The 72,089-nt window shown below is 34.7% G+C and overlaps 1 protein-coding gene across 1 annotated transcript; it reads right to left on the reverse strand.

Annotated features, from left to right (window-relative positions):
• Window positions 1-12,965: 12,965 nt before the first annotated feature.
• Window positions 12,966-27,465, reverse strand: MOS11 (Protein MODIFIER OF SNC1 11). The gene is made up of 5 exons (XM_089808512.1): window positions 26,859-27,465; window positions 14,565-14,663; window positions 14,246-14,371; window positions 13,996-14,083; window positions 12,966-13,909 (listed from the first exon to the last, which is right to left on the reverse strand). Exons 1-4 carry the CDS (start codon window positions 27,371-27,373, stop codon window positions 13,999-14,001), a joined length of 825 nt encoding a protein of 274 aa, XP_089664638.1. The 5' UTR covers window positions 27,374-27,465; the 3' UTR covers window positions 12,966-13,909; window positions 13,996-13,998.
• Window positions 27,466-72,089: the final 44,624 nt, after the last annotated feature.

The raw sequence follows: 72,089 nt of genomic DNA on the forward strand, positions 1-72,089 counted from the left end.
TTGTTTCTTACCACTTCTCCATTTCATTTAGCTTATTCCTAAAATTCCATTTGGTTCATTTCCATGTATTGTTCTTCTCTATTTGATTAATCCCTTTATTTATAGCATTTTTCCAAACCTTATTTTCCAATGCATCCTTAATTTTTCTTGGTTCAAAATCAGCAACCAGATAAGTATTATCTATTAACTTACTTCTTTTTTGTACTCCAACACTTCTATCTCCAATAATTTTTGCAGAGGAAGAATTCATTCTCAGATATTTTACCAATACAAGTATAATTCTTTGATTTTCAATATTTTCTCCACTCAGTAGGGCTTCAACTTCTTTCTCAGGTAGTACTTTTTGGTGCTTAGGTAAAGCATTTGTAACTCAGGTGATATTTTATGGTGCTTGGTGATCTATTTCTTCTCTCAATAATATTATTTTGTTGTAGTTTCCTCAATGCAAATAATAATCTCTAAATACAATTCTCAGCACAAAATTTAGTGGATTCTTCATTGGGATCTTCCTTGATTGCGACATATACCATCTCAACTACTTCCTTCTCTTCATCAGTACTAGACTTTGTGTTCTCTTCTTCACTAATGTAGCATGACTTCTTCTCTTTGTCTTTGTAATCCATGTTCTTCATGTACTTGTAATATTTCTTGTCATTTTTTTCACACTTTCTTCTATTAGGAAACTTAGTAGAAAAATGACCAACTTCATTACACTAGAAACAAATTAGGGGCTATTTATCTTTGTATTTACCTTTTCTTCTTGGCAATCTACTTGCAAACAATGCTTCAAGTTCATCCAGGTCCTCCTCATATTTAGATTCACTTTTTTCCTTACTTTTCTTTTCTTTCTTGGAACTTCCAATTGTTAGTGAATATTTAAAAGCATTTCCAATTGTAACAATACTATTGTCAAAATTGCTTAACTCAAATGCAATTAACAAACCAACTAAACTGTCAAGTGTCATAATATTACTAGGCATGGCTCTCACTTCTTGATTAGCAAAAACTTTGATAGTGTATAAAGGAAGAAGAGTTTCAGTAACTTTACTTACAATTTCAGTCACTAATAATTCCTCCAACATTTTTTACTGCACTCACAAATTATTTGATTCAGTTCACATATTCCAACATTTTCACCTTCTTTCATTCTCATATCATCATACTTGCCTCTAAAATTTTTAGCTTTGTCTATTTTTACATTTGGATCTCTAATGTGTACAAGTGTCAATTTGTCCCACACCTATTTTGCATTGGTCTAGTTCTTGATATCATCAAACTTATCATTAAGAGAAGATGCAATCTCAATCATCAAGCTATTGTGGTTCCTCTTCACAGTCATTTGTTATGTTGTCATAGGAGCAGGAGGCAAAGTAAACTTTAAGCAACTCCCCTCTAGAAAAGGATATTAAAATATTGGCGAATCTTACATTATTTTGAAAAAAAATCTATTATTTAATTGGGGAATCTTAGATAATTTAAATATTTTTAGAACTAAATTTTATAAAAAATGTGGCAATTTTAAAAAAAATTAAGAACTAAATTATTAGCCAAATTTTTCTAAAATAAAAAATTGGTGACTATTAGCCATTAAAAATACTTTGGTAGGAGGTGCATCATTTTCATGATCTAGATAGTGAGTAATGTTATCTCCAATTCCAAATAAATGTAACCTCATTTTTTCTTGATAGATTCTCCTTGTTCAACTTTGGTACCTCTCTCTTATACATCTTGTGATCTTTCATTCAAGTTCTCTAAGAATTGTGCTCTGATACCAATTGTTAGATAACTGAGAGGGGGAGTGAAATAGTTATGTTCAGTTATCCTATAATCCCTTCAAATAATTTCAGTACCAAACAAACTTCATAAACATCATAAGCATGCACTCAATATACTCATTTATCTTATCAATTAACTCACTCTATCACTTTACAAATGGTTCATTCACTATTCTATTTTAACTGACTGACAAAACTAAAAATTATATATTACCGACCATTAACTTAGTTGTTGCCAAGTTGTAGTAAAATGAAAATAACATGTAAATCAACCTCTAACATAACAACATTCACACATTTGACCCCAAGATTTTTAACGTGGAAACCATGTAAAGGGAAAAACCACCCAGGACCGGCAACCCAAAATGTTCACTCTTGTGAAGTGAGCTATGCTAGGAGCCAACCTTGTTAAAGGTTTACATACACATTGTTAATGTGGCCTTTTTAGAGGATTTACACCAAAAGATCATCTAGACCTTATCACTCCTTGATCTTGTCTAAAGAGTGTCCTTCTCCAAATGACTTATAAAAATAACTAATCAATGTTACCATATACAATTTCACAAACTTGTTAGGTCTACTCGGTTAAGATATTTTTGTGCTAGAATAATTAGAAAGTAATAGTAGAATTTGTTAGGTATAACACTACCTTTCTTGTTCTTATCTCTATCCTCTAATCTCCTTACTATGTTCTCTTGACTAGTTGATTTACTCCTTTCTTTCTTCTTCTTTCTACTCTGCTTGGTTCACCTAGTTCAATTATCAAAAACTTCGCTCTTGATCTTCTTCTTTAGCATTCGATCAACATCCAACAAGCATCATCATCAACACGATCAGTGATATCAGCGACCAAAAAAATTATCCATCTACTCCTTAAATAGTCATCTTTGTGTTGAACTATTCTTCCAATTATACTCACTTAATCATGATCATTGGTCTCAAATTCATACCAAATACAATGAATCGAGACACTTAGGAAATAGAACTTTCATAGAACTTTGTGTCCATCCTTATCCTTCTTCAATCTCCATCATCAAATCATCTTTGCATTTTCCCAGTCATTGATCTTGTAAAAAACTTGTGCCTTTGAACTTCTTGAACATTCATTTTTTTCAAACTTTTTCTTCTTATTGTTACTCGAGAAATATAACACTCAATTAATATTAAAGTTACTCAGGCAATACTAAGCTTCCAACTTTACTTTTCCAATTGCTCAGTGAGCACTCTTGTAATTCGGTGAATATTGTCTTCCTTCTTTAACCTTGTCACTTGGTATAGCTTGTATAGCTCAATAAATTAGAATATTTCATGATTGTAAAATTATCAAACCAATATTACATTATCAATATCCAACTCATTCAAGTGCCCATTGAATATCATACTTATCAACTATGTCTTTAACATACTTTCTTTAAATCTTCTTCATCAATCATATTGATATAGCACTCTACTCAGTTAGCATAATGTCTAGCCAACTAAGACATTGACATCAATGAGAACATAACAACTGATATGACTCTCTTACATACATTCACAGCATCACCAATTACATTATCAGTTGGACCTAACACATCATAATCTATATCAAACTCAATATTTTAAAATCTGAGAGAAATTCATTTGCATATTGCATAAAGGCAATAGGTCAATTTCTCATAGTTTCATGTGTTTATTTATCTGATTATTTGATTTATCTAACCATGAATTTAATAACTTATTAAAGTGGTGTAGCTAAAGGTAACCAATTTTCACACTCACACACATATGCACCCATCCCAACAACTTTTGATAGCAGTGTAATTTGATTTCTTACAGTTGTGACACATTTCTAGAATTGGTCATTTAATGTAAAATAAAAAATTTAGCTCTATAATCACGACACCATTGCATCCCCATGTCTCTTTCTTTCTTGCAAATATTATCTTATGTCAAATTTATCCTTCCATTTCTTGAATGTATTCATTTTGGCTCTTTCCTATCACTTCTATGAGCAAGTTACACACAAGATCATATTTTATTCTAATATTTATTTATCACTTCTTTGTAACTTCAACTCCAATGTTGTTGGAGTTTTAACTTCAAGTTATATTTGAGTACTCCTAAACTCTATAGAGGCAAAGTTTTTAAATATTTTTGGGGTTCTTTTCTAGTTCATTATAGTAGCATTATGCTTTGTAGTTGTAACTTCCTTTCACCTTCCATTAATACAATATCTCATTTTTACCTCTTCTTTCCATTCTACTATTGTGTGCATTGTATGTGCCTTGTAGTGGATGATTATTTTCTCTTTTGCTAATGTGTATGTCATGTTTAATATGCCCACAACTGTGTAGTGAAAATTATTTTCTTTTTAGTATCTGATAAGTTCTAACCTACATACAAGTTCTTGGAAGGTAGAATAGAGTTAATATTTGTGTATGTTAGATGTTTTATTAATGTTTAGAGCATTTATAGGCAGAGGGAGTATTCATGTTTCAATCTGGTGCATCATATTTTTCCTTTTTAGCATTTCAATTCCATACAATCCTCGTCCCTTTTCCCTCAAAGAAGTAGTTTAGGTGTGCCTTGATTTTAAGGAATCCATCCTTCCCTAGAGATTCAACCTTTCAATGCAAGTCCCGCACTTGGATTTGGTTTCCATGTTACGCAAGGTTGTCTAGGGATAACACACTGGACATGGGTGTAAACTTTTGTGCCAACAATTTTTGGTACACCTAATGGGACACATATTCAATTGCTTAAGTCTATTCGTTAATCAATTTGAGATCCATTTATTGGGAATTTGGGTTTTTTCAGTGCTATCAACCTTTGGAGGAATTTTATCAAACAATAAGGTGACTCTAAGTGTATCTACTGGTTTCAAGCAAACCAAGAGTTTGTATGTATGAAGATCATTCTAATCTTTTGTGATTTCCAAATTTTCTATGAGATATTTATATAAATGTTTTATCTTGGATCCATTTCATAGAATTGATTACTATTCTCCATCGTATCATGAGAATTATATCCCTCATACTATTCTTATCAATTGAAAACACAACCTAATTATGGCCCAAATTTATTTTCAATGTCATATGGTTAGCATATCCAACATACATATTCTCCTACCACTCCTGCTCCACCATTCCCAATATCTCCATACAAAAGGCTTGAATAGATGATGGTGGAATTCCAAAGGAAGATTGACTTGATGTTTCATTAACATAATAATGAGATAAGACTTGAAATTTCATGAATGGCGTGGGCAAGTGGGGTTTCATGAACAAAATGAGAAGAAGTTGGCTAATGAAGCTCGAGTTAGCTCATTTTTAGACGAAAGAAGAAAAAGCAATTCCTTCTCCAAAAATTCCCATTCTAAGCTTCAACAAGCCTCTTCCATTACAAGAACCTATTGTTGTAAGTTATCCACTCCCTGTGCAAGAGATTGTACCCTCTCAACCTTCTATACATGTTTCCATTTCACTCTTTAAGAGTGGACCGATTGTATGGACTACTAGTGGTCCAAACATGTCATCTTGGAAGAATTAAACAAAGTCAAATCTTCTATGGGAGTAGTTGCAGACTTCTCTTTGTGAACCTTCACCAAGGCCAAAAGATGAAAAAGAGGTGGAAATTGAACAAAAGGAAGAGGATTCGGTCCTGGAAGAGGATTCGGTCCTCTTATTTGAAGAGGTTCCTTCTTTTTATGGAGAAAGAAGAAGAAAACAAATTTATTCCTTCTCTGGAGGAACGCATATTAGCTTTTGAGCCTTTACAAGAATTAGAGGATATACTACAAGAGCAAGAAGAGGATCAATTATTGTAGTACAAAGTCCTCCATGGCATGTAGGGTGAGAATGACGACCCCAAGGATAGATTTGTCCTTGAGGAATAAGTTGATGTGCATGAGGTTTCCCCTCAACCTATTAATATTTACTTCTACAAGGCAAGAAGAATCTGATGAAGAGAATTTTTAGGATGAGATGGAAATATTTTTCTCATCTATAGATATTAAGACATTTATTCCTTCATCAAAAGATCATGAGTTGCAATAGCAACAAGTGGAGATCCACACCATACCAATAGCTCGTAGGGGAGTAGTTCATGACCATCGTGAGGAAGAGGTGGTGATTATATATTGATAGGTAAAGAAGGATCCACTTTCAAACCAGCAAGATACCATGGTTGTGGAGCACAAAAATGTGGTTAAGGTTCATTTATTAGACCTAGTACCATCAAGAGGATGACCTATAAGGAATCTAGCTCTTTAACAAATCAGTATGTTTCCCTTGATCATTCTTATTTAAAAGAATGAGGGATATTTCTACAAAGAGGAGCAAGTATGTCTTGCTCAAAAAGACAATGTCCCAACGTTAGAGAGCTTCTTTTTTATTAGCATTGGAAAGATTTTCCAAAGTGCAATAGTGTGTTTGTCATGCTTGTTTCTATATTGAGTTGCCCACATGCATGAAAGGAACAAAAATATGTTTAGAAAGGCAACTATCTCAACAATCCAATTAATGGATTTATTTGATTTATTTTGTTTGTAAACACTTGTACATATAGTAGAGTAGGTGTTTTCATCTTTCCAAGAAGTTCACATGCACAACTAATCCCTCCAAGAGATAGAAAGTTTTTCTTTTTTGTTAGGGTTAGAAAATTTATCAAGTTACAAGTGGGCTAACATGTTATTCTTTGTTGGTGATTCTATTCCCAATAGATTTCTTAAGGCCACTAGTCTCATTTTTAGCAGGCGAGAATCCCCTCAAGTCAGCAAAAATGTTGGCTATTTTTGCACCCATTCACCCTACCCAAGATCACTAATCCAAGAAATTTTCAATGGTTGAAATTTGTCAAAGTGGGTTAACACGTAAAATCTATGGCTAATATTTTTATTTCCCTCATTTTTCTATTTTGAAAGATTCCCTTTGTGCCCCTTGTGAAATGGCAAAAATAGTCAATATTTTGACGTATGGTACCTTTTGTTCGACCAACAAGTTTTCTATGCCCATGTTATTGTTGTGTTTTCCCAAGTACTATTTTGTGCATCTCTTTAATGATCAATGGCACAAGTTTATTTTGCATTTTAGCAACATCTTTCTAGGGGTCCTTGCAAAATTGTGATAGTCAACGGCTCAACTTTACAAGTGTGTGTAGGTGGGTTAACACTTTGCATTATCCTATCTTGATAGTTTATTCAGTGGTATGATTTGCTTATTTATGATCATGATACATTTGTAGAGTTGATTATTTAATACAAAATGGCGTTGACTCTATAATCATGATATCAGTGTATCCCCATGCCTCTTTATTGCTTGCATAGATGATCTTATGTCAATATTATCCTTCCATTTGTTGGATATACTCACTTTGGCTCTTTCTTATCACTTCTATAAGCAAGTTTCACACAAGATTAGATTTTATTATAATATTTAAGTATTTCTTCTATGTGACTTTAAAACTCCACCATGGTTGGAGTTTGAACTTTAAATTGTGTTTGATTTATGCCTAAACTCTATGAAGGAAAAGTTTGTAAATATTTTCAAGGTTCTTCTATGGTTCATTGTAGCAGCATTATGCTTTGCAATTGTAACTACATTTTTCCTTCCATTTATAAAATATCTTATTTTTACTTCTTCTTTCCATTCTAATGTCTTGTGCATTTTATGTTCCTTGTAGTGAATGTTTCTTTTCTATTTTCCTAATTTATATGATGTTTTTAACGTGTTGTCAGTTAATGTGTACTGAAAATTGTTTTCCTTTCAGCATCACATAAATTGTAGTGTATACAAGTTTTTGAAAGGTAGATTAGACTTGAGATTTGTGTATGTTAGAGATTTTTTATTGATGTTTAGTGCAATTATAGGCAAAGGGAGTAATCATATTTCAATTTGGGGCATCACCACTTTCTCTTTCAGAAAGTTAATTTCATGCAATCATTCTCCCTTTTCACTCAAAGGCACTCTAATTGTAAATAAGTCATCCTTCTTTAGAGACTCAACCTCATAGCACAATTCCCACACTTGGAGGTTTTTTCTCATGTTACATTGGGCATAACACATTGGGCATAGGTGCATACTATTTTGTCAGCATTACATTGTACCATGCTAGTCAAGTTGTAACCTTCCAGATACATTCCTAGTCAAGAATCATACCAATTAGGAGTAGTTATAGAGTATAACCAACTAAAGTTATGTAGGATCTTATGCCAATTCTAGAAGGCTTTTTTATCACCTTGTTTGTGTCCGTTGTAAACGATTGGGCCCACTTTGAGTAAGAAGTGAGCAAGAGGGATCAGCAATAGATCCATAGTTGAGTGATAAAACACCACTAGTAGTACAAACTCAATATGAATCTTTTTCTTACTTCATTATTTGTATCAAGTTTTATCAAGTTTTATGATAAAGATGATACATGTGATGAGATATTTCTTGAGCAATTTTATTAATCATTTTAATGCAATTGTTTCAATTGTATTCTAAAAAATAGAAGCAAAATGTCATCTTACATTTTCTTTACAAGTCCATTCATTTTTATATATAATGCATGTGCATATTTATTTTGTAATTGGTCCAAATTCTTGAATTGTGTTGGTCTAGATAAATTGAACCAAAGAAATAATGTCATAGGTGGCAATTGTTGTTACACAAACTTTTAAGGAGTCCTTGTGGGTAGAATTAGAGAGAGAAATAGAAGCTCGAATCGTTAAATGATCATAATTTATATCCTTCCACCAAGTAGCAAGACCTTTACAATGCAAAAGACAATACTTTGTAGTCATATAGACAATGGAGAAGCATCGTAGACATCAAAAGGGGAAGTCCTCATAATATAGTGTTTGAGTCTAAGACATGTCCCAAACCATGAGCATCGTGTCCTCAAAAGTGGTGTGTAGATATCCATGTCATTTTGTGAAAAACTTTTTAGTTCTCTAATGATATAAAACAATTATGATCACATATGATGCACGAGCATCTTGGGTGTTTTAGCAATCTTCCATCAACCAAAAATAGTTCTTGTTTTCTATACTAAGCCATTGCTACTTCTATTTTTATGTTATGCTCAATTGTCATCATGTTGAGGACTTATCCTAGATCCTTGTCCTAAGCACACAAATTCTTATGTTCTATATTTCTCGAATTTTGTGTCATTCTTTGCGGTCATGTTTTTCTATTGTTTTCATCCTACAAAGCGTGTTGTTTTGATTGGCGTGATTTCTGTTGATTACATGACATCTTACGCAATTGGGATCTAACTTCTAACACGTGTGGAACTACCTTTAAGTGTGCATCATTTTATATTGTCCTTTGCGCAAATCTTGGTTTTCTCTTCCATGTATGGAACTATATTGTGATTAAATGCTTGACTAGCTAACTTGTGGCTTAGCTAGCTATAAAAGAAGCTTGAATAGATGTAGGAAAGGAGGAATTCTTAGAGGAGAGATAGAGATGCAAGCTAAGGATCTAAGATTGTAAAAATTCTTGTTTTGTATAAGGTCGCACAACCTAGAAGGCCTCGCAGCCGAACATGTTGTGGTTAGTTTATATGTGAAGTGAAATAATTGCACCTACAAATATGTTGCATCCGGCCCTGTGTTCTTTGTGGTTTCATTAATTTATGTATATTTTTCATTTGCATCTTTGAGCGGAGAGAGTTGAGTGTATCAAGTTGAGTTTGTTCCACATGTTCTTGAATCCCTATTTCTCCCTTTGTTATGTGATACCAAAGCGAGTTCTTTCTTGAAACTTGAATTGTGGAGAACCTTGTTGAATATGGTTGTACAGTGGCAAAACCTATAACTTGCAAAAGTTTGCAATCTTCCAAGATCTATTTTCAATATGATTCCTAGTAGAGAAAATATTGGCAATGTTATTGTGGACATGTTGAGGCAAATTGCAACAAGACTTGAAGTTGTGGAAACATCACAAAGAAGAGGTGTACATCTTGAAGATGTTAGTGATTATGAAAAAGCGGCACCAAATCCTAACCTTGAACCCGACGTCAAACAAGATGAGTAAAGGCTTTTGAAGGTTGTCTAGGGCAAATGTTAGATCTAATGTCAAAGTAGATTGCTATGATGGAAGACTTGAGGCTAATGTTGTATTATAGATTGGATCATTAAGATGGATAAATACTTTCAACTATGAAGGTACTCTCGATAACAAGAAGTTAAGGCAATAGTTACAAAGTTGAAGGATCATCCTTCACTTTGGTGAGATCATTTACAAACTGAGAGACAGGAAAGGTGAAAAGAAAAAATTAAGACATGAGCAAAGATGATTGGAAAAATGAAAAAGAAATTTCTCCCCGATGATTGTAGCATATAGATTGCTACATAGATTGCATATAGATTGCTTGGATGAAGAAAACCTTGAAAATTATTTAAGGAAAAGATAATTGAACTGATAACTATTTACCATGACAATACCAATGCAACAAATGTTTAGAAAAAATTAAGACATGGGCAAAGATGATTGGAAAAATAAAAAAGAAATTTCTCCCTCATGATTGTAGCATATAGATTGCTACATAGATTGGAAAAATTAAAAAGAAATTTCTCCCTCATGATTGTAGCATATAGATTGCTACATAGATTGCATATAGATTGCTTGGATGAAGAAAATCTTGAAAATTATTTAAGGAAGAGATAATTGAACCGATAACTATTTACTATGACAATACCAGTGCAACAAATATTTCTAAAAATCTTGATATGTAATCAAATTCTCAACATATCTCAATCAAACATCATTTCTTGAGAGAGCGAGTATAAAAATCTAGACCTGTATTCAACTCCTAAACATATCTAAATCAAATATCATTTTTCGAGAGAGCAAGTACAAGAGGAGGTAATGTCGGAATACATATCAACCAAGGAAAACTCGCAGATATTCTCAAAAAAAATCGTGATGGCATCAACCCAATTAGCTTAATGCAAATCTTCTTACTGATTAGGTTGATGGTATGGTTACTACCTCCTTGGAGGAGAAGTCTAGAAATGGTATGGTGACTACCTCCTTGGAGGAGAAGTCTAGAAGAGATGTTTTTTATTTGTGTAACAGATAGTGTTTTGCAGCGCCTTTGGCACTGCTATCAAAATGGGGAGAGAATAAGTTAGAAAACAAACCACTACTTCAAGAGGAGAGAATCAATAGATGAAAAAAGAAAAGGATGAACCAATTAAGAGGTAGCAGTTCCGATCAAAATGCTACCGTTTATTTTGGTGTTGTCATCAAATGCTAATGTCAAGTATAAGTTTTGATGACAAGAAGATCATTTCTTGTGTTGTTATTGATGTCAACTTGGCTATTTGTTTGTTCAATATGTTCCTTGATATTGTAGATTGTTTAAGTGTGAAGTTATCAGTGTGGTTATACGATTTGGTATAGAATGTTTTCGGTCATATTCTATATGATCATCACATATTTATGAAAATTTTGGATTGTTATGATTGATTAAAGTGCAGGACAGACTGATGCAGAATGAACATCACAAAGTGATAGCCAGTGAATGCAGAATGAACATCACAAAGTGATAGCCAGTAAATGCAGAATGAACAACACAACATAGTGATTGCCAGCGAATGATATCGTTGTTGATTGAAGTGATTAAAGTGATATGGTTATAGTAAGGCTTGAATGATTTTGTTGATTTAAGTGATTAAAGTCATATGGTTATAGTAAGGCTTGAATGATTTGATTGACCAATCAAATCGTTGTTGATAAAAGTGATGTGGTTATAGTAGGCATACCTTGACTTGTTTTTCTATGATATTCTATGATTGTCGCGGAAACGGTGTTTATAGACTGAGCAGTCGAATGGATCTGAAAAAACTGTAGTGATGGACCTTAAGTATTTGCCGACTGGTTTATTTGTTTGCATTTAAAAGCAGTTTTCCGAATAGCATGCATTTGATGGTGTGATGCACGGGAATTTTAGCACATAATTGTTTGACCTGCCAAAATTGACTCTAAAGTCTAAACTCAAAATGGGTATCTGTCACATGCGAAAAATGGTTAGATAAAGCAGGTTTACAGTTTTTTTGGCAAACTGCCACAATAGAATCTCTTTGGGAAATTAGGCAAATGATGTTTTCGATTAAAAGCCGTCATATGACACAAAAATTGCTACAAACTACTTCAATGCTTTTCAATGGATAGAACTTGTAATTGGAGCTAGTTTCGCCAATCCTGTGGCAATTAGAATATCAATTATTCATTTAAAATTAGGGTATAATAACTTGGATCTAATGACAATAGCTAAAAAAGTCCAAACAGATATATATTATATACGCATAAATTTGAATAAAATACACGAACACTGACCTGTGTGGCTCACGATGCGATTATGACTACAGTAAAATGAACATGCTTCAAAGGTTTGGGCGATTAAATTATACGAAAAAATGATTGCTTATGTAAAAGCCTATCTAACCTTTTAGCTTTTTCCAGGTCCTCCTAACCTGTAGAAGCACACCTCGCTCATTAAACTTTGTTTCCATCCTTTATAGTATATGTACAGATCAACCACCATTTTCCACATCTTTTTAAGACACCTCAAACAGTGATCACAAATTGAGTTAATAAACTGCTCACAACTATTTGACCTTAATAAGGTGAAATACTTTTGCCAATCAACATATAAATACATTTCAATAACCAGTTCACCTGATTGGATGTACCATTATTTTTAAACGGCCATTATAATTTCAAACAGGTAGAATGATTTACCAGTAAAACCAATTTCTGATCGACAGCATAAAATATGCAGATCTTGCAAAAGAATATGAAGCAAGCAGCGTTGCAATGGCAGCAATGAGTTTTGAGTTATAACCCCGACACCATGATATTCGCACTTGAACTAACCATCTTGGCAAAAAAACGACCTCAATTCACTGTTTAGGAAATAAAACCCCCAATAAACTGAATGCACAGCGAGCAGTTTAATATCAGACACTCAATGCAAAGCAAATTAAAGGCAGATTTCAGGACATTCTAATTGATGTAATAGTTTTCTTTTTAAAATTCAGAGCCCAGTTCACTACATTCGGTAACATTTTGCACAGCTGTACACCCACTTTGCTAGGCTGGATTAAAAATATACAAAACCTACACTTGAGATTTAGGCAACATCTTCTAGTAAAAACCATAGTTAAAATGGTAATTCTTTTAAAACCACTTACAATAAGTAAATGCCATGAAAAGGTCATGATTGAGGCCTATAAAATGCAATATCTTATTATTATAAATTATGAAAATTAAATACATCGCCAACTTGACCAGATTATCATCTGATCAAACGAAAAACGAATTTCACCCTACCATTCTAACTAGGACAGATTACATGTTTATGTGCATAAAATTTTCATTCCTAAAATGCTTAATGAAAATATCCCTAAAACCCTATAACCATGCAAAAAAATGCAAGAGGCGACAAATTTCTTCAACATTAACTTCACAAGAGAAAATCTAAGAACTGCAGCGCAGTCAAAAAAAATCTCAAACAGGAGAGAATGTAGAAAGATGGAAGAACCTAGGTGAAGAAGCGAAAAAACTAGAAACTACCTGATTTGAAAGAAGAAAGTTGAATTGTTTCTAGGACACACACACACAAAAAGGGGGGAAATAAGCATGCGAGTTAAAAGATAATATCATAATAGTATAAAGTGTAAAGCTCAAATCCCTTTATACAGGTTGTTTTTCGACCCATCGAAATTGCAACTGTCAAGCAGGTTATCATCAAGAAAGTCAAAAACCAAAACCATCAAAAGACAATAAAACCTCAGATGTTGAAAATTTACAAACAAAACCAGGTCAAAGTCACACACATGACGGTCGGTTACACAGAGCTGCCACAGCACTTAATAAGAGTTGAGATGCACGCATTCAAAAATATGATGGAGGGATAAGAAAAGTCCACTAAAAGTAAACAAAAATCAAGTTGTGCAAGTAAAGCAACAGCTATGAAATATGCTAAATGTGAAGCCGAAAGAGATGCAAGTAAAATAGCCGAAAGAGTAACCATAAGAAAAAGCAACCAGAGCTTAATGCAATTTTTAAACCCCCCAGCCTACTGTTAATCATATCCTACCATCTACTACTGGCCTATTTAAGTAATGTGTCAAGGGAGTCCACATATCAGTAAGCCTCCAAAACCTGATACAATAAACAATACTGTTAGTTTCTTTTCTAATCCAACAAATTCAATACTTTCAATTAAATATGCAAAATGTTCATCTCACCATTTATGTTGTTTCCACGGCTTCTACAATCTCTAGCTTTAACTTTTTGTTTGCTTCTGCCGTGTTTCCATCTGCTGCTGGAGCGAACCTTTAGGAAACAGAAAATCATAATTTTTCTCAACTACTTTCTAAGATATCCCTCAAGTGAGCTGATAGAGTTTTACTTTAGCAAAATAATATGATCTTATGAAACAATTTTGATTTGAAGGCACAATCATTTCTAGAGAACCACAGTTGAACCAGATTTTACCTTGCAGCCCTTGCTTCTCTCTTTTTATTTAGCGAAGAGTCTGATTTCGCATTAAGTCCAAATCTAGCTAGACGTGCTTTTTTCTTTGCTTCATCATCAGCAGTAGAACGTGGAGAAAGTCCAAATCTGATACAAACTCACAACCCTGCAATCAGAACAAACCTATCCAACCAAGAAAAGATGTACACATATATAAACTACTCCTACCGGAGGTGAGGATGGAGGGCAGTGGCTCTGGCCAACCCTTGCAGTCGAAATTATGGCAAATTATCCAATCAGATGTCAAATATCAAAAAAAGGCAAAGATTAAGAAAAGCACCTCTCGGCTCTGGCTTTCCTTCTCTCTTCCTCGGATAATTTAGTGTCACCTAAACTTGGTGAGTTTGGTTTTAGGCTGCCATTTGATGACTCGCTAAATCTGCTCCAAAATAAACCAAGGCAAGGTAGTTAGTTGTTAGAGTATGAATTGGAGTATGCTAAATCTACTCCAAAATAAATCAAACTAAGGTTAACCACCACAGTGATGGCCCAATGTGATCAGCTAAAAATACATAATTAGCAATACTGAAGTGGCATGGAAGAGACTAATTCAGGTTTTTTCTTTATCCTAAAGAAATGCATTGGGAAAAACTTATTTTGCAATACCAATTATCAACATATAGATCTGTGAATCTTAACGATTTCCCAATACAGTGTACTAATTTATAGACCTATGGATCATAGTTATTTCCCAATAGAATGTATTTATGGATTTGTAGATGTTAACAACTCATACTAGCAATCAGAGTCTAAATTAGTTGTCTCATCTCATGCTAGCAATCAGTTGGTGTTCACACGTCTAGCATACAGCATACCTGACATTTGATGAATGTCATTCGAGAAACGTAGCTGTAGGATCACCTGCCCAAATGTAAGGTGATGAGATATCTAGCAAGTCTGGCCAATTGATCGGATAAAAACAGTAAGACCATGAACCCCTCTTTCATATTACACTTCCAGTCCCACTTGCAAGTTATATTTCCCAACAGTTGCAAGAAGGCTGCATTGATTGTTTGAATTGATCAATGGTACATGGTTGCAGAGCAGTGAGTACCCATAAGCATTACCAACCACAATCACAACAATTGTTACTGCCTGGCAATTACAAATATCATAAAAAATTCAAATATTCAATAGTCCACACGGTTTACAGAAAATATCTGCATGGAAACTGACTTCATCTCTGATTTTGTAAAAGAGGAACCACAAAGAAGTGGTTGAAATTTAGAACATCCCCAAATTCAAAAGCAACATTATCCAGCAGTTGTGGTAATTAAGTTAACCAAGATTTTAACAGGTAATTTGTGTAAACTGGTTCCTAAAAACTAGTTTAAAATTGTTATCTTTGATGCTCCCCATTGGCAAATATTTGTAATGAGTTCCCAGTAAATGGATTCTGAGTCTGCAATCTACTCACTCATTATTTTAGTATTATATACTTACATCGTCCAGAAAACAACAATGATACACAAACAATTAAGTATATCATGTATCAACATTTTGCAGAGCAAAAGGTATAGGAAAACAGTTAATCAAACTAAAATAGTACTAAATAAGATACATACATAAAATTCAGTCACAACCTAAGAGAACAATGATAATGAAATTCAGTGAAGCTGACATTTGTATTACCAAATGAAACAGCAGTTTGAAAAATGCTAGGCAAACTGATTTGTCACCATACACAGACAAAGCTTGCCACTCGTAATGTGTCAGAGCCTAATCACATTGTTTTCAGTAATCAAATTTCTCAAAATCATCAAGGAAACTTGATACTGTGACCAATAAGTTGAAAAAGCAGTTGGACAATTATGCAGATTTGACAATTGAGAAAAGTCTGCAGTCCCAAAGCTTTCATGCTAATGCATAAGCAGTTGAAAATTTTAGTTCTGAAATAAATTTATTTGTTTCTTTAGATGGCAGATTAGTTCTGTAATATCTTATAGAAAGCAGAAAGTCGTCATTCATAAACATAAACAATCCCTACTGAGCACAAAGTATCCTAAATACATTGGACCCATTTCACAGCCAAACATATTAGGTACTCAATGCAAAAGTACGATGGAATGCTGAGAGACTGTCCTGAATTAAGACCAAGAATGCAGAACAAACTTCCATGTCATTTTGATACCTTGGCACACAAGCAAATCAACTTACGGTAGTCTGTTTAATTGAGGGAATTAGTACTGCTATATCTCCCTATCACCCATTTCACATCCATCATCTAATATGACTGCTCTCTGAAATCAATTAAATGTTTGACACTAATTCTTAATGTATTGGCAAATTAATGCAATAAATGAATAAAAATTCTTAATAGATTTATTTAAAAACAAAACTAATAATATATCAACCCATACTGCATATTAAGTATTGCCAAATATTTTTAGATACCTACATATTGTAATGGACACCCAGGAATGCCCAAAGCTGAACCAAGGCTGAAATTATATTAATGCTGAGAATGTTGCAATCAATTACAAAGAGATGTATTCCAAAGGCCAAACCCTAAGGGAATGATGTCTAAAATGTTACAACAAAGAATGAACGTCCTCTATTGCCAAAAAAAGGGAGTGTGATTCACACATCCAAGCTCTTATCAAATGCAAGTTATAATCATCCGATGATCAGCAATATGACTTTCAGCCCTATTTATCCTTTTCTTCATCCTTCTGGAAGGAACTAAAACATTAATTAATTACAAGAGCTAGAAACTTCCTCCTTCCAATAATTAATGCATACCCTAAAAATTCCTCTTTGGCAATAATTAATTAAATCACGAGAGGCTTCCGTCCTTCCAATAATTAATACATACCCTAGAAGCTATTAATACAAAGTCACCTTTTAATTTTTAATTGAATGACTTTAATTTTTCTTATCCTCTACTTAGACTTTGAAGAACGTGAAGGCTAAAACATGTGAACATTACAGGTCCGCCCTCCTTGAAATTGCTTGCCCTCAAGCAATCTTAGTCCTATTTTCTGTAGCACCTGCTCACTCTCCCAAGTAGCATCTTCCTTTGGCAGATATTTCCATTTGACTAAATATTCTTTAATCAACCTGCTTCACAGAGTCCTTTCCCTAGCATCCAAAATAGCCTCAAGAATTAATACAAGCTTTCCCTCCTCATCTAATGGTGGTAATTCTGCTGAAGGCACAACTCTTTGTCCGATGGCTTTCTTAAGCCTTGACACATGAAACACATTATGCACCCGACTATTCTCTAGAAGCTCTATCTCATAAGCAACCTCACCCACCTTGCAGATCACTTTGTAGGGGCCATAAAACCTAGGCTTCAACTTCTCTACTCCACTTTTCTTGAGTGATGACTGTCTATATGGTTGTAGCCTCAGGTAAACCATATCCCCAACTTCAAAACTACGCTCTATCCGATGCTGGTCAACATACAATTTTTGCTGATTTTGGGCTTGTTGTATATTCTCCTTGAGCACCCTCAACATATCCTAACTATCCTGCATGAAGTTTTTTGCTTTGGGCACTCTACTATCTCCCAAAACCAAATCCATGAAACTAGGTGCTTCATAACCATACAGTGCCATGAATGGAGTCATCTTAATGGACATATGATAAGTGGTGTTATAACAGTACTCTCCTATATGTAACCATTTGACCCAAGCCCTCTGCTGTGTAGTCACATAGTTCCTCAGATATCCTTCCACCCATTTATTCACAATCTTTGTCTGCCCATCTGTCTGTGGATGATAACTAGTGCTAGGTGTAAGTTCAATACCACACGACCTAAACAGCTCTTGCCAAAAAGTGCTCATGAATTTACTATCCCTATCACTAACAATGAAAGTAGGTAGCCCATGTAATGTGAATATCTCTCTAAAGAAAAGATCAGCCACCTGCGCTGCTGTATAAGTGGATGGAATAGCAAAGAAGTGAGAAAACTTCGTCAATCGGTCAACTATCACATAGATGCAATCTTTCCCTTGTGATGAAGTCCATGGAAATACTTTCCCATTTCCTATTTGAAATAGGCAAAGGTTGTAACAACCCTACAGGATATGTGTGCTCTCCCTTATTCTGCTGGCAAATTGTACACTCCCTGACATACTTCTGAACATCATCCTTGAGCCCTTTCCATGTGAACCATTCACGGATCTGCCTGTAGGTCTTAAAGACCCCTGAATGTCCAGCTTTAGGTGCATCATGAAATGCCTTCAGTATTACTTCCTTAAACTGTGATGAAGACATCAAATATATCCTGCCCTGAAACTTTATCAACCCATCCATCACCACATAGCGCTCATCATGTATGGTGCCTGCAATTACTCCAGAAGCCCAAGTGTCCCTCGCATATTCTTCTGTGATCTTATTTCTCCCAACTCCTATAATCTCAACTAGAGCACAAATATGAGGCCTCCTGGATAAGGCATCTGCAACCACATTCTTCTTACCTTTGACAAACTCAATGTCAAAGTCATAAGCCTGCAACTTCGTGATCCACTTCTGTTGTCTATCATTCAAATCACAATGGTTCATGAAGTATTTGATGCTGTTGTGATCGGTTTTGATAACGAACTTTCCCCCAACTAGGTAGGACCTAAACTTGGCCAATGCATGCATTATAGCCAACATCTCCCGATCATATATGGAATAGCTTCTCTCCACTCCACAGAGCTTCCTACTCTCAAAAACAATGGGATGCTTCTCCTGCATCAAGACCGGTCCAATCCCATTTCCCTATGCATCACAATGAAGCTCAAATGGCTTTGTGAAATCTGGTAGAGCTAGTACTGGACATGATGACATCACCTTCTTGAAATGATCAAGCTTCTCTGAGCTGCCTCTGTCCATGTGACGGCCCCTTTCCTGGTAAGGTCTGTCAAGAGTGTAGCGAGCTATGAAAATCTTTTAACAAATCTCCTGTAAAATCCACAGAGACCAAGGAATCCCTTAAGCTGTGTAAGATTTGTTGGAGTAGGCCAATCAACAATAGCCCTAATCTTTTCAGGATCTACCCAAACTCCCTCTGCACTAATAATATGTCCAAGATATAATAGCTCAGTCATCCCAAACTCGCACTTAGATTCCTTGGCGTACAATGATTCTTTTTCCGAAGTAGACAACACCATCTCAAGATGTTGTAAATGCTCCTCCCAAGTCTTACTAAAAACTAAAATGTCATCAAAGAAAATCAAAACAAATCTCCTAAGCTACTCCCTAAATACCTGATTCATGCAGCTCTGGAATGTAGCAGGGGCATTGGTTAGCCCAAATGGCATAACCAAAAACTCGAAGTGGCCATAGTGACACCAAAAAGTTGTCTTCTCAATGTCCTCCTCCTTCATCCTGATCTGATGATACCCTGACCGTAGATCAATCTTTGTAAAAAAGCATGCACCATGTAACTCATCAATTAGCTCATCTATTCGTGGGATGGGATATCTGTTCTTAATGGTCTTCATGTTTAATGCCTTATAATCAATGCACATGCGCATTGTCCCATCCTTCTTCTTTACCAACACTACTGCTGAAGCAAAGGGACTCTTACTAGGCCTAATATGCCCTATTTCCAACAACTCCTTAATTGCCTTCTCTATCTCATCCTTATGTTTCTTAAGATGACGATAGGGAGTAATCATGACTGGTTTGGATCCCTCTTCAAGCTCAATAACATGTTCTATCCCTCTGTTAGGAGGAACCCCATGCGAAATCTTGCCAAATACCTTAGTGTGTCTGTCAAGTATCTTAGTGTGCCTGTCAAGTATCTCCTGAATCTCTGGTGGATGACTCTTCACCTGTGGCTCTTGTGAAGTTGGCATAGTGAAACATTCTGCTACCCACTCTATGTTACTATGCCAAAAAAGTTTTTGCATTCTCCTCATGGAAACTACTCTACAACTCCCATCTGAAAGTCCTCTAAGTACCACAGTTCTTCCCATATGCTGAAACTTCATCTCCAATTTTGCTAGGTTAAGTGTGAACTCTACTAGCAAGGCCATCCATACCATGCCAAGGATGATATCATAGTCTCCCATGTCTACCACATAGAACTCATCTTCCAACTCATAGCCATCTCCAAACTTGATGTGAAGATTAGATATCTTCTGGGTGCATAATAGTTTGTCACCATTAGCTACCATAACTCTAAATCCGGCATGCTCCTCAGTGTGTAGACCTCTCTTGGCTACAAATTGTGCTTCTATAAAATTATGTGGTAGCCCCAGTGTCAATGAGTGAGATCACTTTATGCCCTTGGATAGTACCTCTGACCTTGAATGTGATTGCCTTCTGAGCCCCCGTTAATCGTGCTAATGACTTCTCATCCTCAGGAATGCTGCTCTCCTCTGTAGTGCTATCCTCATCTGAATTTGAGTGTTGATCCTCTCTCTCTGACTGTGACTCTTTTGCTGAGAAATACTCCATTTGATTTGCCTTAGCCTTGAGAGGACATTTATGAGATAAATCCCAAGGCTCTCTACAATGAAAACATAACTTTTTCTTTCTTAAATCATTCAAGGTGTCATTATCCAACTTATCTCTTTTGGGCTGAGCATCCTTGTGAAAAGGTTTTTTGTCCTTCTCCTTGTCCTTTTTCATATAAGAATCCTTGTGCTGAAATCTGCTCCTAAATGAAGAAGGTGCTAAGTCACGAGCCTTTTTAGTGGCCTCCTGCAATGTACCTGGGTCATGTCCCTTGACCCAACCTCGCAAGGGTTCTGAGAGTCCATCCATAAACAACACTACTAACCTCCTCTCTGAAATATTTGTGACCAACACAGCTATCCTCTGAAACTCACTGATATATGTTTCAACTGATCCCCACTGCTTGAGTTGTGCCAGCTCCTTAAACTGTAATTCAAGATCCCTAGTATCAAATCTCTCTATGAGCTTCTCAGTGAACTCCTCATAAGATGTGATCTGATTATGTCCCAAGGTTACCATGCCATGGTGCCACCATTCATGTGTTGGTCCATCCAAATGAATAGCTGCATACTTTATAGCCTCCTCTTTAGGCATAGGATTCAACTGCAAGTATGTATCCATCTTCTGCACCCAAGCTCGTGCGGTCATCTTCCCTGAAGCATCATAAAGAAAGTTTCCCCACTTTCTTTCTCAACTCAAATTTTTGACTTCGTCTTCCTGATCTGGGCATGTGTCTCATCCTCAAGTCCAAGTAATCTTTGAGAGAGATATCCACCTGAAACTCTGGCCCACTGGCCTCCCAATCCCTCCTAAACTGATCTTGTAACTCTACAATCTGTGGTTCATTAATCGGTTGAACTGGTTCTCTGGGTGGAAAGGTGGGTAGAAGAGGTCTCGAGCTGGTTGTTTGAGTTTGTCGTGCAACATGTCTAAAGTTATCAGCCTCATTTCCATTATTGTCATGTCCATTATTACCATTAATGTTGTCTCGGCCTCAATTATCATTACCCCTATTATTGTTGTTTCCATTGTTGGCATCACCTGGATTAATATTGATGCCCATCTGTCTAGCCATTAGCTGTAACATCATATCCATTCGCCTATTCTGCTCCTGTTGCATCATATCCATTCGCCTATTTTGCTCCTGTTGCATCATATTTTGCTCCTGTTGCATTCGTTGCCCCTCCTCTAATGTACCCAGTAACCTGAATATTACATTTTCTTGGTCGGAACTGGTATTTCTATCATCTCGGTCACCCATGCTGCTATCTTGTTCAAAGAATCTCCTCGGTGTCTGTATAACTGGATTGTATGTCCCTCTGCACAAATGAACTATCCCGTTCGTTAAGCGAGTCCGAACTCCTACTTTGTCTTGCTCTGGTATTGGGAAAATTATAAAGCCCTTGTCGTATGCTCAAACATAAATGTTGAAGATCTCCACAGGATGGCAGGGCTTATAGCTCTGATACCACTGTAATGGGCACCTAGGAATGCCCAAAAGCTGAACCAAGGCTGAAATTATATTAATGCTGAGAATGCTGCAATCAATTACAAATAGTTGTATTCCAAAGGCCAAATCCTAAGGGAATGACGTTTAGAATGTTACAACAGAGAATGAACGTCCTCTATTGCCAAAAGAAGGGAGTGTGATTCACACATCCAAGCTCTTATCAAATGCAAATCATAATCATCCGATGATCAGCAATATGATTTTCAGCCCTATTTATCCTTTTCTTCATCCTTCTGGAAGGAACTAAAACATTAATTAATTGCAAGAGCTAGAAGCTTCCTCCTTCCAATAATTAATGCATACCCTAGAAATTCCTCCCTAGCAATAATTAATTAACTCACGAGAGGCTTCCGTCCTTCCAATAATTAATACATACCCTAGAAGCTATTAATACAAAGTCACCTTTTAATTTTTAATTGAATGACTTTAATTTTTCTTATCCTTCACTTAGACTTTGGAGAACATGAAAGCTAAAACATGGGAACATTACACATATTTTTAGCTATCTACATTTTTCTCAGTTAATCTTCTGAGGGTCAGAATTCTCTTTCAATTTTCTATTTTTCCATTTCATTTCTTGATGCCTTCAAATGAATTGGTTCGCCCCCAACCCATCTTCCACAGTGGGAAGGGTCATAAACAATATTACGCAAGTTTCCAAGACAGGGAGATGGTGAAACAGGGAGATGGTGAAACATGGATATGAATCAATTTATTTCTCTCTCTCTCTCTCTCTCTCTCTCTCTCTCTCTACATTAAACAGCAGAGAAATTGATTAAAACAGAAAGTGAACAAATAAGAGGGAAAAGTTTATCATGGTTCAGCAAACTTGCCTACATCCACACTCCAGCAGGGAATAACTTTATTTAATCAAATATCCGAATCCCAATACAATACAATACATGACTGCACACATTTATTTATACACCATACAAGCTTCAAGCCAAGAGTCAAGAAGCCAAACAGTTGTGTGACCATTGAGCTTCACATTCCCAACAATATATAACCATATCTATCTATGGAAATCTGAAATTTCATTGACTTAGACTTAAAGCAGTGATCATTGATCAATTTTCATAGACCATAACATCAAATTAATCAAATTGAGTGTTCAAAATTCAATTTCATATATTCAAAGATATAATTCATTGAAACAATGAAAAGTATCGTATCATATATCAAAATGTTAAAAGACTGCAAGTTTCAAAAGAATGAGAGGTTAAGGACCTAACGTATCATATCATATATAAAGATTCAATTATAATTGCATCAATCCATCATACAAAGAAGACGCAAAGTCTCAGAGTCAAAATGATATCTATGATTGTATGTTGCTGCCCATAAGATTTGATCTGAAAATACTAAATATTGCTCAGATTTACACTCTGAATCTTTCGATCATGTGCTTAAAATTTGATATTAGTAATACAATGTTTTGATATTTAGGATGGCCTAAAGGTGTGAGGCCCACATAAGGTAAATAAAATTAGCAAATATTTTATTAAATTATCTTACTTTTTGCCTCTTGCTGCCAGAAAGGGCCAACAGACCCCATGACAGGTGCATTATAATGAAAACATGTTTCCAGGTAACACTGATCATAAGTTCATAATCCTTTGTCTTTGAAGTGATAACTTTTTTCCATCTTTGACTTTCTATTGTGCCTTTTCATGGTTGGCTTCTTTTGCATTATGCCTTTTTATGGTTGGCTTCTTTTGCATTATGCCTTTCCATGCTCAGCTGATTTTGATTGAGTCCTTCAGGATTGGCTATATATATATATATATATATATATATATATATATATATATATATATATATATATATATATATATATATATATATATATATATATATATCCTCTGCCCTATCTTGGTCAGCTGCCTATATATTGTGCCCTACCCTTGTCAGCTATCCCATGTATTGTCAATTTCATGATTTTAGGAATTAAACAAAATTAGTATCATAACATTTTGGAATTTGCAATCAATCAATGACAATGTATCATACCATCAATTGTATTTTACTATTTAGTATTGCAATTCTGTATATTTCTATACTATTTAATTTTTGGAATGTATATGTATACATATACTTACACACATATTTCCAGTACCCAAGGAGAAAACACCGATGTACCAACATACCCATACCAGAAACTTTATACACACACACACACTGCACCCAAGTGTACAAGTACCAGTGTACCTTTATCAACTCCCATACTAATTTCTATACTGGACCCTAGATAATTATAAATGTTTAATTATAAAAGATAAATGTGACAATTGTAGATCTATGTGGGAGTTTGCTCTAAGTTCTAAGTAAACCTACAAAATAAGTACATATGCTCATGAAATATTTAATAGGAGTAAACATTATACAGTTTAAAATATAACCCAATAGAATGATGGAATACAACAAAACACCTGTTATAAAACTAAGTCACATTGCTCAAATGGGGTAAAAGAGATTAATATTTTAAGCTAAGTTACCCCAATTTTGATGTGGGTCCCAAAAGCAGATGCGGAAGGCAGGAAAAAAATTTTGGGTACAAAATGCATTTGGAAATGACATCTATATATATACACTATGTGGATGCAAAGAACAAACACAAACACACACACACACATATAGAGAGAGAGAGGAATTGGAAAATCCAGATGAAGATCTAATCAAACAAATCTGGCTGGTATAAACAGTCCAGAACTGGTCAGAATTAAACCAAATCTGCCTGGATTGGCAATCATGTCAGATGTAGATCTTGTGCTTCCGCATCCACTGTTTCCCAGCAAGTATCGGTTACCCAGGATGCATTAAAGGGCTTGAGAGAATGGATATTCTACTCTAAGTAATGGCGATTAGTAATGCAAGTTTGTTGACAACTGTCAACAACTGATCCTAATGAATGTGAACATGATGTAGTTGTAAGTTGAACATCTAAGGTCCTTACTGTTTTTAACAACGATAAAGTGATGGAAAACAAGGTTGTTTATGATCCTAAAGCATTAAGGTGTATGGACAATTAAAAAAAAATTGTGTGTTTTAAGTGCTGTAAGTGAAAAAAATTATTACAAAAGCGTCTTTCTTTCTTTTCTGGGCGACTGTTTTTCAGGGACGCCTGTGGATGGCCTCCAGGCGGCACCCACAGGACACCCCAACTATCCACTTCTGCATCCAGAGCTACAGGGCACAAATCGGTATCTGATATTTTAAGTGAACTCCAAATCTAAGTGGCAATCCTAAACACATCTAGGAGCATTATGCAGGTTCAAATTTTCCAATCACAATTAGATGGTCCTAGATGTCAAGGTTGATATTGTACTATAACAGCATTAGTCATATTTGAGATTTTAATGAGTAACAATATGAGTAACATTCACAATAATCATTCGTCTTGAAATGCAGAAAAAGAGGTTGCCAAATTGTGCCTTAAACATGTAAAACAAAAAATAGTTATCCATATCTTTTAACAAACAAATTTTCCTTAAAGTACCTGGCATTCTTCAAAATTTATGTAAAATATCAGTTTTCCTGACCTTAAAAGGCCAATCATTGGTTCCAATCATCCTACAACATACCTAAAAGGCTAAATGCATCACATGTTCCTACTTCGTGAATGTTAAACAAAAAATACACTAAAATAAATATTGGGTGAGGATATACAAAGATGGAACTTTGTAATTCTCTATTTCTTGAGAAAACAATTTCTTCAGATCTCTCTGAGCAAAATCTAGTTTTCTCTTGGTTGTTAGATTTAAACGACAACCTCAATATTTAAAAAAAACTCTGTGAAAAGCTTAGTTTTCTCATGCTTTTAGCTATAAATGGAAAAGCCAATACTCGCAAGAAGTTTATTACCTATATAAGGCATAATGAATGATAAATTTCATTTAGCTTTGCTACAGAAGACCTCAATTTCACTCGAGTGTAAATTCAGAATATGACTACCCTCAACGAACAAAAACAGCCCAACTTGGAGTCTTCAAAACAGAAATTCAAAAACAGAAATTCAGACTTAAATACTCGTCAGTCTTGATAAAGTGTTAATTTTGGATTAAAAACTTATGTATACTACCTCACTGAATAGGATGAGCTCAGGTGGCAAAAGCATTGGAACTTTCATTGCAAAGAAATTGGCTTGCACTCATATGTTGCATGATAAAAATATTGAAAAGGAGTGAATTACTGTGAATTTCTTCGGAAAATGTAATGAGTTATCATTGTAGACATATTGGAAGTTTCATAACATAAATCCGCCCATTAATCCCAGTGAAACAAGATTAAAGAATTAAATTTTCATAAAGTCTTGTTAAGAACCTAGTTGAGCGGGATAAAATCCAAGAGGAATAATGATCTTCCATCCTTGTACAAAAATGTTTATAATTTAAATATAGAGCAGAAGTTAGACAAATATTGTACCCGACTCGACAGACACACCTACCTTGCAAAAAAACATTAGTTCAAGCGCAGAGTGAATTTGACTGGAAGATATTTGTGACATCTATAAAGGAAAGATAAAAGCGCAAGGCCGCTCACTTAAAATGTAAATTAATGCGTAGCGGCATGGCCAGCGGAGTAAGTTAGGGTGAACATTTCCGTAAATTTGAAACCCTAAAAATAAACTAAGCTGCAAATAAAAAGAATACATTTTGCGAGGAAATTTACCTCGCAGCTCTTGACCTACGCTTCTCCTCCTCCGTTAACTGCAACGCCAAACCAAATCTCTCAGCACGACGATGTTTTTTTTCCAAATCTGTCAAGGGCTCGGCAGTGCTCGATGCAACTCCACCATTTTCCTTCCCGTCATTTGACGTTTTCTCCACGGCCGCTGGCTCCACAGATTTCGCGGGCTCACACTTAACAGGGCTAGTAATGCTTCCACATGAATCGTCTTCCTTCGTAATTGCTGTGCATTCGCGTTCCTGTTCCTCCTTGACTGATGCAACATTAAAATTTATCAGTGCGTCTTCTGACGGAGGCGTGATTTCTGCTAATTGCGGTTCTGCGGGCTTGGCTGCGCCATTTGCCGGCGGAGAAGAAGACTTCTCCAGCCTTTCAAGCAAGGCGGGCCTTAAACCAGAGGTGCTGAGACCCTTTCTAGAAAGCTCGTCTCGCAGGTCCTGCACCTTCATTTTCTTCCACTCTTTCGGGACATCCACTGCAGTTTCCTCCTTCGCCATTGCCGGTAAAAATCACTGGAATAGGGCACCTAATTACCGTCTGCCGTAAACTGTAGAGCTCTGGTAAGAGGCGAGAAAATCAAAAAACCCTACAACATGCATGCGAGAGTCCAAAGGTTTTAAATAAAGAAAAGAAAGCGATAAACGAAGAGTCAAGACCGTGTCTGTTCGTTACTCCTTTGCCCGCGTTAAGTGCCAAAAAAAGGTTGGAGATGCTTGGACTCCATTTCTCCTAGTTTCCTTTTTTAATTAGGAGTATCTTTTATACTTAATTTTTCCCAATGGCTGAATTTAGCTCACCCTCCTAAGAGATAAAAGGGAAGAGATTATGTTAGTAATCATACACTTCATGTATCATTGATCTCTTAATTATTAATTCTAAACGAGTTTTATAAATGATAATAATACATGTATTAGTAAATTGTTATTCTTAAATTTTATTTATTTCTAATTGGTTCATTTTTGTATCATTATTGAAACATTTGTGCACATCTTAATGCATCTTTAAGTAGGTATGGCAACATTATTGACCACTTTTTAATTCTTTACATTAAAGGTTTCTAAAAGAAGCTCCTTTAGTACCCAAAACCAAAAACTACTTTTAAGGACAACTCCAAACTTTGTTTCTCATTGTATCTTATTCTTATTGAATTTTTTACATCTAAAATCTTCTTTCTTGGATTTTATGTAATTCAGCTTTTGTTCAATACAAAAAAAAAAAATACTTTTAAAGATATTTACTCCAAGAGTGTTGTTGAGAATTTTCATAAAATTATAAAGATAGCGATCTCATATTTTTAGAGTGAGTTTTATGTGGTTGCTTAGCTTGTTTTGGGTGTTCAATTGTTTAAAGAGTAATTGTGGAACTAGTGGTATTATAAATACTTCTTTTTTTTATATTCTTGAAAATATCTAGAGTTCCTTCTATTCAATTTTTGTAAGTAAAATTTGAAGGCAAACGAAAAGAGGGAAAAATATATATAGTAACATCTTATTTTCTCAATCCTAATCATTAGTTACTCCATTAAAATATGTAGTAGAGAGATTCTAGGTTTCATTTTGCTTGAAATTTTTAATGGGAACACTTTAATGCACTTGAGTAGTTGTGTGAGGACAATGAGACCTCGTGCTCCTTAAAATAAATTATGAAGAAAAGGACCCTAACCTTGACCAAATATACACTTTTTAAAAAAATTGAATGTGTAAATTATTAAATAGTTAAATTATATATTATCAAAAGATAAGAGTAAAATTACCGATAAGAAAAAAAAAAAGACAAAGGGTAAAATCTTATTAAAGGGCTTCCAAAAAATAAACAATGTATGTTTTTGAGATTTTTAGGATTATTGAGAATGGGTGGTCTTATTAATTTTTACTATTCTTTATGTTTAATTCAACGTAGTAAATAAATATAATTCAAATTTTATAGTTGGTAGAATTTTATTTTTTTAAATGTATAATTTACTAACATAAAAATTTGACTAAGTTGGTGGAGCGATTTCTAGCCCCTCAAAAATTGTGCTCGCTTAAATTTTGAACTAAAAAATGAAGGACAATCTATATGCACCTAATAATGACTTAATCAAACATTAATTAAATATAAGTCATTTGGATTAATTAAAAATTAAAATTGATCAACTATGTCATCAAATTAACCATTTGATTATATAGTTCTAATTAATTAAATTCAACCCCTTTCACAAATCATATTGTATGTGGTAAAAATCAGACATGTGTGACAAGCCAAAAACATGTAAGATAAGGCAAATAAAATGTCTAACCTAAACTAGACATTTTCCAAAAATAAGCATGCAACTCACAAGAAATCTTCACCACAAACTGTGACTAAAACAAGGGCAGTCAATAAACCTTGTTTGATTTGCGCTTAGATATTTTGTGGGAGTGCTCTCCTAACATAATGATTTGAAAGCAATATACAATCTAATGTGCAAAACTATAAAAATGCAAAAGTGTGTAATGTCCCCATCTTTTAGCAACTAAGTGGAGTTCTTAGCCTTCACGTTCTCCAAAGGTTGAATGGAGCACAAGAGGAAATTAAATTAATTTCTTATAAAGTCATTAAATAAATTAAAAATTAAAAGGTGATTTTATATTTAATTAATTTAATTAATTATTGTATTACAAGGGAGAAGCTTCTAGAGTGTGTATTAATTATTGGAAAGGGAGAAGCCTCTAGTAATTTAATTTTCTAGAAGCACAATTAATTATTGTATTGCAAGGGAGGAGTTTCTAGAGAATGCATTAATTATTGGAAGGGGGAAGCTTCTAGTACTTGCAATTAATTAATATTTGATTTCCTTCTAGAAGGGTGTAGAGAAAGTATAAATAGAGGTGGGAGCTTCATTGTTTAGCATCGGATGATAGTGAATTACATTTGATAAAAGCTTGGAGGTGTGAGTTAGAGATTTGGTTTTGGCATTAGAGGACATTCATCCTCTCTTGTAACATTCTAGATGTCATTCCCTTGGGGTTTCATTCATTGCTATGTATTTGATTTTATCATTTTGAGAACTAATATTATTTCAATAGTGGTTCAATCTTCAAATTGCATAAATTCATTCTTGCTCAGTGTTATGTGGATTAAAACCTATGAAAAGACATTAAAATCACTTTTAGCAATTGGTTTAGTTCTTGGGCATTTCTAGGGTGCCCATTACAGTGGTATCAGAGTTATAAGTCCTGCCATCCTATGGAGGTCTTATTGAGAATTTGGAATAGCCAGATAGAGAGAAAAATGTTTGACAAAATGTATATCAGTCCAGATCAAGAAAATATAATGTTCAGGTTACTGGATACATTAGAGGAGCAAAATAGGCGAATGGATATGATGCAACATGAGCAGAATAGGTGAATGGATATGATGTTGCAGCTTATGGCTAGATAGATGGGCATCAATATTGATGATTTGTATGTTGCTCCAATGCAGGAGGTAGTTGAATCCTCAGGTGGGATCAAGACACATATAGAGCCACCCAGCTATGATGTTGGTGTTTCAACGGAGTCAATCAATGTGGGTTTACGCTCTAGCATAATTGATTCACAATCTGGCATTGAGTCATATGTGTAGAGTCAGGAGTCCACATATGAAGCTTTGTCAATAGATGACGATGCAACAATAGTGGGATTAGGAGAATGTGAGGATATTATCATATCAGCAGCCACTTTTGTGTCAGTTGAACCATCCAATGAGGAGTTTAGTAGTATGCATGCAGTGGTTGATGTGTGTTCTAATGATGGCACGCATGTTGATTATGAGATTTCATCAACTCCAAATTCGGTTAAGTTTTCTATTGCAACTATTAGTGTTGTTCCTATATCCATATATTTTGATACGGCTACACCTATTGTTGATACAATTAGCATGAGTGCATATGGTTCGCCTGTAGCTACATCTTTTTTAATGCATGTTGGTGATGACCAGGATTCTAGTTCAATATATATTATGTGGGTGGATACAGGGAAGAAGAGATTTCTTAGATCTTCTACAAAGTTTCCTTTTGGTGTCATTATGACTTCTACATCATCCACACAAGTTTTGGGTGCTATGTTATAGGACATGTGGTTGGTCTTGATGATGTTGATTTGCAATTGGTTTAATTTCCACAAGGATGTCACATACTACTTCATTTGGGATCCAAGTGGAGGTTGGAGTTCATTGTGTTGTTGGATTGCTTGAGGACAAGCAATTTCAAGGAGGGTGGATTGTAATGTCCTCATCTTTTAGCAACTAAGTGGAGTTCTTAGCCTTCACGTTCTCCAAAGGCCAAGTGGAGCATAAGAAGAAATTAAAATAATTTCTTATAAAGTCATTAATTAAATTAAAAATTAAAAGGTGACTCTATATTTAATTAATTATTGTATTACAAGGGAGAAGCTTCTAGAGTGTGTATTAATTATTGGAAAGGGGGAAGCCTCTAGTAATTTAATTTTCTAGAAGCAGAATTAATTATTATATTGCAAGGGAGGAGTTTCTAGAGAGTGCATTAATTATTGGAAGGGGGAAGCTTCTAGTACTTGCAATTAATTAATATTTGATTTCCTTCTAGAAGGGTGTGGGGAAAGTATAAATAGAGGTCGGAGCTTCATTGTTTAGCATCAGATAATTGTGAATTGCATTTGATAAAAGCTTGGAGGTGTGAGTTAGAGATTTGATCTTGGCATTAGAGGACATTCATCCTCTTTTGTAATATTCTAGACTTCATTCCCTTGGGGTTTGGCCTTTGGAATACATTGTTATGTATTTGATTTTATCATTTTGAGAACTAATATTATTTCAGCAGCGGTTCAATCTTCAATTTGCATAAATTCCTTCTTGCTCATGTTATGTGGATTAAAACCTATGCAAAGACATTAAAATCACTTTCAACAATTGGTTTAGTTCTTGGGCATTTCTAGGGTGCCCATTACAAAGTGAGGGATTTTAGTATTAGAAATAGGGAATATTGAGGGGCGGGGGCGGGGGGGGGGGGGGGGGGGGTCAATCAGTATTCTACAAACTTTTGTTATCAAGTAGATATTATTTATTATTTTGAACCATGCATAAGAAAGTAAACAAGTAATGTTGAACAGTAAGAGTAACCATGCATAGAGAGAACTCATAACACCATATTTTGTTAACTAGGGAAACCTTGGCCAAGGGAAAACCCCAATGAAAATGATGCCAACAAAGATGTACCAGTATATATATTCCTTATTAGAGGATGAACTCTGTTAGGAGTCTATAATTGCATTCAATGCATAAGAGCCTATGTTAGGAGACTTTGAACCCCTGTTAAGAGATTCCAACCCTGTTAGGAGTTGTGGTATAATGGATGCAAGAAGAGCTCATAGCCCAAACATGCACTTTCAACTACAAGAAGAGCTCACTACCCAAACAAGTAATATATCCTCTAAGTTCCTCGAGTACAGAAGTATAGATGTTGTATTGTCTTTCAGCTAATCTATGACCTCAGCTCAATCTTGGATCATAAAATTAGGTTATCAAAAACTCGCTTCTACATATGATACAAAACTTTGTATTTAACTTTCGCACATTACATCACAAAAATTTTGCAAGATGCCTTTGCATAAATACCATGCCTTTTTAGAAATTGCTGCTAGGTCAGTTAGGACCAAAATAAACTTTCCAACTTAGAGTAAACATCTAAGATGTCATCCCTATATATTGTACAAGGCGTCAACTACTAATTTTCCTATTGGACAACTTATTGTAGCCCTAATTTTGTAAGCAGCAAAAGCTTGTATAAAAAAGGCTTAGGGTTAGGGATTTCATAATGTAATGGTGATATTGTAGCTTCTTGTGGTTGTAGTGCCTCTCATGTTTGTAGTCTTTACCTTGTTGTTTATTTTGATTCAAGAGATACTTAATACTCTTATTTTGTACCTTATGATGACCCGAGGGTCAGATGTTATACTTTGATTTGGTACCATAGATGCTTTACTACTATACTATTCAGTTTATCATATTTGCATGTTGATGCTATTTTGAGATGACATTATGTAGATCTATGATGATATCTGGTGATATGATTTATTGGACATATATGTTGATTATGTTATGAGATGAATTTTATGCCATGGTTATTTACTTCATTCTTGTGTCTTTATGCTTTTTGTGAGTGTGAGTGATGTAAATGGATTAAATAGGTATTTTAATACATGTTGCTTCGGCTATGATATTATATGCAATTGCACTTGATCATGTATTTTAGTGTGTAGGAATTATATCCCTGGCAGTGGCCTATAAAGTTAGTAATTAAGCCATTCATATATTACCAATGTCGTCCCTGTATGGTCGACATATCCTTATTTAGTTGTTTTAAACTAAAACCTTTTGGTGATTAGTAAATTCGAACTCATTTGCATTATGTGATTAGACCTATGAACGTGTCAGTGCATTTAGAGGCTCGCATTGTCGTGAAAGTGTTAAGTGATTTTCTATGATTTTGATTTTATTGGCTTTAAATCTTTTCGGATTTAATTTCTGGCAACTTTTCCTTAAGTGAATTTTTGTTATGGATAATAACCTATTTTTGTTTGGGTCTATTCGGAGTTTAGCTACTCCAATTGGCTATTTTCCATTGTCGACTATTCACTCAAAAAATGAATAAGTATTGGAAAAGTGAATTCATTATTCACTTCTCACTTTTTAGAAATAGAAATTGGATAGCTAATTTGGAAATCCTCTTCTGAAGGATTAGTTTTCTGTTCATTATGGGAGTTGTAAACATGGGATCTTCACAAGGTTGGTCTCGTTGAATTTAGCTCGGGTAGGCCGTGCTTTGTTGTGATTTTTGGCAGATTTGGCGAGTGATTTATTTTATTCTATGGGTTTCAATTTCAGCCCCTTTTGTTGTCAAGTAGGGCTTTCTCGTTTTATTGCTTTCACTCTATTTCAGCTTCCATTTCTTGTAGCAGTATGTTAGGAGGTTAAGAACTAGTCTTCCCCTCTATTTCTGTTTGTTGGTTCTGCCCGGTTGGTCGAGTATGAACATTTTCCCTACTTTTGGAATGAGGGTTTGGAAATTTGAGCCGTTATGCAGGCCGTTTTTGCATACAGTGTTTGATTTCATTTATTTTTGGATTTTCAAGGTTTTTACACCCAAAGGCCAAATGGGTTTTAATTTTGAAAAAATTTCAAAATTTGAAGTTTTTACTTTGTTTTACGTGCTGCCCTATTTTCTCAGGTTTTCTTGGCACAATGTGGGTCGTGGACCTAGATGATCCGTTTAGATATCTGTCAGACCACTTTTTCACTTTATGTTGCATTAGGATGCATGTTACGTCCGTCCTCCTGAGTTTATTTTTGGTTAATTGACTTTTTGTTTGTGTTCTCATCCAGTCCTTGTGCTTTGATTTTTGTGATGGTGGTGTGCCACACACGAGTACATTTATCAGGTGACCTTTGAGGCCCAATCTTCCATGTATTTCCATAAGTTATGATCATTGGGGTTGGGTTGAGAGTTTGCATGCCTACGGGCACTCATCGTTGGATGAGCATGGGTAGGGTAGGTAGCATATGGAGGGGCTTCTATATCACAGCCTGGTGACTATTTCCCAGTTGACAGAGAAAGTTTTATATAAGTGATAACTAAATTAAAATAATATGAGATAATTAAAAATAGGACTGTGCGCCTTCCATTGGGAAGTTGATGTTGCCTGGATTGTGCACCTTAGATTGGGAAGTTGATGCTGCCAATACTAGCTTGGGCTTGTCAATGCCAAGCAACTCTCCATGATGCCAGCCCCTACAAAATAGCCCATTGAGGTGTCTGACCAGGATCTGTAGTATATATATTGTCTATATCTTGGATTTAGTCATCATACTACTTGACATGTGTGTTAGCCATGGATGTTATTTTTATGTGTTTGTGGTTGGATCATTATCTCCATCAGCATGGTGGGTGTGCATCTATGGGTGCCACGTGGTTAGGAGGCATAGCCACCTACACCACTACTAAGGATCGGTGTACAAAGACGATCTTGTATCCTAGTGCGACTATTGCTAGATGTGTTCACTTGGTACTTCAATTTATGAAGTATGCTTTCTTGTGATTTATGCTTTCATTGGAATGTTGTTTATCATGTTTAGATGATGTTAGTTTTAATGCATTCCTTATTACGATGATTAGCATTTGGTAGGTGATGTTATCTACTTTGTAGGATTATCTTATGTGTTACTACTAGCATGTTAGATTTCCTTATGCTTATGTTGTAGCAAATTTTATTAGTGACGTCCATATTACTACAATACCGATGATTTGATCGATGGCTTGGGATGTTACGTGCGGGGGATGGCTAGGGCCCATGATGGTCTTATGATGCCATTGACAGTTGGGAGGAACCATGTACTTAGTTTGGTTATTTTGTACATTGCAATGTTATTTTAGTTATTGTGATGTTGCTTTCGTACACTATGATGTTTACTTCTGTATTTTTTCCTTCACTACTTGTTAGATGGTTAGATGTAGATTACGTCTTCCAGTAGTGTGTTCGAGTGCTCATGCCTCGAATTGTGGATTCGATACTCCCTAGTGTGGAGGTTCTAAACTCAATTTTAGTCTATTATTTGTTCTTAGTGGTTTTCTTGCTTTTCCTAGGCAATAATGTATTAGCATGGTACAATACAATAATGTATTGCATGCCCTTTGAGATTGTATCATGTGTTCCCTAATTGTATCACACACCTCTTAGAGAATTTTTGTACGATACTTTCAAGTATCGCATCCCCTTGTAGAAACTGTCATATGATACCCTGAAAGTATCGCACGCCCTTAAGAGAAGTATCACCCAGTCCCTGAAAGTGTCACCCTTCTTTAGAAGTATCGTGCGATACTGGAAAGTATTGCCCAGTGCTGTATTAAAGTATCACTTGGGTTTTGTAAAAACTTGTGCGGGCGGGCAACGAGCACTTTTCGGTTTGATCCAAACTTTTTGGTAATCATTTGGGGTACCCTTTTAGGTGTTATTCAATCCTTTGGTGTCACATTTTAAATTTAGAATGTGTTTGATTCGAATTCAGTTGCATGTGTCTTTCATTTTTGGTCTTTTTGGTCAGTAGTGGCGTTTGGAGATTCGTTGGTTGTTGGGATGGTGGTTCAGTCTTCTATTGTGATCTTTGTGATCTGTGTATGTTGTTGACACGTGCACTTACACTTGTTTAAATAAATAAAAAATTGGCTTGTATTTCATCCTTGTTCGAAGGATCTCTAGGCGGGGCATTACATTGACGGTATTGAGCTGTAAGGGATTGTGGATTGTAATCACTAATTATAACAATATTGGACTTGCTGTTGGTGGACGTAGCCTAAGGATTGGGTGAACCACATTAAATCTTGGTGTCTCGTGTTCTTTTTTATGCAATCTACTATTTTCTAGTATTGGTTAAATTTACATGTAACTATTATTTTTGTCTAAGGTTAATCCTCAGACTGTCATGATTTTTTTTTAACCTGACTGTCGTCATTTTTTTTTAAAGCGAGACCATCATCATTTTTTTTAATGATCCTCTGCAAGAAGGTCTCATGGTTTAGTGGGAGCGATGGTAGATGAGGGTAAGCTGAAGGTTGACAATTTTAATGGGAAGACCTTTTAGTTATGGAAGATGCAAATGGAGGACTATCTTTATCAGAAGGATTGATGGAAGTTGTTGGAAGGAAAAACCAAAAATCAGGGAACTATGACAAATGAGGACTGGGATATTTTAGATAGAAAGGCACTTGGAAGCATTTGATTATGTTTGGCACCATTGGTGACATTTAACATTACAAAAGAAAAGATGACAAAAGAGTTGATGCAAACTCTAACGAAACTGTACAAAAAACCCTCTGCTTCAAACAAGGCATTTCTCATGAAGCATTTATTTAATATGAAGATGATAGTGTAGTGCCTGCCCCTAGATTGCATTTCTGTATCATTGTCAAATTCTTTTAGGCTGATTTTATGCTTTGATTAGTTTTAGAGATACTAGATTTGTAATATTATGATATTATTTCATGATTTTGATTACAAATGTATCAATTATAATTGCTTAGTTGATTTCATTCATGTGTTGTTAATGATATTTTGATGATCCTAGTTAGTAAATGTGGTTTCTTTCATAAAAATGTTAACATGATGTCTTTAATGATGATTATGTTGTATTGATAGAGATGCATTATTATATGTACGCATTTGATGTTAGACTTGTGATTTTTACGATACTTATCCCATACTTGCATGTGTATGGTGTGCATGTTTATTTTATCTTTCTATCTAACGTGTTTGATGTGGTTAAGGGAGGGAGTCGTAGTCGCTTGCTAGTCGAGATCTACATGATGAACCACTCCCTACCATTGTCTGTTTAGTTTAGATATATTATATACATGTACATGCTCGTCTTTTATGCAGGATGCAAGTACCGGGCATCGACTTCCCTGAATTGCCAGGATGAGCGTGCCCTATTACATATACTCAAATGGTGAGAATGGGAAGATAATGATCAGGTCCAATCCTAGCCATAGCCTATAATACTTGTCTTACAAGGAGGACTCGTCTATCCTTTTTAAACCCGTGAGTATTTTGTGCGTATGTTGTTTTGTGAGTCTTTGATGAATTTCTATTAATTAAGTCTAATTAAAAGATTAAATTAATGATTTAATTTAATAGAAACTATTATGACATTTTGAATATTCAATTATATTTAATTAATTGAGAAATTAATTAAATATAAAGAATTGAATTTGAAGATAAAAGTTTTAAGAATAAATTTAGAACATGATAATATTTATTTAATTTAATAATAATATATTTAGAGTTCATTTTTAAATAAATGCTAAATATTATTGTTATATAAGTTAATAAATATTTATCAAATTAAAATGTTCAAAAATAAATTAAGAAGTGAAAAGATATTTAAATTATGAATATGTTTTAAGTTTGCATGAATGAGTTTAAAATATAGAAATTAATTTAAAAGATAAAAACATGTGAATTTGAATAGAGATATTTTAATAATGTGCGCATGAGATTAAAGTTATAAATTAATTTAAAGTGAAGTCAAGTGGAAAGTTAAATAAAGTAATTTAATGATTCACTTAGCGTGCATGAAAGGAATAATAAAATAATATCTTAATTAAAAAGAAAATTAATTGTGCATGAAAGAATTAATTAAATTAAATAATTGTAATTTTAGAGTTGTGGAGACAGAAACCCTAAAAGGTAATTAGATTCTATATTAGAGGGTTTTCAGGTCATTATTGAGGACACAGGTTTTCAGGGCACACACAGGTTTATGGAGAGCAACTCGAAGGGTTTGGAAAGAAAAGAATTTTACGTGGCTTGAAAGATTTTGCTTGCGGTAGGAATTTGCATTTAGTTGTCAGAGGTTAGCATCAGATCCAGGTAGGATCTTGTGATTTAATTGTATAGTAGTTTTCGCTTTTCAAACTTCTGTCTGCTCCGTGTGTTTTGCATGTGTTGTTTTCTTGGTATGCAAATGTTTGTTCTTGATTGAGAAATATCTGTACATGGACTTAGATGGATACATCGCTGAGTTTACTTTAGAGGGTTGTATTTTAATAAGAATAAGATTTAATAAGAAATCCAACAAATACAATAATCTATTGGATTTTGAAATCGGGTTTGAGATTTAGAAGATAAATGTTGTCCTTTTTCTAATAGACTTTAAGAATGATATTAATCTGAGAAAGGTTTTGAAATAAAAAGATAATTTTGAATTATAAATTCGAATAATTAAACTTAGTTTTCCTATCAGATTAATAATGTGATATATATATATATATATATATATATATATATATATATATATATATATATATATATATATATATATATATATATAATTGTGGAGTTTGTTTAAAATAAATATAATAAATTTTAATAAAATAAAGTAAAAGGAAAAAAAATGAATATTTATTTATTTAAAATATTATTACAGAAATTTTAAATAAAATGGAAACTAGATTTATATATAATTGGAAATATAATTAGAAGTTTATTTTAAATAAAATAAATCTGAATTTATTAATAATTGCAAACAAATTTTAAAAGTTTTATTTTAATAAATAAATAAATAATAATATTAAATGGGGTTGGGATATACACCCCCCCGTACCTGCAGATGGCATTGATTGTCGCGGCAGCCGGTACCGCTGCTGCGCGCAGCAAGGTACCCTGTTGTCGCAGATACCAGGCCGGCGAGCCTTTAAACACGCCAAAATATATGTTATATTTTGTGTTTAATAAATTTTAATACGTTTTAAAATTTATTTAATTTAAATTGTAATAAATTTACATTATAATTTAATAACATTTTGTATTATTAAATTATATAATTATTTATTAATAATTTTACTATTAATTCATAAAAATGTTTTGTAATTAAATAAATTTAAATAACTTTATTAATTATTAATTAATCTAATTAAATTTGATTTAATTAGGCTCTATTAACGATAAGAGTTAATTAATGAAATTATTAATTTATCATATTTAATAATATTGATTTTATTAAAATTATGGTTATTTTATTTAAAATCAATGAACTGTTATTTTCTTTTAATAACCTAAATGGAATAAAACGATTATTTCTAGATTATTCTACTAGGAAATGACTTTTATTATGATGGTAATTTTACATATTTAAGTCGAATAAATGAATGAGTTATTGGGTGGAATAAACCAAAAATCTCCTACACTTGAAACTTACATTGAACACAAAACTGAAACTTTACTTTTGACTTTATTATGTCTTTTCAAATCAAACCCAAACTATGAAATTGTACTGTTTTCTATGTATTGTCTTTACTTGTGGATTTTGGGTTGACCTAGTTTGACCAGTCTAGGATGTACACCAGAGGCTTTGTCAGATTTCTTTTATACCATTTATGTGGCTAGATGTCATGATGTGTTTTGTGATTTATATTGGAGATTATATTTAGGAGGTTTATCTTGTGGAGCTTTTATGTGTTCTTGGATGGCAGAACCATCTTGTTATCAGGTTGCCTGTTAAGGAACCGAGTTTGATCTTTATGGGTGTTGTGGTATGGGACACAACTATGTTTTTATGTGCTTAGGAGAGGTTTTTTAGGTACATGACTTGGGAGTGGCTTGCATAGGGGTCCGGGACCCAAAGTGGTCAGTGCCAGGGTAACCTAATGCAAGTTATGTAATAAGTGATAATCTAGTAATTAAAACTTTTGGGGGGAAAACACACTAAAAAGATAAGTTAGAGATTTTTGATCTACCCATGCCTTGAGTGCTTGTATAGACTAAGGATGGGAATGAGATGAGTGCCTCGTCTTCTTGAGAGGGCTTTCTGGTTTCCATATGTGTGATGTTGAGGGTCCGAGGTTCAGAGTAACCAGTCCAGGGTAACTCAACACTTGAGGGTCCGGGGTCCATTAAGAGATCAGTCCAGGATAACTCAAGCAGCCATGTGCTGACACTCCCTAGTATGTAGCCTGAGTCTCCTCTGTAGATTTGTGTATCTCTGGTGGTGTACTTATTGTTGGATGTGGTGTATCTATTGTTGGATGTGTTTATTGTGGTTACTTACTTTCATTGATGATGATTGGTGTTTCATGATGTTGTACTTTTGACATGTGGCTTTTGACTTGAGGTGATTATCTTTCGTTGAGTTTATCTTATGATCTTGGTATTTGGTTTATACTTGGTTTGTGAATGATGTTTGGTTATGAGGTGTTGGTATTGGATTGAGTGGTCTTACTTTTGGATTATTTTATCTTCTTGAGTAGTATGTGTTACCTTTGAGGTAGTTTTGGCTATTAGGGGTACCTTGCCTAGGAATGTTTTATGTTTGATAGCCGTATGTGGATCGTTCATTATCTTCCCTGCATGGTGGGAGTGGAAGCCTGACTAGGTAACCACGCCGTCGGGAGGTAGTGCCTTCTTACCATTTGGGTTCCCCTTCACATTGCTAGCTATTGGATGTTCGTTGCAGAAGATGTACCTTTATCATTTTTATTTCTTATCTCAAAGACTTCTTTTCAGATGATGTATATATGTTATCATGTATTTTGATGTATTGTATCTTTTCTCACATACCCTGCGACATGTGCAGTGGATGTTATTTAGTGGATGAACTTTCATTGTATTGTTTATACTTATGCATTTGCTTATGCGATTATGTATATGTTATTTCTTTATGATCTTGAGACATTGTACTTGGAACTTAAACTAATTAATTTAAAAACATTAAATGTGACTCAACGTAAAGGAACTCTTGAGGAATTGAAACTATATCTGTAATTGCAAATGTGTATTTGTTGTGTATGTTCATATTGCTTCTGCATTAATGTTATCTTGATGTTGTTTAAACTTTAAAAAAAATAGTTCAGTAAACATTGTAACATGTTAGGTTTATTTCTCTTGGGTTCCCGAGCGGGGCGTTACAGATAGAAGGTGGATTTGTTGCAGATCATTTAAATGGTTTTAACACTATTACTAGTCAGTTATCTTTTGTGGGTATTAATTTTGATGAACAAATTAGGGCTCTCTTGATTTTGTGTTATTTGCCTAAAAGTTGGAATGACTTGGTAATTGATGCGAGTAATTTTATTTCTGAATCTAATACCCTAAAATTTGATGATGTGATTGGTGTTATTTTGAGTGAGGAAACTCATAGGAAACCTTAGGTGGATCTACATCAGGAAGTGCTTTGAACGCATAGAGGCAAAATGACTAAGAGAGGAAATAATTCTAGAAATTATGGGAAATCAAGAGGAAAGTCAAAGGTGGAGAGGTCTCAATCTAGAGGACCAAGAGATTGTTGGTACTGTGGTAAACTAGGGCATAATAAGAAAGATTGTTGGACTTGAAAGAATAATGAAGGAGATAAACTAGAAGGGGACAAGGAGACAAATGTGGTATGTAACAAATCTAAAGAGGATGCTTTGCTTCTTTCTTTAGAAAGTATTGATGATTCATGGGTTTTAGATTCTGGTGCTTCATTTCATGCTTCACCTCATAGAGGTTATTTTACTAGTTATGTCCAAGGGGGTTTTGGGCTTGTTTATTCAGGGGATAATGAACCGTGTCAAATTGTTGGAAAGGAAAAAGTTAAGATTAAGTTGCAAAATGGGAATCATTGGCTACTACATGACATAAGACATGTTCCAAGGCTGAGTAGGAATTTTATTTCATTAGGGAAACTTGGTGACAAGGGTTATGTAGTTACTTTTAATAATAAAAATTGGAAGGTTTCAAAAGGTTCCCTTGTAGTAGCAAAAGGTGTGAAAGTAGGCACCTTATATCTTTGTACATGTCATATTGTTCCTTCTACTTTGATTATTTCAAAGAAAAATGAATGTTTAGGAACAGTTGCTGCAGTTGAGCAGGGAGAATAAACAAATGTTGTAGATTCTGATAGAGTGCGATGGCACAACAAACTTGGGTACATGAGTGAGAAAGGTATGAAATTACTTCATTCAAAGAAAGTTTTACTAGGTCTAAAATATGTTAATATGGATTTCTATGAAAGTTGTGTGTATGGAAAGCAAAAGAGAATGAGTTTTATGAAGACTGGGAAGGAAAAGAAAAGTGAGAGATTAGAGCTCATGCATATAAATGTATGGGGACCAACTTAGGTATCTTCCCTTGGTGGCTCTCATTATCATGTTACATTTATTGATGATGCAACTAGAAAAGTATGGATTTATTTCCTTAGATAGAAATTTGATGTATTTCAAACTTTTAAGAAATGGAAATGCTTGGTTGAAAATGATACTGGTAAGAAATTAAAATGTCTCAGATCTGATAATGGTGGTGAGTATTGCAGTCATGAATTTGAATATTATTGATCCACTAATGGTATTTGTAGACAAAAAACTATTCCAAGGACTCCATAGGAAAATGGAGTGGTTGAATGCATGATCAAGACTATAATGGAGCATGCAAGAAGCATGAGGTTGCATGCAAGCTCGCCCTTAAACATGTGGGTAGAGGCTATCAATACTATTGTATATTTGATTAATAGAGGTCTCTCCATCCCTTTGGGCTGTGTTATTCTAGAGGAAATATGGACTGGTAAGAAGATGAGTTATTATTTTCTCAAAACCTTTGGTTGTGAAGCATTTGCTCATATGGATTCTAAAAATAGAATCAAGCTAGAAGCTAAGTCAAAGAAATGTATATTTGTTGGATATGACATTAATGAATTTGGTTATAGGCTTTGGGATTTTGCAAATCATAAAATTGTAAGAAGCAGGGATGCCATATTCAATGAGAAAGTGTTGTACAAAGATCTATTGCAGCAACATGAGAAGAAAGAAAATGATTATGTAGTGTTGGATGATACTCCAAAAGATGATGTTCCAACAGTTCCTCATGATCTACAACAACCACAACAGCAAATACCACACACCCCAATAAATATTATACGGTCAACAAAGCTAAGTAGACCTCCAAAAAGATTTTCTCCTTCTTTGTATTCTATTTTACTTACTAATGTTGGTGAACTTGAATGTTATGATGAAGCTATGTAGGTGGATACTAAGATTCAATGGGAGTCTGCAATAAAAGACAAAATGGACTCTTTGCTAAAAAATAAGGCTTGGGATTTATGCAAGTTGCTTATAGGTAAAAGGGCTTTACAGAATAAGTGGATTTATAGGTTGAAAGAAGAGGATGGAGGTGAGAAAAGATTTAAAGCCAAGTTAGTGTTAAAAGGATTTGCACAAAAAAGGGCATTGATTTTGATGAGATATTTTCTCTTGTTGTTAAAATTACTTCTATTCACATTATTTTAAGTATTAGGGCTACTAAAGATTTACATTTGGAGCAAATTGATGTTAAAACAACCTTTCTTCATGGTGATTTGGATGAAGAGATCTATATGGCATAGCCACATTTGAGGTCAAAGGTAAGGAGAACTTAGTGTGCAAATTGAAGAAAAGTTTGTATGGCTTGAAGTAAGCACCTTGGCAATGGTATCTAAAATTTGACAGTTTTATGCATGAGCATGGATATAGTAGGCATCATTTATATCCTTGTGTTTATTTTCAAAGGTTGGATGATGACAACTACATTATTTTATGTTTATATGTTGATGATATGCTCATAGCTGGATCTAACATGGATCACATTAAGGGGTTAAAAGAATAGTTAGCACATTCATTTGCTATGAAGGATTTGGGGGCTTGGTATGAAGATTTGTAGAGAGAAGAGGAAATTGACATTATCTTGAGTTAATTATATTGTGAAGGTGTTGCAACATTTCTCTATGGAGAATGCTAAAGTTATCAGCACACCTTTACCTGGTCACTTGAAGTTGACTAAGGAGATGTGTCCCAAGACACAAGAAGAGGAGGATAAGATGTTTAAGGTACCTTATGCTTCAACTATACAAAGCTTGATGTATGTAGTGGTATGTACTAGACTAGATATTGCACATGTAGTGGGAGTTGTTAGCAGGTATATGAGTCATCCAGGAACTGAGCATTGGAATGCAATTAAATGGATTCTCATAAATTTGAGAGGAACATTCAGTAAGTCTTTACATTTTGGGGGCTCTACTACTGATTTATAGGGCTATGTTGACTTAGATTTGACAAGGGATATTAATACCTAGCGGAGTACTATAGGTTATGTATTTACTGTTGGTGGGGCAGCAATGAGCTGGGCATTATCCACTACAGAGGCAGAGTATGTTGTTGCTACCATGGAAACCAAGGAGATGATATGGCTTCAGTTCTTCATGGAAGAATTGGGACACCCAAAGAGGGATAATTATTTGTTCATAGATAGTTAGAGTGCCATTCATCTTGCAAAGAATTTGACTCTACATTCAAACACAAAACACATACAGTTGCAGTACCATTTCTTTTGGTCAGTTTTGGATGATGGATAGTTAAAGTTGGAGAAGATACATATAGATGAAAATTCAGTAGATATGTTTACAAAGGTAGTGACAAGGGAGAAAGTGAACTCCTTTTCAACTTTGGTTGGTCTTCTTGACTAAGCAGAGTCTAGGGTGGTTTGATATATTCCAATGGGAGCTACAAAGCAGTAGTGTTGTGATCAGTCTCCAAGGGGGAGATTGTTGTGATGTGGAGCTTAATCAGACTCAAAGGTTTATTCAGCATGGTTTTCTCCCCATATTATTTCTACGAGGGTTGGGGGCAACACCGTCAAGATGGGGTCCTGGTGTAGCACCCCAAGTGCGCTCCTTGTCACAAAATATGGTGGGGTCAAGGGGCAACACTCCTGCAGGGGTTAGCCAAAAATGCCCATATATTGTAAAAGGCATCAACTTCTATTTTTCCTATTGGATGACTTATTATAGCCCTTATTTTGTAAGCAACAAAAGCTTGTATAAAAAAGGCTAAGGGTTAGGGATTTCATAATGTAATTGTGATATTGTAGCTTCTTGTCATGGTATTCAGTTATAAGGGATTATGGATTGTACTCACTAGATAATAATAATATTGGACTTGTTGTTGGTGGACATAGCCCAAGGATTGGGTGAACCACATTAAATCTTGGTGTCTTATGTTCTCTTTTATGCAATCTACTATTTTCTGGTATTGGTTATATTTATATGTAATTGTTATTTCTATCTGAGGTTAATCCTAACATGATGTCCACAAAGATATATTGATATATACATTCATTTTTAGAGGATGGACCATGTTAGGAGTCTATAAACACATTTAGTACATAAGAGTCCCTGTTAGGAGATTCCAACCCTATTAGGAGTTGTGGTACAATGGATGTAAGAACAACTCACTACCCAAACAAGTAGTTTATCCTCTAACTTCCTCAAATATAGAAGTATAGATGTTGTACCTTCTTTCAACTAATATCTGACCTCAACTCGATCTCGGATCACAAAATCAAGTTATAAAAAACTCGCTTCTACATATGATACAAAACTTCGCATTTATAACTTTTGCACATTACATCACAATAATTTCACAATATGTCTTTGCATAAATATCATGCCTTTTCACAAATTGTTGCTAGGTCAGCTAGGACCAAAATAAACTTTACAACTTAGAGTAAACATCTAGGATGTCATCCCTAATTGGTCAAGTAATTATTTTGTAAACAGAATAATTCCTCTATCTTATATTTTGTTGTTCTTTATATCATAAATATCTCTTTTCTGTGATGTTTGTATTGACGCCCAAGGTTATACACATGATCATCAACATGTATATTGTCTCCATATATCTTATCTCTCAAAAGTAACATCGTATAAACAAATTATACTTCAAATATTGTTATTTGTTCCTATCTGATAAACACATAACTTCATTTACTAGAACTAGAATAACAAGTGTCAGAGTTAGTATTCCTGTAAGCAACGTTATCCATATGTTCTGCTCACTTCATTCAACCTCCATGTAACCTTGCTAGTCATAATATGACGTCGACAATAGGTTGCATACAAAACAATACACTATTGTAAACCATTTTCATACGTAGACAATTTTTTGAGTACCAAAAAGCTAAGTATCTTTATTTCTGAGATTTTCTACAAACATGTACATCATGTATTGCCATTAATGATAACATTTACATATCTACATATAGCCAATTGTAAACATTTAAAACAAGTGTGGAGAACTTGCCCCAAATCTTAGAAGATGATTGGGCAAGTGCAAGATCTATTAGTAAGAAATGCACAAGCAAGGATCGAAAAACTAGATTGTAATAAAATCTAAACTAAGAATGGAAATGCAAGATGCAAACTAAGTTGTGAAAACAAATCTAAGCTACCATGCAAGAAATGAAATGTAAGCTATGAATAAAAATTCAACAACTATGAAATGAAAATATTAAGAATACTAATGCTAAAATGTTAGAAAGCTAGGATACCATAATGTGAAGTGCTCAAGTGAGAGCTCGAGTGCTCTAAGTATTCTAATGAAATATAATGGTTCTTAGAAGATTAGCCTACAAATGTGAGAGAGGCCTCCTTTTATAAAAGTTGAATAGAATTAGATGGAGGAGCTTAAGAGGCAAAATAATGGATGACTAAGATTAATAGCTAATAAGGAAGTGGATAAGATAAAGAAGCAAAAGGAGTGAGTGACTAGGATCAAGAGGAAAAACTTGCAAAAGCCAAATTCCACTTTGAATAGAGGAATTTACAACTATTGGAGAAAAAAGACTGAGAGGTGGTCACCTTGGAAAAGGTGATTGTGCTAGCATGAATGTTGAAGACTATTACCTTGGGGTAGTCTATTGGCATGCTTAGAGAGATGATTGAGTGTTAATGTGTTGTATTCATAAATTGGTTTGTCATTGATGTCAACATATTGGCTTTTTGGATGGAACAGTCAGAGTTGTAGAGAGAGTTTTGTTCAGTCTAATCAGAGAGTGCAAAGTTGTGTTTTGTGCGATTAGTAGAGTATTTTTGGATATATCTTTATGATATATCTAAGTGCACAAAAAGTAATATAAAGGTTTCAGTTAGTTATGAAAATTTTACAAAAGACTGGCTGTAGTCGAGTGTACAGGGAATAGAGTACTAATATTTGAGTTATATCTATTCAACGAGGTTGAAGCTTGTTTACCAGGTTTTGATCTTAGTTTGAGACATGTTTGTGGTGATATATTTGAGATGGAAAAATAAGTTGATCATTCTATAAAAATTTTTGAACGATAATGTGTGGGTTATTCTTTAAAGGTTGCCTTTTGGTTATATCATTTTGGGAAGTTATATTTGTTATGTAGCATGTAATGCAATTTCTTATTAAGGTCCTATATTACTCATTCTATAACAAAGATGTCTCAAGGTTGACTCAATTAGTTATTTTAGGACTTGGTATAAAGGAAAAATATTTTCCTTGGTTGTAAGTGTCATATGTGTTGTAATGTGTGATCATTGTTGTATGCAAACTATGGATGCAAATTTGATGATATCATAACAAATGATGATGAGGGTGATTTGTTGAGAAATTTAAAAGACTTGTATTGGCAAGATAAGTTATTTTATTGGTTAGTTCACCCTTGGATATGTTATCTTGAGAATCGTTATGTGAAGACAACTCTAAAGCAATTTGGACAGTGGGTTCAATTAACTTCTTATTAGCTCCTAACAATAGTGGAATCTTCTAGCATAGATTCCAGGTCTCTATTGTCACAAAATTTTGCACCCTTGTCCATTTTTTTAACCTAAGGACAACCTTGTGAAATATGGAAACAACCTCCAAGCTGTGGGACTTGGACTATGAGGTTGAGTCTCTGGAGAAGGCTGACTTCCTTTACTATCAAAATGCACCTAACTACTCTTGGAGAGGAAAAGAGAGAAGGGATGCATGAAAGAAAATCTACCTAATCTAACGTAAGGGGGTGATGCACCAAAATAGAGTGTTTGACCTTATCTCTAACCAAGGATGCACAGTTAACTAGCTATAATCTGAAAGAATATAGATTCAAACCTTGCTTAATCTAGCAACCAAATGTAGATTAGACAACACAAGAATGCTATAGAAATAAACTTCACTTAATATCATTCAAATACAAAAATAGATACAATCATATAGTTGTAGAATTTAGATAATAACATTAACCAAAGGTAAAGAAGTCTCGTATAGTGTATTAATGGCTAAAGAAGAGACTCACCTGAGAATTGCAATGGCACAAAGGCATAGGAAATTACAGTAGCAAGTATGAGATACAATGCTAGAGAATTAGAGAAAAGATCCCCTTACAAAGATTACAAAATCTGCCTTTATAGCTCAGGCATAATTGAGATATCTTCTCCTCGAAGCCAAGCTCAACCATTGCCATTAAGTTCCTTACAGAATAATCAAGGTGATCTAAACAAAAGATCTGATCTGGTACACTTGTAGAGATGTGAAAATCATGGAAACCTTGATTGGAGCAAACCTTAAAGTGATGAAAATGAAACCAATCAATGCTACAACCCTCAAAATAGAAAATCAAGCAATGGAAGGGATGCCCCTACATCGTTCATAGTGCAACAATAACTCTGGAGTGGTTGGGATCAATCAGAAGATCAAATCGCATGAGAAAACCCTATCTTTCTCCTTTTTAGCTCAACAAATTAGAAAAATCAATAGGTCAACTCGGTTAAGCAATTGGAATGAGCACGTGGACTGACCATGTTATTTCTTTCTACCACCTCATGAGGTCTTCATGCATTCGACCACTTCAACAAACGAACTACACCACCTTTTAAACTTAACTATGATGACTTACAATACTATCAACCTTAACTACAATGTCAACTTAACTATGCCTGACTTTTAAACTGGGCCTATCGGGATACGTGACATGACCTCGCTATGTTGCTATAACTAAAGATTGGTCACTTTCCCATAGTGACATAATGAGAGACATTGATCAACCTCCATCTGATGGCTCCAAAAATTAATTAGACCTATCAGTGCATCAACCAATAGGAATCTTGGTCCCACACCAACTCATCTGACACTTCATCCACATTACTTGCGGCCCATAAGGAAAATTAGACCCATGAAGACAAAGTAAATGAAAACTGGCCAACTAGACCTCGCTCTGATAACTCCAACAGCTACAAGAAGGAAGGCCCACCCTAGATACATAGCACAATGTCGCTTTATTGCTATGACAAAAGAGATTGTCATCTCTGACAACGATATAGCGAGAACCCTCGGTCCTCCTTGATTTAAGGGTGGATAAAATATGGGCCCATGAAAACATTAAAATGCACAATTACTTAGGAAACGATATTGTATGCACCCTAAAATGGTTGCTTAGGCTATGGGCCTCAATTCTTCAATTTATCAATTTCCTGAATCAATGCATTGCAATATTTTATTGAATCAGTTCAAATCATTTTCCTTGATCAAATTACAATTAATTTAATTATTTCAGTATTTCCTAAGGTTTGATCATTTCATCAATAATCTTATTTAATTAAAAGAAAACATCATTTTAAATAAATAAAATAATCTTATTTAATTAAAAGAAAATCTCTTTTTTAATTAAATAGTTTTATCTTGTTTAATTGAAATCTCTCTTTTTATTAAATAATCTTCTCTTATTTAATTAAAAGAAAATCTCTCTTTTAATTAAATTGTTTTATCTTATTTAATTAGAATCTTCTTTTTTTGGATAGGTAAATGGCCGAAGCCTAGGTTATTTATTGTTATTATTAAGATTAATTATTATTATGTGTTAATCGCAAGTAGATTTGAACCCAAGGCCTTCCCGATGAGAGGCTCCAATTTATCGATGTGTTGTAGGCTCTTGCTTATTAAAATCTTTTTTATTAAATAATCTTATCTTATTTAATTAAAAGAAAATATCCTTTTAAATAAATAAAATAATATTATTTAATTAAAAGAAAATCTCTCTTTTAGTTAAATAGTTCTATCTTATTTAATTAAAATCTTATCTTATTTAATTAAAAGAAAATCTCTCTTTTAATTAAATAGTTTTATCTTATTTAATGAAAATCTCCCTTTTGATTAAATAATCTTATCTTATTTAATTAAAATAAAATCCCTCTTTTAATTAAATAAATAAATCCCCACTTAAAGCTCTATTTTTGATGAAAAAAGGAACTAAATCAAATAAAGGTTCCTTTTTTTTGCACATATCTCTAAGTGGTGAGCTTTTTCCTCTTGTCTTTTTAGGGATTTATCTCACATTGCTCTTGTGAGAAGCCTCCCATTTCCATAGTTTCTTTTATAAGCAGCCCTCTCCTTCTCGTTTGGATAGATGTTAGTTGCTATAGTATTGTTATGCTGCAGGTTTGGAGAGTGATTTTGGAGAAGGAGTTTGAGCCTTCGAGTTTGGACATTGGAGCTTCATTGCACCTTCTCTCTTCTTGTCTTCTTCTTTCATGTATCCATGGCTTCCATCATCATGCTTCATCCTTGCATTTTCATATTTGCTTAGGGTCATATTTGCTTTCATAGATTAATCTTGCATTATTATTTCCTTTCATAGATTAGATTTTATTTCTTGTATTGCCTTGCATTGGTATAATTTAGATTACCTTGCATATTCATTTTCATGCATATTTTGATCTTAGAATCTTTGGTTTTATGGTATACTTGCATGGGCATAAACTAGGTCAAATTAAGGTCCTCCATTACAAACCCTTGCACTCCATGAATAGAGAGCTATGAGTTGCCATTCGAGACCTCATTCTTGAGAAATCTTGCATATAATGACTCATAGAAGTGTGTCAACATTTTAGCACATAGATATAACATAAGGTTTAAATATAAAGTATTTTTTTGTGCCCTGATTTGAATATTTAAATATGTGAATGTTACTTGGATTTTAATTCAAATATGGCAATTTTGGCGGGAAAGTAAAAATAACCAACAAATCTAGTGACTCAAGGGGAATGCAAGCCAGCTATGCATAGACCAGTAGCCTACGCATCTATTGGACAATAAAGTCATAGAAATTGTGAAGATCCACCCAAAAAAACCCTAAAATCAAAGAAAACATGCCCAGTAACCTCACAACTGCCTCTCTACAACTAAAATTAGGAACCAAAACTCTCTACAACCTCTGCAAAAAATACATGTGCCCATGCACTTCTTGGAAAATACAAAACAACAAGAAACAAACTAGCTAACTATATACATGAAACACTTCATTTTTATCAGAAACATGACTTAAGATATATTCCATTAGAATATGTAGAATTTCACCATTAGACCTACTTAATTGAAAAATATTGGCCTACTTGCAACTGATAACCACAAAGGGACCACTCCATAGTGCATCAAATTTTGAGTGCCTCCCTAGTTTTTCCCTATCTACATCCCATTTCAACACAAGGTCACCTTCCTTGAAAATTCTGAACTTGACCTTCTTATCAAAGCTTTTCTTGACTTGTTGTTGATGTGTTTCCAAGGTTTGTATGGCCTATTATCTTTTCTCTTCTAGCTCCATTAGTTCTTCTATTCTTACTATCATGGCATCATTCTCAGTTAGCTCCAACTGATGGGCCAGTTCTACAGATGGGAATTCTAATGAAATTGGAAGTCTTGCTTCCTTGCCATATACCAACATAAAGGGTGAAGCTCCAATTACCCTCTTAGGTGAACATATTCTATTAGCCCACAGTGTTGTCTTCAAATTTTGATACCAATACCTCTAGTTATCCTTTATAGTCCTTTTCATAATCCTAATTAGGTTCTTGTTAGATGACTCAACCAATCTATTTCCTTGAGGATAGTAGCTTGAGGATGTGCTCAAGTAGATATTATGATCAACCACCCATGCACAAATTTGAGCTCCTAAAAAATATTTTGCATTATCCGAAATAATGGTTGAAGGGGCACCAAACCTGGTCACAATTCCATTAAATAATTCAATGACTAAATTTCATGGCATCCTTCAATGCAACTACCTCTATCCATCTGGTGAAGTAATTTGTAGTGGCTAAGCTCCATTTTTTGACTAGAGCTAGAAGGAGGATTGATAGGACCTATGAAATCTAATCTCCATTGAGCAAAAGGTTGATGAATTTGAATTAGATGAAGTGGAAGGGCTGTAAGCCTTTGCTTACCTAAAAAGAAAGCACATTTTTTACACTTCCTCACATACCTATAACAATCATGGAACAAGGATGGCTAGTATTAACTAGCTCTCATGATCTTCATTGCAATTGTTCTTGTTGAAAAGTAGCTACCATCAAGATCATCATGAAGCTCTGTAATCATTTTATTAGCTTGATCTTTGTCAATGCATCTCAATAGGGCTCCATCAAAATCCCTCTTGAAAAGGATACCATCAACAATGGCATAAGGAATGGATTTCAATCTGAATTATCTTCTTTTTACCTTATCCAATCCCTGATGATATCCATTACTTGATAAGAAGGTCATCATGTCATCTATCCAATTCCTTGGATTCTCATTTCCTACTTCTTGTTGTCCTGTCAATACCATAGCAACTTCCTCATTTGATTCTTGAGATGAGATCATCTACTTGCACAACCCTTTCCCTCTTACCAACTTGGTAATCTAAATGTCCACATCATACTCCATCACCTTAGTAATCCAACTTGCTCTTTTCTCACTAATATCTTTCCTCAAAAGGAAATCCTTCACATTAGCATGAGGCACTAACAAATGGATCTTATTGTGTGATAGAAGGTGTCTAAACTTCTTCAAAGATCTTATAACTGCAAGACCTTGCTTCCCCACATAGCTATATTTGTCTTCATATTCTTTAAGCCCTTCACTAAAGAAAGCAGTAGATTGCTCTTTATTCTTGTCATTTGATTGAGTCGAGACAACATAAATCTTGACTCGCCTCCTAAGGTATAAATAATTAAATCTTTTTCAAAATTTGGATTGATGAGAGTAGGAGATAAGGCTATGGCTACTTTGATTTCTTCAAACTTGCTTTCCCTTCCATGGTCCATGAAAAGACTGCTCTTTCTAAGCATAACTATATGATGTTTTTATCATGGTAGCTAAATTAGGAATGAATCTCCTCACGAAATTTATTCTACCAAGAAAACTTTGCAAGCCTTTCTTATGAGTAGGAAGAGAGAGAACAAGTATTGCCTTTGTTCTCTCTGGATCAATGGTTAGACCATCCTTAGATATAGTGTTTCCTAACAATTTTCCTTGATTATTAGCAAAGACACACTTACTTGGATTTAGAGATACTCTATACTCTCTACATTTTATGAATACTTGGTTGAGATGGCCCAAATGATTTGCTACATTCTTCAAATCCACTGTGATATCATCAAGGTATACCAACACAAACCTTTTAATCATGTTCTTGAAGGCCATCTCCATTGCCTTTTGAAATGCAGCACCTACATTCGTTAGTCCAAAAGGCATTTTATTGTAACCATAGGTGCCCTAATTTGTGGTGAATGTAATCTTGTATCTATCAGCTTCTTTGAACAAAACTTGATGCCTGAAAATCCATCTAGGAATGAAAACCACTCTGAACCACTAACCTTAGACAAGATTTGCTTCTTGGAAGGAAGGGGATGATGATTCTTAAGGGAGGCTTGGTTAAGATCTCTAAAGTCTACACATAGTCTAATTTCTCCACTCTTCTTCCTAACAGGGACAAGGTTAACTACCCATGAGGAATGCTTGATAGGGAAAATGATATTGGCCTCAATCAACTTGGATAGCTCCTTTCTCATTGATGACTCAAACTACTTTTTCCTAACAGGTCTAACACTATCAACTAAATCTATGGTATGTTGAAATAAACTTGGGTCAAAACCCTTTAAATCATCATATATCCAAGCAAATATATTATTAAAATCTTGACATAGATGAACAAAACTTTCTTGCTCAATTTCAAAACATACCTTCCCTATGTTTAGAGTTTTCCCATCAACAACTATAACTGGTATATGATCATCTTTGTTTGTAGTAAGGTTCATGCCTTTGTCTCTTGCTTGATCATCAAGAGTGAAAGCACTCTCTAAGGTAATCAGACCCTTAGGCAACTTATTGGAACTAATATTAATGATCTGATCCACATACTAGTCATGTAGCCTTGACCAATTTCTATTTGAGAAATCTTCTTCATTCTGCAAGAAATTTACAATTTGTGCATCAAATTCAAACACTTGTTAATTGACATTATTATCAAGAATAGAAAACCTAACCACCACTCTAATTTGCTACTTCTTCTCATCCACAAGGCTCCTTAGCACATCATAAGATGCACCAATCACCGCAAGTCTATCAACATGTCTATTTTCTTTCTTAGGGATGCTTTGAATGTTAAATACATTGAAATTTGCAAGAAAATCCCATATTCTATGTTTATATGACTTGAGAAAACCATTCTTGGTGACATTCTAGTTTCTCACTTGATCAACAACCAACTTACTAACTCCATATACACCTAAGGCTTGAACTTCTCTTTTTTGAGCAAGTAGGAGACCTCAAATCAAGGATTCATACTTGACCACATTATTGGTTCAACTGAATTGAAGCCTAAAGGAGAAATAGTACCTTTCTAGTACAAGGGAGACCAACATCACACCCTATTAAAGGATTTACAAAACTAATTTCACCTGTTAGGATGAAATAGTGGATCTACTTACAACTCGATTGCTAATTAGATCCTTGAAGTACACATCACCTCTTGTGATTGATGAATCTTTACTGCTCCTTGTAGACCTTGCTGAATATTTTGCTCTACTGCTAATTCGCATTTATTCACCTCAAAATATTACATGTCCATATTGATACTTGCTTGCATTACTTTGTAAATGATATAATACATTAGATATATACCATTCCAATAATTACAATTCAAGGTTGGCCAAAACACAAGTGAACAAAATATTAATGAGTTGGCCAAACAGTAGAAAACTCGGGTTCTTCAAGCTGACTTGGTAACCTTCTGATACTCGGTGTTCATTGCATTACTCAACATTGTCATGCACTCTGTAGAAGTGAAGGCTCAGTCCATACTAATCACACCACGTAGCTCGGAACTTGGTAACCATTGGAGACTTGGTAGATATAGTATCACTCGATAAAAATTGAATCCTTTGTTTACCTTTCTTTCACTCAATAAACACTACACTTTCATTACTTGATAAACACTAGGCTTCCATCACTCGGTAAACACTATGAAGCTCGATGAACACTGTATGCTCGGTAGATATTGCTTGACTGCACACTCACTTGGTAGCTTTAGGAATCCTCGGTATGAACTACTTAAGTGATGAACCTACAAGGTAACCACTAAATGCTCGGTATACACTGTAGACTGAGTGATGAACTCGGTAATAATTTAGAATTGAGTAAGTGTTGTCACTAATGAAAAATAAAATATAATGCCAACAATCTCCCCCTTTGGCATTAGTGACAAAACACTTATAAGCCAAAACATATGTACATAACCTGACTCAATGAATTTTGGTTATTTAAAATTGATCTTTGTAGAACTGTTGCATATACATTTCTATATATATCTTCTTGATTATGTATATACAAAGATACTTATGTACACATGCTAACTCTATTGAGTGCTAACTCCCCCTATCACTTATAGTGATAACTTTCCTCACTTATTATGCTGAATCTCTCCCCCTTTTTGACAATAATGCCAAAGGACTACATATATACAGTTTATATGACTACACCAAAGTGAGATAGAAATTCTTGATGTACCTTAAGGATGGTGGCAAAAGTATTATCCCAAGTCTGCTGCAAATTTTGACAGGTGGAGAGAGCAATTTGAACTTCTGCTAATAATTCGATTAAGTGATCTACCACTGAGAAGTTCTGATCTTGGACCAATGTTTTGCAATGAGTAATATGTTTCTGCATTGTGTCCATGATAGGAAGGATCATGTGTTGGATGTCTATGAGTGTAGACCAGATCCTTGCTTCCTCTCTCAATAGTTTTGCCTGTAGATTTGCCAAATGTTTGATTTTGGTGTGATGGGAGGTTGTGGAGGAGGAGTCCACCTTTAACTTGGATGCACTTAATTGCATATCAATGTCAATCTTATTTAGCTTATCCTTTATTTATTTAGTAAAACTAGAGACATCACAAAGTTTGGCAAAAAGTGATGCTACATTATTAAAAGAATTTTCAAAATTTTCCAAAAATGTTGACAATTCAACTTGCTTGATTGCTATCTTTTGAGCAATATGCTCTAGCACCTTATTATCAAATTTCCTTTCAGCTTTCTCAATAAGTTTCTCTTGTCCGGAAGAATCTTCATTAAATTTTTGTACTGCTTCTTCTAACTGAATCAAAATGTGTTGAGTAGAATCTACTTCAACACCTATAACATCTATAATTATATCCTTGGCATTCTCAATTATTCTGTATTCCTTATCCTTTTATGATCTTAACTGTTTCTGTGTAGCTTTCATCTCTATGTGTTAACCTCATCTCTTCAATGGTAGTAGTGTCATAGTCAATCTTTGGAATCACTATTTCTGTGTCTAAGTTAATGTCTTCTCCAATTTCCTTTCTAATGATTAGAAGTTTTAATGGGTGCTTTTGTTTGACTTCTGTGATTACTGGTTTTACCGTAGGAACAAACACAATAGTGGAGATAGAAGGGCTAGTAGTGAAAACTGGGATAGGACTCGAGGATTGAATGCCAATAGAAGTGCTAACTAGATAAAAAATTGAAACACTTCCCAAAAATGGTATCACACTCGGTAGAGTACCCATAGTAGTATCTAAACTGATTGGAATCGAAGTGGATACAGATGATGCTGATGGAAACAAAATTGTAGAACTTACTGGAATTGATGAAAACAAAATTTTGGAACTTACTGGTACACTCATTGTTGATGAAGGAGCTAAGGAGGTTGACTCAATGGCTAAAGAGGTGATAGACAGCTCGGTAGATAAATTGCTTGGCACTTCAGTTTTAGATACTTGGAGCTGGGAGGTGGCTGGTGAAGATTGAGTAATTGATGTGACTGTTGTGCTCACAATCTCACTTGCAGAAGCTATCTCCAAAGTAGATGTAACACTCTTTGGTGGAGAGTGAGGAAGGGATGCAATAAATTTTGTTGCAAGTTTTACTGGATCTTCTTCATCTTATTCTTCCTCATGTGCTTCTTCCTCCTTGTCTTCTTCCTCTTTCTCTTCGATTAGTGCATGTAGCTCTCCTAGAGTAACTATGATGGATGGAGTGCTATCAAAATCATTGTTGTCACTGCTATCATCATCCTTGATTTCAATAGGATCATCACCGGGCTTTTACAGATGATAGATGTTCTTCCACATGTTTGTTGCATCTCTCACAACATGTTCAATGTCCTTAATTAAAATCAAACATGTGTGAAATCTAATCATCATTTTACCTTCATTGTTCTCCATTGCCGCCTTTGTTTCTGCTTCAGTGAGATTTAGTAAAAGATTCTTCAGGGATTGCTCATATATTTCTTTGACCGTTTGGGTGGCTGACTCCCATCTTGGTTGCAATCTCTCCAACAACTCTTTGGAGATTTGAGGGGCAAGCTAGTCTGGGGAGTATTTCCATTTTCCCATCTTATTGAGTACCAGTTCCTCAATTTGCATTTTCTCTGCATCAGTCCTTGTTTCAAATTTCAATGTTTGAAATTTGTGATGCCAGCTCCCTCTTCCAATTGTTTTAGCCTTTCCTCAAATGTGAGTGGAGGCCTGACAAGTACAATTTCCTACTTGCCTTGTTTGGTTCTTTTAGAGAATACTGCAGTAGGCTTCTTCTTAGGTTTGATGATAATTGCCTTTCCTTTCTTCTTTGGAGGTTCCTCTTCTTTTTCAGATTCAAGTTCTTCACCTTCTTCTTCTTCTTCTTCTTCATCCTCACCTTTTCCTTTAGTAATCATAAGAGGGCCGATTGCAGTTTTCAACTTTGCTATCTTTCTCTTGCCTTTGCTTATAGCCTGGGGTAGCTTGATTTCAAGCTCAATTCTAGTCTTGGCTTCATCATAAGTGCCAAAGGAAAGAAGCTTAGGATCTATAGGTTCATTTACTAGTGCTTCAATAATGTTCCTGGCCTCATCAATATTCACCTCATAAGGAAGAGGTTTCACCCATGCAACTCAGGGTCTGACTGCCTGAATGTATACCTTATCACAGTCAACCATGAAGCATACATCACCTTTGTAATCTTCAACCAGTTTGGGTGGAATTCAGAACCTGTTGTTCATTCTTTCCTTGAAATCTTCAAAATAATTATCCATAACTTTTTCAAAGTTTACACCCATGTCAACAATAAACTCATTAATCTGATATAAAATTGGAATATCTTTTCTCCATACAACTGAGCCCTTTGATGGAAAGAATTTTTGAATATAGAATAATAAACAAATTAACAAAGAACCAAATTTGTAGGGATTATTCTTTGAAGTCCTTATGCTATCCATGTTTTTGTTCAATTGTTTCAACAACAATTCTGATAGGTCAAATTCAAGATTTTTCTTCACAATTTTGAATACCAAATCAACAGCCTCATAGGGCACACTGTTCAAACAATTGGAGCTATAAATTTTGTGGGCAATGACCTGAATGCCAAACCTTAATTCAACATCAGATACAATGCTAACCTTCAAACCTCTACCATCCCATTCAGCTAGGGTTTTCTTCTGTAACTCCTCCTGACCTAGGGTTTTGGTAGTTTTTGCTTTATTTAGCACGAGGAGACCGATAATCTTATGAATCATCTTCTTGGTGATTAACAGTGGCTGCTCTAACCATAGTTGCCCATTGTGAACATGACTGAGTATGTACCTAATTCACTTAATTTGGAAACTTCTTGGCATATGCGAGATATGGGTTAACCCTTTGGTCTCTAGATGCTTATGCTTGGGTTTCAAAGAGCCATCAACACTCATTTCTTCTAGGGCATTGTCCATCTCTAGGTTTCCAATCTCTTGAACAGAACATTTGAAATGTGTACACATGTCGTTTATGAGAAGTACCTTTGGTGGATTTTGTGATTGAGCTCCATTGGGGTCGAGTGATTCTGCAATTTTTGGAACTAGCTTGAAATTTGACACCTTCCACTCCACACCTTTAACTAGCATTTCTAAACCTCTTTTTGCCTTGGTGCTACTGCTACTCCTGGATGCCATCGCTACTCAATAGGTATAAGAAAATTTTGAACAAATTCTTCACTTGAAAATCACTTGAAATCGCTTGGAATTGCTAGAAATTTCTTAGCTCTGTAATTGCAATGAAGAATGAAATCAATTTTTTCCCTTTTGACGAAAATATTGCTATAAATGCTTGGTACAAATGTAGCTGAGATGACATAGTGCTTGACAGGCTATCATTCACTTGCTCAGTAGAAGCTTATAATTCGGTGATCGAACAAAACTTTTGTTTACTCTCAACCTAGCTCGGTAAGGTCTTTAACCGACTTTCCTTGGTAGATGCAACTCGGCGAAAGATACGCTTTCTTTGATCCTTGTGTATCTAGAATACTGATTTGATCATTTTGCTTTCTTTTATTTTGGAACTGCTTGAGATATTACTAGAAGATGCACTTCCATATCCTTGTTTATGGATCTAACTGGAGATGGTGGAGTCACCCACTTCTTGAGTGACATTGCCATCATTTGAACTATCTTGCTCGGTAGATTTAGGAATCCACTATTGCCTCATCTGCTTTCGAATATTTTCAGCTTTAGCTTTCTTTTCATCTTCAACTTTTCCTATGTTCATGCAGTTTTTAGCTATATGACCGAGTTTTGTACATGTATAACACCTTACAACAGTGTCCTTCTTCCTTAGGTGATGTCTTGCATAGTTTATACCAATATGTCCATATTCTCCACAATAATGACATCTGCACCAAGTATTGTAGTCCCATCCAAATATTGCTTTAACAAGTTGTTCAGTTGGATTGAATGATTTGGATTTGCATTGGAATGCCTTGTGACCATGCTTCTTGCATTTGTGACAATTTCCTTCACATTTTGGTTTCTCCTTGCATTCATTAGCTTTATGACCATGTTGACTACAACTGTAGCATTTATTATTGAATTTATCTTTTCCATTGCTCCAACACTTGTTTGATGTGTGACCTAACTTACCATAGTGATTGCAAGTAGGTCTTTGATTCCTTTGGGCACCTTGTTTGGAGGTTTCACCTTCTTCCTTATAATCAAGTCTAGCTTTACCTTTTTGTCTATGAAGATTCTGCTCACTTTGTTGATTTAATTGAGTCATGTTTGCTTGAGATTTTATCATTCTCTCATTGATTTGTTTTTCAACATTTAGGTCATTTTCCAAACTTTCATTGATTTGTCTTTTAGATCTTAAGTCACTTTGTAAGCTTTCATTGATTTGTCTTTCAGTGATTAAATCATTCCTCAGGCTTCCATTTTCAGATCTCTGATTCATAATTTCTTCATTTGCATTAGATAGTTGATCCACAAGATCTTCATGTTGATTGGATTGATTATTTCTTGTCTCTAAGTCTTCAGTTGCCTTGTTTCTCTATTCCAAAACTTCACATAGCCTGATTTATTGGATTTATTGTTCTCTTTTAAGCTTTCTTACTTATTCCTACAGAGAGCCATTCTTTGCTAGGAGTTCCTTGATTGCCTCATTAGCTTCATCTGAACTGCTTGATGGTAAAAGGTCTTCAATCTTTTCTTCAACATACTTATGGTCATTCATTTGTCTTGCAAGTTCCTTCCTTCTCTTCAGGGATTGAGAAAGATGCTCCTTTGCTTCTTTGAGTTGAGCCATGGCCATTTCCAGATCTAGCTTTTCATTTTCAATAGCTTTGTTAAGCTTAAATATCTCCATTATCCTTGATCTTTTCTCAAGCTGTCAAAATTTTATCTTGAGAACCACAAAAGCTCTGATACCAATTGTTGGAAATATTTAAGATATGATAGGTTACTAAGAGGGGAGGGGTGAATCAGTAACTTCAAAACTTTAAACAATTCAGCACTTTAATCATATATACTATTCACCATTCATTCATCTAATCTACTGCATATATGAGAAATCAAACATCCATAACACATGTACACAGTGATTTGGTAACCTAGAAACCTTCCAAATAGAAAGTAAAACTGGGGTGGGGATGATACCCACAAAAATTCGTTACTACAGTATGAGGTTGGCCTATTAAGGCTTACATTGACCACTTCTAGTGATCTGCCCTGTTAGGAGCACAAAGGACTGCTAGGTCCACCTTGTTAGAGGATTTTACAAACATACACTGAAGTATGCACTTTGTTAGGAGATTTATACAAAGATTGTTAATTCTACCCTATTAAAGGATTTATAAAACTAATTTCACCTGTTAGGATGAAATAGTGGATCTAGTTACAACTTGATTGCTAATTAGATCCTTGAAGTATAGATCACCTCTCGTGATTGATGAATCTTTACTGCTCCTTGTAGACCTTGCTGAATATTTTGCTCTACTGTTGATTCACATTTATTCACCTTAAAATATTACATGTCCATCTTGATACTTGCTTGCATTACTTTGTAAATGATATAATACATTACATATATACCATTCCAATAATTACAATTGCAAGGTCGGCCAAAACACAAGTGAACAAAATATTACTGAGTCGGCCAAACAGAAGAAAACTCAGGCTCTTCAAGCTGACTTGGTAACATTCTGATACTCGACGTTCATTGCATTACTCGGCATTGTCATGCACTCAGTAGAAGCAAAGGATTGGTCCATACTAATCACACAACGCAGCTTGGAACTCGATAACCATTGGAGACTTGGTAGATATAGTATCACTCAGTAAAAAATGAATCCTTCGTTTACCTTGCTTTTACTTAGTAAACACTACACTTTCATTACTCGGTAAACATTGGGCTTCCATCACTCGATAAACACTATGAAGCTCGGTGAACACTGTATGCTCGGTGGATACTGCTTGACTGCACACTCACTTGGTAACTTTAGGAATACTCAGTATGAACTACTTAAGTGATGAACCTACAAGGTAACCATTGAATGTTCGGTATACACTGTAGACTGAGTGATGAACTTGGTAATCATTGAAAATTGAGTAATTTTTGTCACTAATGACAAATACAATATAATGCTAACATCCTCTTTGTCCTTCATAAGGTTAGGGATAGGAGCATCCTTTTCTGATATGCAATAAGTACTAAGGCATGTCTCCATGGTTTTTGATATAGGATCAAATTAATATGCATTAGTCCACTCATCCAAGAGGAAATTAGGTATCTCTACTAGGGAAGCTGTAGGCTCATTTACCATGTCATTTTCATCTATCTCTAGGATAGGGAAATTCATATTGATAAGATTATGAGTGTAGGGCTCAATGAGGGCCAAGGGCTCTACTCTGCTTTAGTTCCTTATCTTGTTCTGAAAAACATGTATGACTAATCAAAGGATATGTAGCCACCTATTTGGGCAGTGAAATCTCTTGAGAGACAAATGGCAAAGTGTGACTTGACTTCAACAACTAATATATCTTGAATTATAGTACAACCAGGGCATGCATGTAGGGGCATTTCAACATTCCTAAGGATTCCTATAGTCTTGACAATATTACCATCCAACTGCAATACATCCCTAATAATGGGTTCATATTTCATTTCTAGCACATTGGCTACACACTAAGGCATCACTGAACTGCTAGCCCTTGGATCAATCATGTAGTTGTGGACTAGCTTATCCCCTATAATTAGCGAAACATAAAATGGAGGAGGTCTAACCTTTTTACTTGTTTCTAACTCCTTTGATGGTTGTACAAGATTTGTGGCACTCTCCATGCTTGATGGTTGATCCTTTGGTTCAATGCTCTCCAATTCTTGTTGCAGCAACATCTTTTGCATAGGTATAGTAGCAAAAACATCCTACATAGAAATATTCACATTTGTCTTCTTCATCTTCTCTACCACACTAAATGAGGCATTAGGTGCTTTGGTAGAAGTCTTGGGAGTTGCATGTGTAAGAGTTGGAGATGGAATAATTTAAGGGCCATTTACATCTCTTTTGTTACTATTCTATCTTTTTTGTAGGGGAGCATTTGATTAATCATTTGCTCCTTATACATTAGGTATTGCATTTGATGTTGAAGCCTGATTAGGAGGAAGAGGGATAACATCTTCAACAACTCTTCTTTTGCTCCTAGTATTGTGAGAAATGGAATCTTGGTTTATATTACAATGTTCCTCCACCTAGTGGTTCATGAAGGAGCAATCACCTTGTTGTTGCAAATGTGAGGTATCTTAGATTAGATTTCTTTGTATGATTTCCCTACTATAGGCTCTTGAGTGGTCAAAGATAAATAGGATTCAACCTTTTGACACATACAACAGGCATAGGAGTAATTGTAGGAGGGACACAAATCTTGACCCTGAGCCATATTATTTTGAGGGACTAAGGCCCTACTCTAATTTTCATTTGAAGTATAAGCATGACTATTTTTCCTACCTTTATCAAAAGAAGTATTCTCATGATTATGATTTGGAGGCCTACCATTTTTTGGAGTTTGATATTGCAATTGAGGAGCCTTATTACCCTGATCTTGTTGTCTCTCCAAAGTCACCACCTTGTTGCTCACTTTCTGCATCAAAGAGAAGCTATCCTCCAACTTCTTCTCTTGACCTTGCAATCTCTTATCTATGTTCAACATCATAGACTGCATCATTTCCTTAATTTTTTCTATTCCATTTGAAGATGTGCAGCTTGAGGTGCTAAAGCAAGGGGTTGTGATGTGGAATCTGTGAGAATAGGGGCTATTGTTGGTTGGTGATTTGGGATATAAGGGAAGAAGGGAATAGGAGGTCTTGGAGCTAACTTACCTCCTTGTATCAAAATATTTTCTGCCCTTATTGTTATTTCATAAGCATTAGGTAATGTATCTCCTCCCATGGTCTAGATTGTAGTGGCAATATCACTGTTAAAAGCTCTGAGGTAATGTAAGAAATTAATAGTAGAGGTAGGCTTCACTGTAGTAGGTATTCTATCCCATGTCTTTTGAAATATGTAGTTAAAATCATTCATGTATTGATGAAGGTCTCTTTTATAGTTGTCAACTGTTCTAAAAGTGAAAGGTAGTCACTTTTATCCTCAAAATGTTTGCATAGGGCTACTCCTAACCCATCCCAATTTTTTGTAGAGTTATGAGGCAACCCTCTATACCATTGTAGTGCTTTTCCTTTTAGGGGTGAGGCCAAAAGCCTAACTCTAACATCATCCTTAGATATTCCATGTATATTACAAACATTTGTAACTTCTTGAATATGTTCTAAGGGGGAAATAGAAGTTTCACTAGTAAACTCAAGCATACTTCTAAGAGTTGATATTGGTATGTCATGTCTTTGGGCTAATAAGATAGTACTTCCACCATTAAAGGTGGCAAAAGCATGAGCTCTAGCCATATAGGAAAGTGATCTATTGATATGAGCAGATGGTATTCTAGGTCGAGAATTAACAATAGGAGGAGTGGAAATAGATCTTATAGGGGTATGTGATAATGTTGCACTCCTAACTAGCAATAAAAATAGTCTAGTATTTCTTCTTCTAGGATTGGAAAATGAAAGCTCTTGGTATTGAAACCTACCTCTAGAAGATGTCCTTGTTTTTTCTTTGGGCATGAATCACAACAACTTTGGTTTGAAACCAGATGTGAATGATGTAGAGTCACCAAGTGCTTGGATGTGACCCTTTTAAAGGCCTGAGATACTAAGAGCAACATTATTTCCTTAGCATCAATCTTAAAATTCTTCTTTGACACCAATAAACTTAAAATTTTCTTGAATATCAGTCTCACCGAGCATGCCAAAAATTGTTGTTACAAAAGTTTGCACCCTTGTCCAAAGTTTTTACCTAAGGACAACCTTGTGAAACATAGACTCAACCTCATAGTTCAAGTCCCACAAGTTGGAGGTTTTTTCCATGTCTCACAAGCTTGTCCTTAGGTAAAAAATTTGGACAAGGGTGCACAAATTTGTGAAAATAGTCTCCTAACAAGGACTATATGTACTGATTGTATGTAATTGGCTCCTCACAGAGTCTTATCCTTTCATAGGGAACTTTTATCTTAGTAGATCATCTTGTGGGCATCATTTACACTAGGGTTTTCCCTTTGATCAAGGGTTTCCCTTGTTAACATATCTTGTGTCACTATGCATGGTTGTTGTATCAATTGATTATATATTTAAAATTTAATAAAGTTTACAAAATTTATTTAGGCACACAACTGATTCACAGCCACCCCCCCCCCCCCCCCCCCCCCCCCTTCCCCTTCTTCGTTGTGTTGGTGGACTTTACTTTCTAGCAATTGGTATCAAAGCATCAAGTCCTTGAAGAGAAATTTAAATAAATTAAGGATATCCATGGCTATATTCAAGAAGGAAAGTCTAAAATTTGATCGAGATAACTATGATAGGTGGAAAAAGAAAATAAAGAATCATTTGTTATGCCTTGGACTTGACTACTGGATAGTTGCAACTGAAAATAAGATAGTGGTAGATGAAACAAAGTTGGATTCATGTACAAAAGAGGAGAAATATCTATTCATGTACAATATTTATGCCAGAGAAGCATTGATGTCAACTCTTCCAAAACTAGAATATGTCAAGGTAAAAATCTTACAACTTGCACATGCAATTTGGATTAAGCTATAAATTCTTTTTAAAGGTGACGTATTTGCAAACAAATATAAACTTCAAAATTGGAAAGACATTTTTGATAGTCCTAACATGTAGGAAAATGAATCAATAAGAGATTATTTTGTTAGGATATCTAAGATTGTTGTAGGAATTAAGAGTTCTGATGGAATTGTTACTTAATATGATGTTGTGTGGAAGATTTGGAAATATTTTCCACCTTCTTATGAGAATAAGGTACAAATTATTGAAGAGATTATTCCTATTACAGCTTACCTTAGAAAAAAACACTACTTGGTAAGAGCTATTAGATTTCCACAATAGAGATTGTAACAAAAACACTACTTGGTAAGTAGTAGACATTTGAATTGAGATTGAAGCAAAAAAAAAGGAATAAATAGGATAGAGGTTTGTTTTAGTGTAAAAAAAGACAAAGCTACATTAACTAGGAGTCCAAGCAAAAGTAGAGATTATGCTAGAGAATGGGAAGATAAGAAAGGAGAAGACAAGAATTGGTGAAGGACTTGAGTTACTCATAAAAAAGGAACCTAAATGTAGTATTAGAAAAGAAACTCTACTTGGTAAGTTGCATGCATTTGAATAGAGATTGAAGTAGAAATAAGGAATAAATAAGATAGAGGTTTCTTTTAGTGTACAAAAAGACAAAGCTACATTAACTAGGAGTCCAAGCACAAGTAGAGATTATGCTAGAGAATGGGAAGATAAGAAAAAAGAAGACAAGAATTGGTGAAGGACTTGAGTTACTCATAAAAAGGGAACCTAAAGGTAGGAAATCATTTTCTTGTTGGACTTGCAAAGATTTTGGTCATTTTCATATGAATGTCCTAAGAGGGGAAAGAAGACAAAACCTAAGAAGTCTTATAAGTCAAAGATTACAAAATATTGCTTCTTTGGTGATGAAGATGATGACTTTGATTTTATAGTGATAAATTTACAAGAAAGTTATGATAAAGATGATGAATTTGGATTTGTTGCTATTAAGGAAGAAAATCTTGAAAAACAAGTAAAAGAAGAGAATGCATTAATATCACATGTAAAAAAGAAGAAGTCTTTGGACTATAGATAGTGGACACTCTTGTCTTATGATGAGAGATATGAACAAATTTGTTGAATTTAATAGTTATGATGGAGTAGTAGTTAGAGTTGGAAAAAATGCACCTTTTCTCATTAAAGGAAAAGAATTTATTACTCTTGATGGGAAAAATATCATTGAGGATGTTTATTTTGTTGATGAAATGAAACATAATCTTTTGAGTGTTGGACACCTTGTTGATAAGGGATATCAATTGTAATTCATAATGTAACACCTCACTCAGGAACCCAAGAGAAATTAACTTACTATGTTACAATGTTTTACTGAACATTTTTTTTAAAGTTTATACAATATAAGACAACAATGCAAAATCAATATATACATACACATCATGTACACATAAGCAATTACAAATACAGTTTCCATTTCCTTGAGGGTTCCTTCATGCTGAGTTACATTAAGAAAGTTTTATTAATTAGTTTTAAGCTTAAGTACAATGCCCATATCCATGATAAAAACATAAATATAAACTCATAAGCATATACAAATGTAGAACTAATACAATGGAGCACATTTAGTTAACCACATCCACTAAACATTTTGCACAGTATGTAATAATAAATACAAATCCATCAAAATATAGTGCATCATCTTGTAGGATCTCAACATACAAAATACATGAATTCATAAATACAACATCTAAATAGAAAGTCTCCAAGATAAGAATAAGAATGATAATGGTACAATTGCATCAATGAACATCCAACATCAGTGCTAATCTAAGGGGGACCCAAATGGTAAGAATTTGCTACCTCCCAACTATGTGGTCACCTAGTAAGGCTCCTAGTCCCACCGTGTAGGGGAGATAATGTATGATCCACACACATATAATAAAACCACAAAATAAACAATACAAATCCTAGCCAAGGATCCTAAAATCTTTATATACAAATGGTACTACTCATATACAAAATGATGATCCTAGAGGAAACCTAAAATAAAAACATAAATATAAACATATAGGAAACTTAATATGCATATGACAAAGTGTCATCACATGAGTTAGCTCTAAGGTTACCTTGGTAGTCTCTAGTCTCTGACCCCCTAGTGATTTTATGTGGCATTAGAAATTCTTTCATACAGATAAGGAAACTAACTATGCAAGATCACAATCAAGCATCTTCTTACACTCCCATCCTAGCTTGTACTAGAGCTCAAAGCAGGGCAATGAACACTTAATTTTTAAAATTCTTTATAAAAAAAAAACCCATGTAATGTGCAGTGTTGTCACTTAATTAAATTACTTACAATGAGTTACCCTAGTAGCTACTTAGGACCCAAACCCCATTACAAGCTACTTCACCCCTATACACATAGATAACCTACCCTAATGCTCCATTCAAAATAATCCAAAAATACCAAAACAATGGAGCATAGGAAAAAAAATATCAAATCCACAGAAGGATTCATTATTAATCTCAATATAACATCTCAAAGAATCACCCATCCCATAATGGATATCGCATAATCATAGTGACAATCCAAGTCTACTCAACCTAACTAGAGCCTTAACATAATTAAAGGTCTTAATGCTAACATCATTTAGCTACACATGATGATGGAGGAAAGCAAAAAGGGGAAGGAGGGAAAGGAAAAAGAGGAAACCAAGGCGTTTGATGAGGATGCTTCTTTGTAAGGTGAGAGCCTGAGGAAAAAAAGGAGAGTGGAAAAGAGGAAGAGGGAAGAGGGGGTTTCCCTGGATGGCCAATTGAAGACTAACAAGGTTGAGGCCAAGGAAGAGCTAGAGCTCAAGAAAGTAAAGTTGGCTAAAGAGCTAGTGCCTTGATCATTTCTCTTGGTTTATGTTTGTTCCTTGGCTTTTGGCCTTTTGTTTTTTGTTTATATTTGTTGGCCATGTTAGGTTTGTTGTTTTTTATGTTGTTTGGTTGTTAGACCTAAACTTTTAGTAGTTTTTATGTTGTTAATTGGTGGGTTTCTGGAACCCTTATAAAAAACCTACTTTACTTAATAAAAAATAATCCAAGTCTACACATCACAAGAACAATAAACCAAAATCAATAACATTCATCTCCATCATAGAGTACATCACACATAAAGATTGTTGGAATTACAAATGGGAAACATATACTTCCGAAGCGGGGGGGTGGTGAATCAGAAGTTCAAACTTTAACTATTAAAACTTTCACCATTTGATGCATGTAATATATGAACTGAAAATAACATGAAAAGTAAATGCATCTAAAACATGTAAGCAATTGAACACACACACTTGACAAAGATATGATTACCCATAAACCCTCCAAATGAGAAGGTAAAACTAGGGTGGGGATGACACCCACAAATCTTCACTACCACAGCAATAAAGTGTAGCCAATTAAGGTTACAATGGTTTGACCATGAAACATGACCTACCCTATGAAAGGTCTGCCTTGATAAAGTCTTACAAAGACTATTAAGTCCCACCTTGTTAGACAATTTCAACACCCTGTTAGAAGTGTGCCTAGCTAAAGGACTTTAGAACATCCACTTGGAATGTCACCCTATTAAAGGATATACTATAGCCTGTTAGGACTACTCTCCCTAGGAGATTTAACTAAAATGACCAGTTTAGATGTTTTAGCATATATCTTGTGATTGGCTCTAGTTGCCTAATTAAAGATCAAATCCATACAATGTCCTTCTTGATCCTCTTTGATCTGATATAACAATTGTTGTATCCTTTTGTTCTTTGTTCTCCTTTAACTGATTCTGCAATTCATTCTCATTGCTAAATCACCTTGAATGCTCTGTGAACAAATTTGATCATTCACCCCTTGTTACCTCCTGTAACATGATCTCTTTTTACTCTCTCAATTCTCTTCAATTGTTGGGGTTTTGTCTTCCTTATAAAGACTTTGGTGGCTTAGGGTTAGGTGAGAATCTACGACTGAGATTTATTCTTTTTGCCGCTTAATCCTTCCTATTTTCTAATTGGATGCATGCAAATACATAGGGATTCTGCAAATAGATTCATCCTTATCTTCAAAGATTCAAAAATCTAACCTTATGTCAACTTGAAAATGCTTTACATAGTTATTTGTGCAATCACAAACAAATATGCCCAATCTGTGTTACTTGACACTTGAAGTTATTGATGCTTGGCACAAACTATAATTCTATTTTTGACTTGGCATTTGAACTACTCGACAGATGGTCTATCTGCTCAACACTTGAGTGATTCGACACATGAGTGACTTGGCACAACTCAACACTGTCTTGTATTTATATATTGTACTCACATGTATTACTAGTTTGGCATAAACTAATTAAATGTCTTAAGTGTGTTGACACTCAATTGTCAAAATCAATCTGAGATTAATAATCTCCCCCTTTGACATGAGTGTCAAAAACACTTAACTGTACAAAATCAATCTAATCTTATTGAGTATAATATATTCATGACTCCGCTTATATATAAAACTTAAAAAATTTCAAAATTTTGTAATAACCTATATACCTCAAAATTTATAACTCCTCCTAAGTTAATATGCCTATTTTGTATCAAAAATCTATTCTCCATTCTGAGTAGATTTGTCTCTGCTAACTGATATTCTTTGCCTTTAATGTATTTGCAATTGGTGCTATGTTTTTAGCTGATATCTACTCTGTTCTATTTCCTGCATTAGATTTCTCAAATATATGTGTATATATATATCACTAGGGTCAAAATCTAATTAGCTCCCCCTTTGTTCATGCTTCCTCTTTTACTTTATTCACCTCTCTCCTTTTCATTATTCTCTCCTTGCTCCCCCTTTGGTTTATCTCCCCCTTACTCTTTTCTTTCTCTCTCCCTTTTTTTATTCTTTTATCTCCCCCTTTTTTACACTTATTTCAAAAGGGTTTATACACTTAGAGTATATTTGTCCAAAAAGGATTTGTGGACTTCCATGATTATCTTCAGAGCTACATCCTAGTTATCACATGCAACATCCAGTGACTTGAGTTGGATTGCCAGCTTGACTGCTAAGTGTACTAGGCCACTTGATGTAGAAAGATGAGAATCTTTCTTTAACATAGTTTTTGCATATCCTAGCTCTTTATGTAGTATTTCCATATGTGGGGTGAGGGAAGCTTGAATTTGTGTCAACTTGGCTCTTATGTTAGCCTCTTCTACTATTAACACAGTTAGTTGACTTTGTGATTGAAGCAATGTATGAAAATGCTTATCACTCTGAACTAGATTTTGAGGTAGTTGCATACTTGATATATTAAGATTTCTTTCCAGACTCAAAATTCTATGTCTTGTGTCTTGAGTAAAGAGTGTTGGGTCACATACTTTAGTGTATAATGAGAAAATATTCTCTAGTACTTCTTTACATCTTCAACCTTTGTAGTTAGTGCAACTTGAGTAAGTGCTATCTCACCAAATATTTTCTCATTCACTTAACTCTGGAATTTCTTCTCTAACCACTCAAGAAGTTTTGCACTTGTGTCAATATCTTTAGTATTGACCTTTTCAACAATTTTTGACAATTTTTCCAACAGAGGCTTTGTTTCTTCAGGTTTAGGTAGGCTAAATGCATCTAAGAAGATTTCCTTGATGTCTTGTAATGCTTTCTTTTGCCTAAATTCCTTTCTAAGCACTTCTTGGTGTTTCTTCTTTTCCAAAGCTTGTTGTAAAACTCCTATTTCCTCTATAGTCATAGTTGCATAATCAAATTGAGGTATCACTATTTCTTCATCTAAAGTTACATCACCATAGTGAGTTACCTTGTCAACTTTTGTAGAGCTTGAGCCTAGTGCTGAAATTTGCAGGGGTACAACCTCTATGCTCAGCTTCTGAAGGATTTTTGTATGAGTGCTTGATATTGGTAATGTTACCAATGCTTGAATAACTTCTTTCTCCTTTTCCTTTGGTGTATCCTTGCTCTCTTTAGATTTGCTTTGGTCAATCATAATGATTTGAGTTGCAACTTGTGGTTGTGCTATAGGTATAGATGTGTTTATCTGTCATATTTGCTCTATTATTGTCTCCTTTTCTTCTACTTGTCTTTTTTCAATTAAATCAATTGTAACATTTGGGTTAACCTTAGTGGATGTGTCTAC

Source organism: Cupressus sempervirens, chromosome 11 (genome assembly GCF_028749045.1).
Source record: "Cupressus sempervirens isolate cs-2001-9-10 chromosome 11, ASM2874904v1, whole genome shotgun sequence".
NCBI classification, from domain to species: Eukaryota; Viridiplantae; Streptophyta; class Pinopsida; order Cupressales; family Cupressaceae; genus Cupressus; species Cupressus sempervirens.

Coding starts and splice junctions, on each gene's coding strand:
- MOS11 (XM_089808512.1), bottom strand. CDS start 27,373: ATGGCGAAGGAGGAAACTGCAGTGGATGTCCCGAAAGAGTGGAAGAAA. Junction 14,664..26,858: donor CGTAGGTCAAGAGCTGCGAG/GTAAATTTCCTC, acceptor ATTTTGGAGCAG/ATTTAGCGAGTCATCAAATG. Junction 14,084..14,245: donor AGAGAAGCAAGGGCTGCAAG/GTAAAATCTGGT, acceptor TGTTTCCTAAAG/GTTCGCTCCAGCAGCAGATG.